At 42.1% G+C, this 70,687-nt stretch overlaps 3 protein-coding genes and 1 long non-coding RNA gene across 8 annotated transcripts in view; 2 read left to right on the top strand and 2 right to left on the bottom strand.

Annotated features, from left to right (window-relative positions):
• The window catches only part of MEAK7 (MTOR associated protein MEAK7), a 13,099-nt gene extending 1,679 nt beyond the window's left edge, over positions 1–11,420 (top strand). For 3 of the 5 annotated variants that reach the window (XM_088136167.1, XM_015889284.3, XM_007435226.3), the window contains exons 2-9: positions 490–681; positions 2,394–2,588; positions 3,590–3,820; positions 4,613–4,757; positions 6,414–6,854; positions 7,893–8,011; positions 9,052–9,231; positions 10,513–11,420. In XM_088136167.1, coding sequence (XP_087992293.1) covers positions 2,418–2,588; positions 3,590–3,820; positions 4,613–4,757; positions 6,414–6,854; positions 7,893–8,011; positions 9,052–9,231; positions 10,513–10,635 — 1,410 coding nt within the window. In that variant the 5' untranslated portion in view covers positions 490–681; positions 2,394–2,417 and the 3' untranslated portion in view covers positions 10,636–11,420. The remainder of the gene's footprint in view (positions 1–489; positions 682–2,393; positions 2,589–3,589; positions 3,821–4,612; positions 4,758–6,413; positions 6,855–7,892; positions 8,012–9,051; positions 9,232–10,512) is intronic. The other 2 variants (XM_025171210.2, XM_007435227.3) reach the window with 1 other exon arrangement.
• Positions 11,421–13,138: 1,718 nt separating this feature from the next.
• On the bottom strand, positions 13,139–40,848 carry ATP2C2 (ATPase secretory pathway Ca2+ transporting 2). Its single transcript, XM_007435225.3, has 27 exons — positions 40,633–40,848; positions 36,153–36,263; positions 34,878–34,994; positions 34,170–34,259; positions 33,795–33,830; positions 33,623–33,684; positions 32,588–32,696; positions 31,571–31,720; positions 29,981–30,049; positions 27,900–27,975; positions 27,476–27,542; positions 26,635–26,759; positions 25,278–25,375; positions 24,855–24,956; positions 24,111–24,200; positions 22,731–22,832; positions 21,424–21,580; positions 20,250–20,420; positions 19,381–19,478; positions 19,231–19,281; positions 18,021–18,187; positions 17,545–17,613; positions 17,330–17,446; positions 16,611–16,758; positions 15,793–15,888; positions 13,976–14,117; positions 13,139–13,540 (listed from the first exon to the last, which is right to left on the bottom strand). Exons 1-27 carry the CDS (start codon positions 40,735–40,737, stop codon positions 13,422–13,424), a joined length of 2,844 nt encoding a protein of 947 aa, XP_007435287.1. The 5' UTR covers positions 40,738–40,848; the 3' UTR covers positions 13,139–13,421.
• LOC148216500 (uncharacterized) lies at positions 40,133–44,054 on the top strand. Its single transcript, XR_015795294.1, has 2 exons — positions 40,133–41,033; positions 43,567–44,054. It is a non-coding gene; the product is annotated as an uncharacterized LOC148216500 (long non-coding RNA).
• Positions 43,880–53,844, bottom strand: WFDC1 (WAP four-disulfide core domain 1). The gene is made up of 7 exons (XM_007435224.4): positions 53,824–53,844; positions 53,153–53,377; positions 46,651–46,846; positions 46,175–46,258; positions 45,066–45,206; positions 44,425–44,466; positions 43,880–44,053 (listed from the first exon to the last, which is right to left on the bottom strand). The coding sequence occupies exons 2-7, from the start codon at positions 53,297–53,299 to the stop codon at positions 43,995–43,997; spliced, it is 669 nt and encodes a 222-aa protein (XP_007435286.2). The 5' UTR covers positions 53,300–53,377; positions 53,824–53,844; the 3' UTR covers positions 43,880–43,994.
• Between the last annotated feature and the right edge of the window lie 16,843 nt (positions 53,845–70,687).

Here is a 70,687-nt window from a genome sequence, read left to right as displayed (position 1 = left end):
GAGTGAAAGGGGAAAATTTTTTATATATACACACACACGCACACGAAAAAAACCCAAGTAGGTCTCGATTAGTGCGGATAATGAATCCCATGGAATGGTCACATTATTCGTATTTGCACTATTCAAAGCGATGTTTCTATGGAAAGTAGGGTTATTAGTTCCAGGTCAAGTGAAATAAGCAATGACACATTTTGAACCTAAATGTTTTATATGTACACCAGTGAAATATGACAGAAAAGGAGCTCTGGGAGTTGAAGTCCGCCCATCTTAAAATTGCCAAGTTTGAGAAACGCGTCTCTTGCCTCTGCTTTTCCTGCCTCTCAAAAGTGGTGCTCAGCTCTGGGTTTACATCCATTAGGAAATTGGTGCAATGAGCCAAGGAGAAGAATAAATTGCTCAGACACCAGCAGCTATTTATTTATATACTGCGGTAATCAGAAACCCAAACTCAGTGGCTTATGGATTTAGAAAGGCTGTTTTTCTTTCCAGCAGGCTCCTGGTCCATTAACATCGGTCTGCTGGCCAAGACAAGCTTGTCTTGAAGAGATGAGTAAATAAAGGACCCGCATTTCATCTCTTAGATTTCTGCATATTCTGGGCAAATCTTGACTTGAGTCACGCCAAGAAGCAGAAGGAAAAGCAACTGCTTTGTGGAGGCCTTTCTCTCATTTTTAAAAGGAGGTAAACGTCTTCTTGTCTCTGGACAGATGTCAGGAATCTGGCTCCATTATGCTAAGCAGAAATGAGTAACCTTCGTTGTGTGTGATATATTTTTATTACCCCTGATATTTCCCATGTGTTTTTTCTTTTGTTCTTTGACATGCTATTTGGCTGGTGAATAATTCATCCTTGGGAGGCTTTGATGTTTTAAAATGTGTATATCTGCCATTTGAGCTGGTTGAATAAAAAAGACTCCTGTTGCATGCTTGATTTTTTCTTTTCTTTTATTCTCCGGCTCTTTTATGCATGGGTGTGAGAGAGATTCTTGCATTCTTTCTCCCAAAGGGAATAAAATGAGCAGTCACAAGATGGTTGTAGGGATACACACATGTAGCTTCTGCATGGCCAGAGTTTTCATTTCTCTCTGAAAGATGTGCTGCTTCAAAAGGATGATTTATGAAGGCAATTTGGAAGGTGCCGTTTTGACAAACAGCCGGTGGTTTTTAAATCCATTAAACTAGAATTCCGTGGCCTTATTTATCCAGCGTTCACTTTTAGCAGCCCTTTCTGCCCCCGCTCCCCACTTTCAACAATACCTGTATTCTTAGAAGTGTCATAGTTATGAAGACATGCTGGCTTCCTACACTCTGCTTGGCATTAACTAGGTCTTACTGATTAAACTCTAATTGGTTGGTTTGCCTTATGCCAGAAATCATGGTTTACAAGCCATCACGGGGGCTCCCAGCACTGGGGGTGGCTGGCGCCTTGAGGATGCTCTCTCCGTCTTTTGACTTTACTTGTAGTCTTTTAATGTGTTCTGTAGTTTTTAAATGTCTTTATGCTTCTTATTTGAGATGGGCGGCGTATAAATTTGATATAGAAAGAAAGAAAGCCAGACAGACAGCCTGGGTTCAGACTATGTCTTAAGCTAAAGACAAACCATCCATATTTGTTGCTTAATTGGTGTGTGAATCAGAGCAAAATGAGAGGCTGAGAAGCAGCTTATTCTATTTTTGTGTAATCTCCAGGTTGGCCTTGATTCTTTCCCATTAACAGTTGGAAGAGAGAAGGGATTTTATTCTTATTTTTCATTTCCTCCTTCCGGGCATGTCCTTCCTGCAGAATTATGCCTCGGCTGTAGAATAGCGCAGAGGTTCTGGTACCTCCCACCCAGGGAGGATGAACCTTTGGACTGCTCGATTCACAGACCGGAGCTGACAGCTCATCCCTGTGATTTCTGCATGTACAAAATCAGTTCTTTAACTTGCCACTTCTCCTGTTTTTATGGGTTTCTGGCAGCATCCACGTTTGGAGGGAAGGTGGCTTTGCAGAAGTTCCTGAAGTCCCTGCATTTTTCAGCATCCCATTTCCTATTTCGATTTCTCATTCGGCCCGTTGAGGTAGTTCAGGTCAGGAAGCAGGTTGCACAAGGACTGTTGGAGTTCTGCTTTTTGTGGTTGTTGCAGGGTTTAATAACTGAATCTTGAAAGCCTGACAGAGTTACTCTCTCCCCCCCGCCCCCCTCTTAGAGGAGAGCCGTCTTGAGTTTCTTTTTTACTTCCTTTTGGACTAAGCTGGTGTTCACCTAATGGCTGTTGAATGCCTCCTTCTTGATGTTCCTCTACAGCCCTTTACATTCTTCATCTGGTGCCTTTGCAGGGCTGAGTCTACCTGAGCCTGCTGCTGTTAGCATACTTTACCCTCTCCTTATTTTTCCTTTGAATTTCTTGCAGGATTTCACCATCAGCTAGGAGAAGATGGGCAATGTGGAAAGCAGCAACTCTTACCAGAAACATTTCTCCCGGTTTCTTTGTGATGAGCAAGCTGACATCAATGGCGTCTTTTGTGCCTTATCTGGAGCCGATGAGGCCGTCCCCGTAAAGATGGGGAAAGTGGCCCAGGCTGGTGTAACGCTTGAAGCGCTCAAGGTAAGCTGTCTAGCACTTTTCTTCTTTAAAAAAGAGATTAATCAAACTTGGTCCAGCAGATGGAAGTGCCCAGCAGATCGTGGCTGACTTGGGAAGAGCTCAGCTGGGTTGGGGTTGGTTTATCCTGCACTGGGAGATGATCAGGATCTCCCAGGGCTGGAGGCTAGATTGGGAAGTTGAAATAATATCACTGTAGAAGGCAGTATATCAGTGTAGAAGGCTTCCACGTTGCTGCCAGGAAAGCAACATGAGAGTATCCATGAAGTCACTAGGAGTTCAAGCTCATTTTGAGGGAGGCTTTATGTCTTCGTGCTTTCTGTGTTTCTGGACAGGCTGCTAGGCTAGTCTCTTGTAGCAGAAAAACTACCCAGATCCTTGATGCTTCTTAAAGACCAGTGCGTCTCAACCTTGGCCAGTTGAAGATGGGTGGACTTCAACTCCCAGAATTCCCCGGCCAGCATGGCTGGCCGGGGAATTCTGGGATTTGAAGTCCACCCATCTTCAAGTTGCCACGGTTGAGACACACTGTTAAAGACCAACACGTTTATTATTGCACAGCTATTTCAGGACTTTGGTGCCAATGAAAGTGGGAATGTTGTGGAGAAGAGAAGTCCACCATATTGAAGCCACTTGTGAGTTTCTATTTGAGCAGATTACTTTTAAAGGAAAAGGATAGATCCGCCAAGTTATTTCAGATACTGAATCGTAGCTTAGATGCCCCTTTCCCTGCGTATATAAGCTTTGGTGAACAATGGTCTGTTTCATCAGGCAGATGATAACTTATCCTGAGACTGAAGTAAAGATGGTATCCTAGCTCTCTCCAGCAGCCTAGTTCTGAGATGATTAGGAATGGATATGGATGAAGTTTAGTAAGAGAGAGAGACCTGGCTTATGGCAGGTGTAAGAGCTGCTCTTCTCGGGCCTCGTTCTTCTGTCAATAGGGCAAGTTATTATTTTTCTAAGTGGTTAAGCTTGCTTGATGGATTTGGTTCTTTTGCTAGGCCTACGTCAAGGATGCTGTGCCTCAGTCAATGGTCAGGAGACTGTACAATGGGATGAAGAGCATCCAGGTGACCCACAGGTCCCCAGAGCCTAGCACCCAGGTGGTAAAGGAGCAGTTCGTTATCTTTATATCCACACTCTTCAAGGGCAGTGTGCAGGAAAAAAGTGGAATTGTCCTGAAGATGGTCTCCGACGCTCACGAGACTGTCAAGGAAAGTGAAATCCTAGAGGTAAGTGGACAACGGCACGTCTCGCTTGTGTTCAGGGGAAAAGTGAGGTGATGGGCCCAGAAATGGACTAAGTCTTCATAATTATGACAGTAATTCATAGGGTGCCACCCAGTGCGTTGGGGTCGCTTGGAGATAGATCCAAGTGGGGAGACAGAAGTTAGGACTGAACAGATAGCGTGGTTGCCCAACCCTTTACAATTCTTTCAGGGCAGGGGAGTTGATGCTGCCTTAGAATCCAAGAGCACTTCATCCCAGCCTTCTCCAGCTTCCCAAAGTTTCGGCCTGCAGCTCCTCCTTTGCACCATTGACCTTTTGGCTGGGCCGAACAGAGTTTTATTCCAAAACAGCTGGGTGGAGCCAGCCAGAAGAGCTGGCTCCAAGCCATGGGCAGAGCAGCGCCTTATACCGAGAAATGGTAGGCGGAACACTAAGTTCACTTTTTCTCTGTGAAGAGGTTACTTAGTTTAAAATGCGTCTGGCATTGCTCCTGCGTGCACATGTGCACGCTCCCCCAAAAGCAGTTAGCAAATATTCCCCAGAGTATAGAACACAGTTTCTCCTGGGAAGAAACTGAATTATGCTCGTGATTGTCTGTCTTCCTGAGAGATTTTGAGCATGTCAAAAAAAAAAAAAATTGAAACCGAGGATGGTGGCAGATATGGAAGGGTTTAGGCCCTAAGTCTTATCTTTTCAGGTGAGCGGCTTTCTGTCCTTATTTTGGGACTGTTTCTAGAAATGCCTTTGGCATTAAAATCATCTGACACATTAAAAACCCTAATTATTCCCTTGAAGTTTGCAGAGGATCTGGTTGGCTCTGTCGTTCATGTCCTAAACTACAGGAAGGAGCTGAAAGGTTGGAATCCAAAGAACGTACATAATTCAGTCACTGGGATAAAAGCTTTGGCTTCTCAGCTGACCTCTGAACTGAAATCTGCAGGTGAGCTACGAATGCTCATGTTTATAGGCTTTGACCTAGGTGACAGCAAACATTTGCATGTAAAACAAAGGCTCCAATATGAAGTCTAAAAGAACAGATACCAAATTTTTAGCACAACCCTCTTACTTAAGTCCCTAATATCTTTGCAGGATCTCCTAGGTGTCATGGAGAGCTTGAATTTTCCTAAATTACAAACAGAGAATTTCAAGAACGTTGGAGATTTTTAGACCTTGAATTATTTCGGGGATTTTAAAATACAGTGCTCCACAAACTTCAGTTTGGTTGCTGCTTTCTGTGATGGGCAAAATGTTCCAGCAGACCAATTGCTTTCTGCTAAGTCTGTTTTACATTCCTTGTATTTTAGACCATTTTACTGCCTTATTGTAGTCTTTGTTATGGTTGCAAGGGCACGAATACAATAGAGAGAATCAGAGACTGAAAATAAATGCACATTTATGCTGTCGTTTTCTAGCAAATTGCAATCTAGAACAGCTTAGGCATCACATACGTATAGAAGTGCAATTTTATTAGGGTTGTGATGAACTGCGTAGACTTTACTCTCAGAGGGTAAAAAGGTTGTTGGCTTCGTTCTCTCGGGTATCTGCAAAAACTTGCAGCCCCTGTCAGCTGGCAGTCCTCTCTCTGTTCTGGTCTCTTGTGGGAATAAATCTGTCTTTCAATCAATCGATCATCTTTATTCGGTCCACGACCAGCAACATTTAAAAGGACAAAACCAGAGTGAAACGAAACAAATAGGTACAATAATATAGTAACAACTAGTGAAATAAATCACAGAATAATACAGCCTTCGCTCCTCTATTACTATACTGATACATGTACAACCTAGATAATATAAATCTAAAACATTAATAGGTATAAAATAAGAATATGTGTCCCCTAACATTTTATTAATTAAAACATATCAAACCAAAAATAATATTTAAAATGAAGGTGATTAAATATTTAAAACAAAGGTGAGGCCGTGACATAATATAACATCTATATCTCCCTGTTTGAGAGCAGACTGTACGTACCTTTCTAAATCTGTCTTTAGAATGGTATATACGGTCCGCTCTTGGATCAGGAAAGATAGATGTTATATTATGTCACGGCCTCACTTTGCAAGCTTTTACGTGACTTCCGCCCCTCTTGGGGTGGGGTGGGGGGCAGTGTCTCTATTTTGCACCCAGTGTGTATCCTGGCTGGTGTTTCTGTGTGTAGTGATCCCTGGGCGGCAGTACCCAAGCACTTTTGTTCCGACTGGAACTCGTGAGTTGTACATAGCCAAGATCTTACTACGGGGCTCGAACCCTCTACCAAGAAACGAACTCACGGACTTGCACTTTGGGGGACTCTGTATAGTACGTTACTTTTAGGAGCTGCGTAGTCCTGGTGTTCAGGAAGAGATATATAGAGTCTTTCTATGCCAGTGTCGCTCAACCTTGGCAGCTTGAAGATGTGTGGACTTCAAATCCCAGAATTCCCCGGCCAGCCATGCTGGCTGGGGAATTCTGGGAGTTGAAGTCCACCCATCTTCAACTGGCCAAGGTTGAGATGCACTGCTCTGTGCATATAGTATATGGTATGTATGGTGTGTACACTCCACCTTGGCATACTCTGATTTGGCCCTGGCCAAACCCACGTTTCTTGCTTCAGAGGGGGAAACCCTGGAGGGCCCGCCTGACCTGGACGCCACCTGCGACCAAAGCAGCTTGGAGGACTGGCTTTTCCGAGTCCCGCAGATCCCTGCCTTCCTCAACGTGGTGGTTCAACAGGGCCTGCTCCTCCTGCAGTCTCTCCCGGACGCCGGCGGAGGGATCCTCCCCTTGCTTCCGGAGTGCCACGGCCTGCAAGGGACCCGCTTCGTCAGCCTTCTCGACATCCCCTCCATCACCTACCTCAATTCCCACCTGCCTTCGGAACTGCAGCATAAATGGCGGCTGGTCTTCGCCTCCCCGGTTCATGGAGAGAGCTTCACGCAGCTGTGCGGCCACATCGTGAACCAGGGGCCCTGCCTTCTGGTTCTGAAGGACACCGACGGCTATATCTTCGGCGGGTTTTCCTCCTGTTCCTGGGAGGTGAAGCCACAGTTTCAAGGTAAGGTCCCTTCTTTTCCAACCTTACCAAGACAGGGTTCTGGATCTTTTTTCCCCTTTTTTTTGCAGAGATCAGGTGAGTGTTTGCATTTCTGCTTTTTGGGGAAGAAATTTTGCAGAGTTCTGTGATGCTGTATGCAGGAATTAGACCAACTAAACAATTCTGCATAAGCCATTCGGCATGTCCCTCCCCGTATTTGGCTCTCCTTCTCTTGTCATCTCCCAGCGTCTAGGAATCTCAGCCTGGCCCCTTGCTCTGGAGATTTCAATCCCGTCTTCACTGACCTGAGGACTAGACGCTTGCTCCCGTGTTTGAAAATAATTTCTTGGAAAGGCTGAATTTTGCACACCAGACTGCTTTCTACAGCATTTGAAAGTCAGATGCATTAATTTTTTTTTTTTTTTGACCTTCCATAGAATTTTTGGCAAGAGCCAAGTCTCTCTTCCCGGTTCAGTTCCCTTCTTTGTATCCAGGCAGCTAAAACTCAGGGCTTTTCAGACGGACAGATTTTATTAAGAGGCCATTGCAGTTCCTAAAAACTTCTCCCTTTTTGTAAAATTTGCTAATCTGGAAAGTCTCCTCCTGAATTTTGGCTAACCCGGCGCTCCTCCCGCAGTATTGAGGGAGCTGAAATTCCAAATAACAATATCCAGATTTAGCGCTAAATAAAGTGTGACAGCTGCTGCTATCCATGAGGTGGCAATCTTCTCTTAGTTTATGACTCCTGAGATTAGGATAAGGCAGTGTTTCTCAATCTCGGCAACTTGAAGACGTGTGGACTTCAACTCCCAGAATTCCCCCAGCCAGCATGGCTGGCTGGGGGAATTCTGGGAGTTGAAGTCCACACGTCTTCAAGTTGCTGAGGTTGAGAAACATGGGGATAAGGTGAAAAAAAACTGCCTCAGTAACTCTCAGTCAAAATGGGAAATGAATGAGGACTAGCAACTTATATTTTTTTCCAGTTAGGCTCCATTGGGATGGATGTTGCCGTTTTCCTCTCTTCGGTCCAATAACTCTTCATTCAATTGTTCCTTCCAGGAAACAATGCGTGTTTTTTGTTTTCCGTTTTTCCCTCGCTCGCGGTGTTCACCTGCACTGGCTACAATGACCACTACATGTACCTCAATCACAGGCAACAGACCATGCCAAACGGACTCGTGAGTACCAAGCAGACGGCCCCTCGCCTTGGCTCTGGCCCCGAGGCTTGGCCTTCGTTTTGCCTAAAATCCCACCCGGTTCTCCTCCTTGCCGGATTGCGGCAGGTCAGGGGGGTTAGAGTGACGCCTTCCGTGGGAAAACGCAGGGAGTCCACAGTTGCTAGTCGGCAGGGAGGTTTGGGAGTTGTGATCCAGTGTCGTAGGAGGGTTCCAGATTGGGGAAGCAGGATAAGTTACTGGAAAGAAGGGAGTTCTAGGATAAAACCTCCAAGCTGAGAGGCAGTCTACCAGTACTGGATGCAGAACTGCAGGGAAGAAGTACCATTAAAAAAAAAAAAGATCGATCCAAGCTGTTACTTATGAATGAATGAGTCATATAAAAGGCATGTGATTGACCACTGGATCGAGCATGATGCTTCAAGCAGCTCTGCATGCTTTGAAAATGAGTCAGGAGAGGTGCTTTGGACTTTGTGCACAGGCTGCATCTTTCTGCTGCTCTTTAAGGTGGCTGATGCTCAGGCATCCTTGCCGATGTGAGGACAAGGATTAGGGTTGCTTTAAAAAGAATCCGTGGGTGAAAGTGAATGGGGCTCTTAAAGCAGCACCGTTTTTCCCTCAGGCTCACAGATCGGCTGCTTTAATGAGTAGCAGAGGTCCAAAGGACTCGTCCCCAATCGTTTTTGAAGGGCGCCCAGCCACATGAGGTGGCCTTTGCTCTTAGCTCTTGTTTAATGATTTGTTTAATGATCTTGTTTAATTGATTAATGAGCCCTGCAGGTCTCTCCTTTGGTTAGAGCAGTGTTTCTCAACCTTGGGAATTTTAAGATGGGTGGACTTCAACTCCCAGAATTCCCCAGCCAGCATGGCTGGCTGGGGAATGCTGGGAGGTGAAGTCCACCCATCTTAAAGTCCCCAAGGTTGAGAAGCACTGGGTTGGAGGGTCGTGCTGGCATTCTCCAGCCTTTTCCTACACCGATACAGGCGTGCCCACCTGCCCCCTCCTGTGGTCTTGCATTGAGGGACCGTTTCTTTTCCTCTAGGGCATGGGCGGCCAGCACGAATACTTTGGGCTCTGGGTGGACAGTAGCTATGGGAAAGGCCACAGCAAAGCGAAGCCTCGGTGCACCACGTACAACAGCCCTCAGCTGTCGGCCAAGGAGAACTTCCTGCTGGATTCCATGGAGGTGTGGGCTGTGGGAGACCTCCTGGAAGACAGCGGGGTAAGTCTCGCCACTCTGACCGATGCCACCATAAGGTAGTAATGCAAACTCCCCTGGGGGGCCAGGAGTTGCCTGCCCCGAAGCACGGCACGCAATCCATGAGTCAAAGCTGGGGTTCTGCAGCAGAAGATGGAAAAGGTGACCCAGATTAGGTTGTGTGGAAGTCACCAAAGGCAAGACCCAGACTAGGGACAGGAGGAGGGGAGAGGAAACGGGGCCTTGGTGTCTCTGTGAGAGGAACAGAATGAGCAGAAGAGGGAATGATTGACAGGGAAGGGAGGAAGTGGGGATCAGAGGGGTGTTTCGGACTTCAACCCTGGCCTGGTTTGGACGTGGCTGCGATTGCCACGTGTATGTAAGCCCTGATTGGCTTTTTCATGACAAAGGCAGCTCTCAAACGTGCAAATGTTTTGCTTTCCTAGGTTAGTGAACAAATTTGGGCCAAGGATGAGGAAGGTTTATAGGAGTATGTTCTACTCCCCCATCAGAACTGATTAACTGTTTCCTGGTGGCTTCCTCTTTACCTGCTAACCAGGTCCAGCCCTGTTAGCTGCCTCCTAACTGGGCACCGCTTGCATAAACTAGGTTAAAGGGGGATGGGTAGTTTGTGGCTGAACATATTGGGGTTATCTAGCCCTTGGCTCACTGTGTGAACCAGGCTATCCTCTTAAATCCTCATACAGTTGACTTGCTTGGACCATAGCGTGCTGGGGTGTTCATTAACCTAGGTTTAGTGCGTTGTGCATACTCAGTCTCTTCCCGTCCAAGGGGGGCTCCACCCCTAGCAAGGCAAACCAGTGAATGCAGGTTTAAATTGACGACTTTACATTCCCAGGTATTTTGTTTCCAAGATCTTAATGGGAACGGGAGGCTTTGCATATCTTGAGTTTTGGCTTAGCAGCTGCATTTTCTCCTTCTTTTGAACGCCTTAAAAAAATAAAAATAAAAATCAGTGCTCGTAGGTTTCTCCCTCCCCCGTGGTGCCCCGGGGTTTCCATTCGAGAGGATTGACGTAGTTCTGCTTTCTCAAGCAGCCCTGTCATCCGACCTAACCTGTTTCGCACCGATCAGGTTGAAGGGCCTGCGGCAAAACCCGTTCCACTGTTTGCCGAGTGGTGGGGTGGACGAGGAGGCCACGCAGCTTCCTCGGGTCAGGTTTCAGGAGCAAACGAAATCGCCCAGAGATGGTTCCAGCCCAGATCGCCCATGACCTGCCCAACCCTCCACCCCCAATCTCCGGTTTGTTTGTTCTTTCAACCTCTCGTCTGGGTTTGGCTTTAGGGAAAAGGCCAGAAGAGCATCTTAGACACCGACCCAGAGGCCCAAGCTTTGCTAGAGATGATCGGGAAAAGCCGCCAGAGCGACGGATTTCGGGAACCGGCTGAGGATGATGGAGACCACTGAGATGACACCTTGGAAGTTTTTTCCCAAGTCTGATCAGGGTTTTGTTGGAACACGTTCCTGGCTTTCTATTTTCCACGCGTCAGTATAGATTACCCACTCTTAAGTGTGATGAGGTTTCCTGAAATAACAATTCGTCTTTACCAACTTTGGACATATTATCTGCGTGGGTTATTTCCAGGGATTGGGCCTGTATTGTACTCAGTTCAGGAGCCTCCTTTTCTTCTTTTCACATTATTCGCATTTCATTGACACTTTCTGGGTGCCAGCCACTCACGTGGACTTCCAGATTTCTGGTGGAAAACTATTCCTGGAATGGGCCCCAGTTCACTGACACAGTTCTCAAAGTTCAGCATTTTCTATGCAAACCAATCTGTATTTTGTTGGGAAAACTTAAATGCCACAGAAACTCCTTTTTGGACTGTTGAAATGCAATATCTAGAAGTCAGGATTTCATGTATTAATCACATCCACATAAACAACTGGATCATATTTCAGTGAGTTACAGCATGAGTCTCTTTTTAGAGTTTGGACAAATTCTGGCTATGAGTTTCCAGCTCAATGGCACATCCACAAGCCGACTGTTTAAGACTCGTGAAATTAAGTCGATTCCAAATCTGCTGATCGAAAAGAGAAGACCAGCCAGGCATGGATGATTGCTAAACGTTGTTGCAACTCAGTTTTGAATGACGAGACATGAATTTTTGCCAGTCCTAGTAATAGCCGAAATTCACTGATTCAGATTAGTCTGCCAGGTATCCCAAAGAAATAAACTTGTATAATCAGGATTTAGTTCAGGCTAGATCTGTTTGAGTAGTGATGGGGCAAAACTTGTTAAGAGTTGTTTTAAATCAGATCCAGCTGATCTCTCTCTCTCTCTCTCTCTCTCTCTCTCTCGTCTGTCTGTCTGTGTCGCTTTTTCTATGTATCTTGGAGCCCCACCTACTCTTATTTTTTGGAGTGGGGCTTCTCCCCACATCACTGACAGGCAAATGCAACCCTGGACCCACAAGTGGGCACTCTGCTTCACAGTAAGGCATGTTCTCTACCGCTGTGTTACAGTCTGTCTTCCGTGTTTATTTCCTCTCCCCTTTCAGGCCTCTTTCTTATGTTCTGCCCAGCCTTCTTGCCAACTCTCCTCTGCGTACCACCAGAATTAATTCCAATAGAAGGAAATACGTGTAGCTCAAGGTTGAACTGTAGAGTCCTTGGGGTTCTCTGAGCTTGGTTGTTTTCTTGCAAATGTTTTGCCTGGCTAGGTAACATCTTCAGTGCTGGAAGGGAGTGGGGTTTGCTCTCTGATTATATACAGTGGCCTGCCCTGCCAGTGTTGGTGACTGAGTTAGTTGATTTTTCTCTGGTAGTTCCTTGATTAGGGTATTGTTTACTGCTTGATTGTATGTCTGCTGATAATCTACACACTCTTCAAAAGAGACAATAAAAAGGAAACAAAAGACCAGAACATCTCACCAGCAATCATCACCCAGATAAGCAGAGATTAACACCAAGATTATTACCAGACATACAATCAAGTAGTAAACAATACCCTAATCAAGGAACTACCAGAGAAGAAATAACACACACGCACACAAACACCCCCCAACACTGGCAGGGCAGGCCACTGTATATAAACACTCCACTTTAGCACTGAAGATGTTAGCTAGCCGGGTAACGAAACGTTTGCAAGAAAATCACCAAGCTCAGAGAACCCCAAGGGCTCCACAGAATTAATTCCTTCCAGGTATTGCTGGGGGCAGAGGTGACTGCGGGAGGTAAGACGGGCAGGTGATGAAAGCAGCCTCCAGCTCTTGTGATGCATTTCTGTCCTCTTTGTATGTGTGTTGTGCTGTTGCTTGCACACCTGGAAGGGGTGAAACACATGGTGCGACACTGCTTCCATCCGTTTGACCAAAGCATCAGATCTTCTGGATGCCTCTGCCTGGAGTTTGTTTTGGAAAACAAAAGAGGGTCAGTAGAGAATCACTTGCCCTTGGCTTTTTGTGTATCACCAGGGAGGGGACGTGTTTTTGCATGCCAAAGACCCGGGTTCAATTGTAGCCATCGCCAGTTAGAAGGATTACACACCAGCGGATTGGAAAAAGTCCTAAGGAGCTACTGAATAGAAGACCTATTCATGAAACCAAAGATGTAAAGAAGGAACCAAGAGGGAATAAAAAGGATAAATATGATAAAACACATTTTTTCATACTTCGAAAAAAATAGTTTAGAAGAAAAACTAGGCAGAAAAAGAGGCCTTAAGGATTGAAAACTATAGCTAGATTTACATATTGTGCCAAGTCATGGCTTATTGAATAAACCACAAATGCCTATTAAGCTTTAAACCATAATTTATAAGCCATAATGGCTGGGGTCATGTGTCACCGTCCAAATCAAGGGAACCACACTAAGGTTTAGCACTGTGTGTGAATCCAGCCACTGGCTTTTTAATCCCAGTTGAACACCTAAATCACAACACCGCATTGACTCCCCAGAAGACACAAAAGCAGACTTTATTAACAAAAGTTTTTATTACATCTTAAATAAATAAAGGGTAATTCCACAATTTTTGGACCTGTTCTGAAGGGAGACTGTATTGTCAGATGAGTAGGTGGAATCCATGCATCATTTCAACTTTACAGGATGGGATGGCTGGTGATCAAAAAACAGATCAAAAAATAGATGCTTTGGGGACATTCAATGATGTAGAAGAGACTCAAGCGGTCCCAGGGGACTTCCAGAATCTGAGAATTTCCTTGAAGCCACTTTGAGGGCAAGGCGTATTCTGTTCGTCAGACCATTTCCAATGCTTTGTGATCTGTCTTTGACCCACAACAGTATTTTTCACACGTTTTGAGCAGTTCCGAGAGGATAAAAACAGAAGACGCCAGGGCGGTGAGGAACAGCAGGTCTGTCGAAGGAAGGAAACGAAAGGGTTACTAATACAGACAGAACAAGCTGGCATCGGTTGGCATCTCAGAGAATCATTTGCCCGTTGAACTTCCAATGAAAGTGCATTTTAGGGGACTAGGTTCTTACAGTCAATGGGAGCCAAAAGGATGCTGAAATGAAAAGAATTGGCAGTTAAATTTTTTCAGAGGAAGATACGTTCCCCTGAACCTCATATTTTTCATCATTAACATTTTTTTGTAGGTTGCCATTTAGACTCATTGAAAAGAAAAGACATACAATTTTTGAAGCAAGCTGTTGCCTTCCATTCCAGATGCTTGTCAGTCTAATTTTGCAGACTATGTTATTAGGGTGGCAACAATCTATGGCCATGAGGTTAAACCTTTTATTTAGAAAGATTGAAATCCTCCTTCGAAAGGTGAGCCCTGAGACTTACCCAGCACTCCTACATTCTCTGTCTGGAAGATCTTCTGTAGTGGAGGAACGTAAATAACAGCCATTTGTCCCAAAAGAGATCCTAGCACAGAATATAAGAACATGCGGTTTCGGAAGAAACCGATTTCTAGTATCAGTTTTGTCTGGGGGAGAAAAAGAAAGATCAAATTATTCAATATTCCTTTGGTCTTTCTCCTCACCACCCCCCCAGCTTGTTTTTCCAAAGCAGCTTTTGAGCAAATCAGATGATTAATAAAATCATGTATTTGATTATACATCAGTGCAAATTCAAATCTTTTTAAAGCAGGTGTTTCTCTCATTAATAACAAGTGCAAGGTCTGATCATAAGATGAATTACAGCTCATTGGGTGTGGCAACACCCCACAGCCATCCTGATTAAAGTTCTCCCCCACAAAAGGTCCCTACTATTGGTATCAATAAGCAGGTTCAGGGAAGGAATTTTGAGTGAAACAATCGTATTTCTCATGTATTGCATGAGAACCAACTCACACAAACCAACAACCTTCAGACATCTTAAATGCACCCACATATTTAATGTGCATAGCCCAGGTCATATACCAAATGTGTTTGGTTTACTTTGTAATATGAAGATAACCAAGCTTGTTTAACCATGGTTTATGACAGTACAATGTATGGCTCTAGCAAATTATGGTTTATTTAGCAACCCTAGTTGAACAAACCATGCCTTACTGTGATGTGCGAAACTAACTTTTAACTTTTTTACTGAGACAAAATAAAATTAGCAATTCCCTTCTTTGAAAGATACCTCTGCTTATCTGCACTGCCTGGTTGCCCCATTGCTGGACTCTTTTTTGGGGGTAGGAAGGCATGAGGTCACTCTGTACTCCTGCTACATTTTCTTAGTCTACTTTTAAAGTACTCTTTCCCCCCCATACATTGCTGTGAGTACTCCTTTTCACTTTGGGTGGTACTTTGCTACAGGCTTATCCCAAGAGTTCATTTCTTCTCCAGAATTCTTCTACCTCAAGTGACTGGAAAAGCTCTGAAACAGTAGACCACTGGACTTATTTAAAAAAAAAAAAAAGAGCACAGGGGAAAGTGGGTAGCTCAGGGAAAGATATCTCTCTTTCTGTCTCTATCTCTGTAAATAGAAACACTATTACTAAGTTTCAAACCAGCAACCTTTTATTTACCAAAAAAAAAGGGTTATAACCACTGTGCTGTAATAGTATTCCTAGCCAAGACAGCTCTAGAAGACATTGGAAAACAACAGGAATACAAAAGTAATTCTTACTCTAAAGCTGGTTATTGTGCCTGCGTGTGTATGCATTGTCATGCTTTAACTTTGTAGATACTCAATTTAACTTTATATGTATGTGTGTCTGCATGCACGCATGCATGTACATGTGTGTGTGGTGTGTGTATGCACACTCAGTATTTATGTCCAGTAAGACCCACCCTTAGGGAAAGAAAGAAAAGAAAGCAATTGACAATTGTTTTCCTGGAACAGAAAAGAGGGAGGACACAGCACAGCAGCCAGAGAATTGTCCAGTGGGAGTATGTAGTAGCTTGCTGTCCAGACTGAATAGCTTGCACGCAAACTGTTGCCAGAGTGTCTCATTCTGGACAGGTTTTCGTCAGCCAGCTTAGAGTCAAGCTGACATGAGCACAGGAGAGGAACAGCTTAAAGGAGCAGTGCAGTTATGCCCAGCATCTGTTCCCAAGAAAGAAAAAGCTGAGTTGCCTTTTGCTGAAATCGTGCGCCTGTTCCTAGTTTGCAAAGCCCTGTCTTTGTCAACGGACCAACCCCTCTGCTGAATTAGCCGCCTCTCTCACCTGAGAACGACATGACAGGGCGTTGAAGAGGTCAAAGAAGACAAAGCAAGTAAAAGTCATTGTTGTCGTCCGGGGTGTTACGCCACTTTCCGGAATCTGGAAAGGCAACGTGATAAAATGCGTTTGTAACAGAGAGAAGGAAAAACGAGTGTCAGCATGGATACTGAAGACTGCAAGCCCTCCCCTCCCACAATGAACCTTTTGTTTATAAAGTCACAGTCACCCTGAAAACAGGTTGTACTTCTCTTAAAGACCAGAAGTACGGTGGTAGAGTCAAAGCATATAAATATCACGGGCATAAATCGGTATCTGGCGATGGAGGAGCAACCACAAGATTTATCAAAGGCTAACGCAGAAAACCTGCCCCATTTTTGCACTCTAGCCAATTTCCACCTGCAAAACAGGTTACAGCTTTCTTGGGGAATGCTACTGAGAACGAGATTGCATGTCTTCAGGCAAGCTTTGGTCTGGATTTTATCTATTTATCATATTTATATAGCCGCCCATCTCACACAAAGTGACTCTGGGCGGCATGCAACAACTGAAAAGAATAAATACATTAAAAACAATTCCAAATAAAAAACTATAAAAGCACAAAAAGCAGGAGGGGATAACATTAATAATAATTTCATATTAATCCAGTTTGCACTTCCCCATCCTGAATGCAAATCCAGAACCAAGTAGCGAAGACTCATTCTCTGAGTTGGTTATATTAACGGAGGAAAAATTCACTGGCAACAAAATGTGCATGTTAGGAAAAGTACAGGAACGCTGTCAAAAAAAGCCTGATGGAACGACTGCTTTTACCAGGATCTCACCTCTTTCCAAAAGACATAGATGGTTCCACTGATGATAATGATCGCCGAAAGGATAATTTTTAGAATCAGGGACTTGCTGAGAATTGTATCTGTGGTGCTCCTTGGAGGCTGTTTGATAGCATCTTTGTCTACTGGCTCAACACCCAAACTGTTCCCCGGTCCCAGGATAATAATAAAGAAGACATTATTTTACAAACACAGACTAATTCGTTGTTTATCTTTACTATGAAAATCGCCATGGGTAGGATATGCAAGAAAACGAGTCCCTAAGGCATGGATGGGAGATCTGTAGGTCTCCATATGTTGCGGGACTAGACCAGACCAAACCGATTAGGGCAGTAATAAGGAATATGAAATACTAGTTACAAAGAGAATAAAGAAGTTAAGTTATAGTACCTTCTTAATCCTTGGGAAAAGGAAGGGATGAAGTGAGAGATTTTTATAATAGTTCTCTAAACTCTCATTTCAAGAGGGCTGATGGCCACACAAATACTGAGAACATCTTTTTGTCTTTGGTATATTTACAGCTTGGTGAAAGGATGAGCATCAACCAGCTTTTCCTCAAAATCACTTTTCATATCCAATTCCGAACATTAGACAAACAAGGATTTTGAACCTCTGTTTTAATTTTATATTTAAGTTTTTATGGAAGAAGTGGAAAGGAATCCAGTCTGGATTTTTGTGTGGGAAGGTCCTAATTTTCATACTGGTGTCCTCACCTTTGAGCCGGAGGGCCATCCATGATAATATTGATCCATAAGATCTGCATAGCATTGAGTGGGTTTGGCAAATTGAATATTGTGGACAGAGCGATTAAGCTTAGAGCTGAGATGCTCCTAAAGGAGGAGAAGCAAGAGACAAAAATTAAACCTTCTCAATCCTCTTTGAAAACAGCCTTGGTTCCATTCTTTGGATTAAGCCAATGATAACTTACGTGCTGAGTTGAAATCGAACGAAGTTTTTAATGTTGTAAAATATGCCCTTCCCTTCTTCTATTGCATGCCTGTTGGGAACAAAACACACTTTCCGTAAATACATCTAAATAGTTAAGCTCAGATGAAGCATCATCCATTTTTTGTAAACCATGTTCTAGATGTTTATTTATATATTTATCTTAATAGAGACCTTTCTCACTCCAGAGTCATTTCGCACACTATTCTGATGTGAATTACTGCCTCAGTTTTATTACCCTAGCCCACAACCCAGTGGGAACTTTAATAGCAGCAGTTGCAAACATCATTTCATCTTTTTTTCCAATTCCACCCTGTTCACCTCCAATGGAAGAAGTGGGTATGTAATGTACAAAGGAGGTTACCAGTGCTCAGTTGGCTGTGCTGTAATGCATGGAAACATCAGAGGATTCAAGAAATTGTGTGTGTCAGATAAACCATTCTAGGTTGAACCACTTACATGATTGCAGAGAAGTTGTCATTCACAAGAATCATGTTTGCAGCTTCCTTGCTAACATCTGTGCCTGCCCGTCCCATTGCAATTCCAATATCAGCAGACTTCAGAGCCACGGCATCGTTCACTCCATCCCCTGTCATTCCTACAATGGCACCTGCTTTTTGCAAAGCCTACAAAAATGACAGAAGAGTTCAAGCATCGGCATCCACCTGGTTGGATTTTTTCAGGAGACAAAAGCTTTGATTTGGAAAAATGAAGCTGATTTAAACTCCATTTAACAGCAAGAAAAGTGCTGAATGTTTAGAGTAGGGATCTTAACTTAGAAATGATAAAATGTACACAGATGTAAAGTCTGGGCTTTCAGAAACTGTAAGCATTAATTCTTGCAATTAAAACCAAGTAAGATTTGTGATCTGCTGAAAAATAGGCCCTTATCAGAGATTTCTTTGCCCATAAACCCAAGGATAAATGTTCATGCAAAGATAATTGCTAGACTCAAGCCAACCATTTTCATACTGATGCATTAATCCTACATTTGCCAAATAGGAGCTTATCCAGGTCTATTTAAATGATCATCTGATTGTCACTTTCATGATTGTTATAAACTGGACCAAGGTGGTTGTAGATAAGCTGCTGGGAGTTTTTTGAGCTAGTTAATTGTGCACATTTTTACCCAAAGAAGTCACAACTCTCAAATCAACAACAAATAAAGATGATTTCGACCTTGGTCCAGCCAAAGGGCAAAGAAAAAAATTGGATAAGGCTACAGCTTATTTTTGCTAGCAAGTTTGGTATATTTCTGCTTGCAGTTTGTTGTTAGATCACTAAAGGAAGCAGAACAGAGTTGGAAATTTCAGTCGGTCAACTAATGAGCAACCGTCTGATTTTGTTATTGCTAAAAAATGCAATCTTAAGTTCTGTAAGCGAATCAGTGATAAAAATACATCCTAGTTTGGAATTATTGTATTTCCAGTCTTCATTATAGGAACAGCTAGGCACAGACACTCCCTTCCCTTTGATTGTCAGCAAAGAATTAGTCGATAATTATTCTCAGAATGAGTTGCAAGAAAAAGAAGGAAAATGGAATCTCAGTAGAATCTTATTTTGCAGTGAGCAGTTAACTCATATGTGAAGGGGAGACCACCAAGGAGCAGAATCATTCCAAGGAAGGGAAAAATGATGACACTGCTAATCTACAGTCTAAATAAAATACCTTTATTATTTTAAGTTTGTGTTTGGGGCTTGTTCGGAAGAAGATGGAAACCTGGAGGAGTAGGGGGAAAAGAGATCTAGGTGAGACAATGGTTTTGCTGAGAAGAGTTGCCCAACCCCACACTCCCATGACTCCTTCAAACACCATTACATTTTTGACTCTTGAAGACAGCACTGACTCATCGATGTTCTCCAGTTCTTCCCCAGACATAGCATTCATTTTCCCATTACAAAGACCAATATTTTGCCCTGCAAACAAAGAAACAAATCAAGGACATAATAGTATAGTTGATGTACAAACCATGCATTCACGGAAGATTCTGACCTTGAAGTGGGCCATTATGATTCAAAATGGGCATATTTTAGTGTTCCATTTCAAAACTGGACCTCTTCTGGGACTTTTCAGGACATTTTGCACACCTCTAGACTTTTTCTTGGTCTATGATTCTCTGGCTGCTTCTCTTGAGTGAAGGAACCAACAAATGAACTCAAGGAAGCTGCCAATGAGCTTAACTCCACTGGACCTCTTGGAAAGAAGTATCTATACAGCCTTCTTCAGAGCTGTTAGGAGAAGGAAATCTGTAATAAAAGTAAAGCTAGGATCCAGCAACGCATAACCATATGCCACTGACTTTTGATTCTCAAAAGTTTACAGAACCATGACATATGTAAAACTTCCTGTGGAGTTGGCCAAGGAGGAGAAAGAGATCGTCCTTTTCTGAAATTATTAGGATCTCCCTTAATGAAATCAGATGATTCAGATGACAAATCGCTGAAGATCTCTGCATTGTTAAGTGAGCAGGGTGAAGCCATTTCTATATTCTGTAATTAACAGAATGGTGGTGTGTGGGGTTTTGTTTTTGTTGTTGGGCCAGATTAGAGGGAAATAGCTTTGCTATGTCCATCTTGAATCTTGCAAGCTCAGCTTCATCTTTATCCAAAAGGGAGTCAAGATGAGGATCAAAGCAAATTGGGCACTGCCATTCTAAAAAAAAAGGGATGCCCTGCATGTTTGCTTACCAATGGCCAAGGCTGTTTCAAAGGCATCTCCAGTTATCATTTTCACATCTACACCTGAGTCCATGAGAATGTTGACTGCTTCTTTCACGCCTTCTCGTGGGGGATCAACGATTCCAACTAGGCCCAGAAACGTTAGACTGCCAAGTTCTGCCCCAGAAGCCAGGGCAAGCACTAGGATGAGACAAGGAGAATGGGAATGACTATGAGCAATATTACTTTCAATTTAGATTACTCCCATGCACTCTGTATGGGGTGGCCATTGAAGAATTTGGAAAAATGCAGTCGGTATGGAATGCTGCAACCAGATTCTTTCCTAACTTGCACATCACCGTTCATGTTCAACCAAACTTAATTCAACTGGGTTGGCTTCCCATTTGTTTACCTATCCAAATAAGCTAATACATTCTAGAGTTTGGCTGTTGCCTATAACACTTTAAGGCCAGGACATTTAAATTACTACTTCTTTCTATGAGAACTTTCCAGTAATTTACAATGTTTGTCAGAGGACCTGTTTCATGTCCCACTACTGAAAGAAGCCAGGCTTATTTATTTATTTAGTTCAAATGCTTCTATGTTGCTTCAATCATGATGACTCTAAGCTCACAGCAGTAATGTAAACCCAGTGTCAACACTATATCTATTAAAACTACCGTAGTAATTAAACAGCAGTAGAAGAGAATATCTGTAGCTCAGCGTTGAACTGTGGAGTCCTTGGTGTTCTCTGAGCTTGGTTGTTTTCTTGCAAACATTTCATTACCCAACTAGGTAAAATCTGAAGATGTTCTGAAGATGTTACCTAGTCAGGTAACAAAACGTCTGCAAGAAAACAACCAAGCTCAGAGAACACCAAGGACTCCACAATTAAACAATAACATATAAACTTCAACCATAATAATCCATAATCCTATAATCCTAATCAAACATGTAGCACCACTCATAATCAAAATCTCATTGTCATCCATCTTAGTACCCTCCACTGCCCACACTTCCGTCTCCAAATGCCCTTTGAAGGAGCTGTTATGAGCACAGAAGGGATCTTTTCTACATTAGTATCCTTAGTATGGAGCTTTCTCCTTAGGGAACTTAGATGGCTAAAGACGTTGGTTTTGCTCAAGAACCTTCATTTGTTGACCACATAAGACTGGGGTATAATAAGGCACAGCCGCAGACTGACCTCGCAAGCCGAGTGAACCCATGTACTTTTCTTCTTGAGCATAGGAGGCTTTCTGCTGTGGAGTCAATGGTAAAGCAATCCCTCCATTGTTAAACATGGTGCAATGTTCCATTACTTCTCTAAAGGCCCCTTTCATGAAGTAGATCTCTTCCTGATCCTGTGAAACGAAAGGTGGAAGGTACAACGAGGAGAACATCTAGAAATGCTGATCTTTTTACATCCTAAATTAATTGGTTGGGTTGGTTCTATTATATACCCAACGTCATCCAAACATTGTATGCCATGTTACGAAAGAAAATATTTTGTTTCTCCAACTCAGCATGCATTGGAGGCAGCAGTGATGGCCATCTTCATGCTAAGCTATGTTGTGGTTTGTTTGGTATTGGTTTAGGATGTTGTTTGAACCCTGCCATCGCTGTTCATAAATCAAGGTTTATGCTTGATGTTTGGTGAAATGTGTGCATTAACACTGAAGATGGGATCCTTCCGGATGAATGAAGCCTGCTGCTATTAATAACAAAATGTTGGGTTGCTATTTTTTCCTTCTCCCTTTAAAGAGCCTTCTTCCCCTTTTTTCCTAGTAAGTAAAAAGATAAAGGGAACATCAGAAACCATGGCAGGGTTGCCTTATCTGATTCTGTCATAAAATGCCATGGGTGATCTGGTGCTAGCATAATACACCCCTCATCTGGACATGCAGTGGAGGCACCCAGGATCCTTCTACACGTTGGGTTCACTGCATCTCCCAAACCTCAGAAACGTTTTTGTCTCACCTTAATAAGGTCCTCATCATGACTGACCTTCTATACCCCAAGTCAGCATAGTTCCTTGACTTCTACTTCAGCAATTTAAATGAAACACCATGAAATGGTGGCAAGATTTCATGGTGCTATGACACCAGTAAGGAGGACAGTCAAGGAAGTGGGATGAGGCAAGATGTCCAACCATCAGAAAACAACCCATTCCACTGTAATGCTGCAAAACTGTTTTGAAAGTGTGATATCCTGTGTCATAACGGAGTGGGTGGTTAATCGGTTCAACTCTACAAGGACTATGGAAATACCACAAGGACATAGGAACATAGGGCGCCGTATCTGAAGGGTCCTCTGGATTCACCATATCACCCAGCCACGAAGCCCATCAAGTGATCTTGAGTCAGTTCCTCTTAGCTTCCCTTTAAAGGTAGTTGTGAGAATACAAATGTGATAAAGTGCCATTAACTGGAATGGATCCCTATGCCAACTGTTTCTTCTTTTAGTTTCCGAGCTTGCTTTGGAGACAACACACACAGAGTCGCTTTCTTATACCTGACTTTTCAGAACACATTTCACTGCCATCCATTTTTGCTCTGAGCTAAACGGAATCTCTTTTGTCCGCACGTAAGTATCATTTATATCACTCAGGTCCATCTAAAACAAATAAGAGAAGGACAGAATGTTAACATGAATTCTTTAGTTCCTGGTAGAGCTAGAGTGACACAAAATTGCATCCACCCCTCCCCATTAAATTGAAAGCTGAATACTTTAGCAACATATTTCCATGTTGCTTTTGAAAATGCAATGTTGGGGATTGGGGAAGGTTATCAAAACAGTGCTATCTAGGTTGAGTTTCTTTGAACGCTCAGACTCTTTATCAGTTTTGCTTTACTACAAACATTTAAGTAGACTGTGTTCCCAGTTAGGTCACCTTCCTGTTCACTGTGTTCAAACACACAATTTCCACTGACTGAGACCTGGGGAGTGCCAATTTTCTAAATTGTTCCGGCTTCCACCAAGGAAGTTGTGAGACTGTCACTGCCCCTTTTGTTCCACCAGAGTGTGACCATCCATGATGCTCCCGATGGATTCAGTGCCACTATAGTCACATTCAGGAGAGTTTGCCTTCCCATTTCTGCCCCCTTTTCACTCTCCTTGTGGCAGAAAAGAAAATGAACGTGGCAAAAACTAAAATGGCAACAGAGATGGAACTCACAGCAAAGGCTATCTAGGACTTTACTCATAAGGGAGAGGGGGCAGTTATCCCCCTAGTAAATTGTTCGGATGACACAGCTGAGCTACTTCAGCCTGAAGTGACTTGGGTTACTTCCCTGTTCCAGTGATCCATTCATGCATGCAGGAAGAGGGCAATTCAGGGTCAGTGGAAGGAAGGTGAAATAGTTCTCAATTAGATGGCAGATCTGTTAGTCTACATCAAGGACCTGGAGAGTGAACATTAAGATGCCTTAAGCCTTCATCCAAGACTTTTGTCTTTCTCCATCTTTCCAGGGCTAAATTACATCTTTCACACACATCTAAACTTGTTCTGGACAGAGTTTTACTTTCTTAGAAGGCCACTCTCTTACCAGTGAAAGTTCTTACTGAAGTGGTGGGTGGGGTCAGGATGATATGGCATTATTCGTATTCATGGATATTGTGTGTGTGTGTGAATTCTCAGCTGGCTAAATTCCAGACCTTTGAAGGGAGATTTAGAAGAAATGGTTACATGGCATGGCTCTGTAACATGCAGACAACTATTCCCCTGATTGATTCTCTTTGCGTGAATTACGCAACCAGCAGAACATGAAATCACTCTCTCCTATCTTGACAATCATAGTACAGCAAGGTACGGCCTCTCTGCCTTTTCAGATTAAACAAAACCAAATTACATCCAAAAGTAATAATCATGGGCATTGCAATTAATTACTTTACCTTCATAGCCAAGGCAATGAGCGCTCCTTCGGTTGCTTGCCCCATCACGGCTGCTTTTCTGATGATTGCATTATTGGCAACACAGCCAGCCTGAAAAAGTTTAGACTTTTAGGAAGTGCAGAGAAAGGTGAATGAATCACATTCCCTTTGTCAGCTCTGGGTTCAGCGTGACCCAAGGGAGAGCTCCAAATCCATGACCCCGGTCTACTGCTTTGCATGTTAACCCTACTCCAAGAAATAAACATATTATGTGTGTCATGACACATTGCTTTACTCAAATGAACTTCCTAAGAGAGGAAGAAGAGCAGGCCATATTTCTCCAGCAACATGTTGTCCACTGCAAATAGGTTGTCACCTATGGGACAAACTATTTCTGTGGACGGAACTCTCTTGTTAAAGAAATCAGACTAATTTCTCCCTTTCTGAGATTTAGAGGTTACCGCTCTTCTGTTCCTCATGGATTTTTAAGAAATCTTTCACTTGTTCCTGGTTAGAGTTTCTATCCGTCTTATTTTTAAAGGTATTTCAAGGTTTTTGTAAGCTGCCATAGAGGCCTCAGAAATGATTTTATAAGTAAATAAAAAATAATTATGCATGTCTTAGGACAGGCAATGAGAATTCACAAGCAGTCTTCCAGTATTCTGAAAATGCTGCATTGATCTTCGTCCTTCATCTGTGACACTGTTAATAATAATAACAGGTTATTGAAATTTTGATAACCCTTTCAGTAATCAAAAAATTTACCTCCACAAGTTTTCCCACCGAGATATTTGAAAATCCTTTGATGACTTCTTTAGATGGTAAAAGGCATACATTTCCTTCTCCATTGTATCCAACTCCGCTCACCTGGAAGAATATAAATCAATAAGAAATGTCCATAAAGAAAAAACTCAAAGTACAGCCAACCATTTATATCTGCATTACAAAGGCAAGGTCCTGTTTAGAAGACAGTTATCTCTTTCTAGAGAATGAAACAATGTAAACAGTCATAAATAATAGAAGTTTGGGCTGGAAATTAATCATTAGAGTCAGTGTGGGAGGAGAGGCATGGATGCATAAAAAGAAAAGGAGTTTATGCAAAATCAAAGCTAAGATGTTAGATAAGAATTGCTAAGATCAAACCCGTTAGTGCTGAATTACAAATGCAGGAGTGAAATTTCGGAGTACCTCTGCCTTAAATCCATCCGAGGTCACAAGATGAGTGACGGTCATCTCATTGGCGGTCAGTGTTCCAGTCTTGTCAGAGCAGATCACATTGCAACAGCCTGGAAAGAAAGGATTTTTCCAATTTGGGTACTAGTAAGTAATCACATGGCCCCCAAAATTACAAAAGATCCATCTGACCCAGTCTTTTCTGCCTTAGGGTGACAAACCAGGTAATTCCAGAAGGTCCACCAGAAGTAAAAGCAAGCATCTCCTCATATCAAAGGCCATCAATAAGATTTATCCTTTTCCATGGATATGTCTGTCGCCTTTTAAAAACCATCTAAGCTAGCAACCATCCATTCCATCTTGTGACAGAAAATGTCATTAATTTTAACTCCTTCATCCAACCTTCTCCAACTTGATTCTGAAGTGCTGTTGTCTCCGGGAAGACTTATATCATATGCATTTTTCAGACTACTTGAACTAATAGAAGATATCTTCTCAGGAATAAATCATGAGTAGAAATCACTAATTCTTCTCTCTACCTGAAATTAATGTCAGGTGGTCAGAGTCACACATGGTATTGTCTGTTTTCATTTGCCTCATCTTATAGTAGTTTTCCCTGAAAATGACTAACAGATGGCTGTTCCAGGCTTTAAACATTAGATTTTACCCTCCTAGAGATTTTTTAAACTAGATCCTCTCCAGTGTTCCTGAAATTCAGTGATCATTCCTTGAACCGTGCTACCCAAACAGATCTGTTTTGGGGACTACAGAAAAGATTGCATTCAACCTCTTTTATTTTCAAAATGCAAAGGAAGGAAGGAAGGAAGGAAGGAAGGAAGGAAGGAAGGAAGGAAGGAGAATCATGTGAATGCAACTTTTTATACCATGAGTGCAGCTGAAATTAATTTTGAAGGAAGAAACTCATTCTGAACATTTCTCCTGTTTCAGATTGTTTACTGGCATGTCTACTTTTTGATTCTCCTTTTTTAAAAGCAATACTCCTGGAGACATGTATTGCTAAACTTAGAGGATCTTTAGTATTTTTGCAAATGAAAGATGGCCTCCACATTTTACCAAGAAGGTTCAGCATTTTAATGTATCCCAAACAGAAGTTTAAGCCATGCATGATCATTTAAAATGGATATAGGTTTCAAAGATAGCCATGTGCAGCCTCTTTGTAACGAGGATCTGGGAGCCGAATAAGAAATGTCAAAGTAAACCCATAAAGTATTGCTTTCATCAGCACTCATGGATTCACCTTAATTGAAAGAATGCAAAGTATCATGGCTAAATTAATAAATTAGCAAATTCAGTTGTAGAATATTCCATACCATCACCTGTTTCCTCCCAATCTGCCATTTTTCTGACTCACCTAGAGTTTCCACTATAGGCAACTTCTTCACGATGACTTGTTTCTTGGCCATTCTCAAGACACCCAATACTAGCGTCACAGTGACTACGATGGGCAGGCCTTCTGGGATGGCAGCCACCGCCAAGCTGCGCACACACAATCATTTATCACTGTTGTTACACACCACTACCTCTTCCTGCAAGGAAGTATACCCAAGCATCAACTTGCTCCAAAACCCTCATTCTAGAACACACACACACAAAGACTGGATTGAGACACTGATCAATTACTGCGATCCTGTGCTGTGCTTTTACCAATGAACTTTGGTAAATGACCAAGGAAGGCAGGGTCTTGGGGAATGTCTATTCCAGGGAAGTCTGTGAGGTCAAAGCTGGCTTCTCAAGAAGGCTTTTAGTTCTACTGATTGGCCTGACTTCTCTATGGATGTTGGGAGTTGTAATACAACATATCCAGAGGAAGCCAGATTGAGGAAGTCTGTTGTAACTTATTGAAGATGAGAACAGTTCTGCTCTCTGTATTGGTCTTAAATTAGAGGCTGGGCAGCACTAGAATTCCTTCACTGAGCCAGAAGTCAACTAGATATAATTTCAAAGATCCTTTCTGACTCTATGAGGAAGTTTGCCTATCACACTGATCCATAAAGTAGTATAACTGGTTTTGGCTTAGCGTGATGAGTGATCCCAACCTCTGACATTTATGGGCTAGCCTGGTGTCAGAATCAAGTCATTATATTTTGTTTAATGAATTATAGTTGAACAAATCATGTCTCAGCATGATATGGTGACTCAGCTTCAGGTTCTTTGATCGTTCAGTGTGTGCAGGAAGCCTTTCTCATTCTTACCTCACTCCAATGGTGAACATGTCAAGGAGATGTTTCCCTTCCAGCCAGCCAATCAGCATGAGTAAACCTTGAAAAATATAGACACCATCTTATCTACTCTACAGCATCACAGATCTGGCAAAGCAGCTGAGGACTTCTACATGCTCAAAAAGAGCTTGTTTTTCTGATCACATCCATGAATATGATTATCTGAAGAGAGGAATCAAGGCCCCACATTCCATGTAGACCAGTGTTGTCCAAACCTGGCCACTTTAAGATGAGTGGACTTCATGGCTGGCTGGGGAATTCTGGGAGTTGAAGTCCACTCATCTTAAAGTGGCCAAGTTTGGACAACACTGATGTAGACATTGGAAGACTGAAACAGCCTATAGAGTCGTTGGTCCCTAGAATTTTCTAAAAAAAAAAGAAAAGAAATAAAACTCACCAATGATTCCGAAGGAAGCAACAGTAAGTTGTTTCCCCAATTTATCCATGTTTCTCTGCAAAGGTGTCTTTGGAGTCTTGATGCATTAGACCAGAAGGAGGAAAAAATTGGGCATGGCGGGGAAGGGAAAAGACATGAAAGAAAATCTGTTGAAGTTATTGCCCATGTAATAACACTACCACAGCCGCTGCATTGGCTACCAGTCAGCTTCCAGGGGTGACTCAAAGTGCTACTAGGCATCTCTAAAGCCCTACCTGGCTCAGGGTAGAGGAAATAGGGAACGGCCTTGCAGGACAGGAGGAAGAGCTGCTACCAAGGCAATGGCCAGATAAGAGGGGCTTAAGCCTGGGCCAAGAACATAATTTGAGGAAATGTCTCAGATAAGCCCCTCCTTAGTTCACCCAAAGATAAAGGAAATGATGGGGAAGGACAACCAGAGTTGCAAGATTCTGTTACTATAGCTGTACAGTAAACGTAGTCCTGACCTGTATGGCATTAGTTTCTTAGCTTGGTCTACCTTGTAGGGCTGACACTCAGGGCCTGGATATCTCTGAGGCCACCTTCTCCAAGTTGAATCTGCTCATCCAGTAAGAACCAGAAGAGAAAGTTTGTTGAGGGTCTACCATGAAGGGAATGCCATTCATAAGGACTCTGTAGTTGAGACTCTTTGGTTATGGCCCTCCTCTTTTAGAACAGATACCTCCAGATATCTAGGCCAGCCTCTCCCTATTACATTTCCAAAAAGTCATGAAAACATGGCTTTTTGGGAACATCCAAGGATGACTGAAGAATATGTTCCCCTCAATGGGGTTGAGTATATTTTGTTATTCTTGTTTTCCATTCAGTTTTTAACCTTGTTTTATAATGTCTTGTAAGCTGTTTGGAGTTGCTGGAAATGCAGCAGCATAGAAGCTGAACAAACAAACAATATCCAGATGTTCATTATCATTTGGATCAGAAATCCCCAACAGAAACCACAGGCAAGCAATGAAGAGAACCACAAAGGAATAAAAAACGGTGCAGTGCTTAAATTATGCAAATGCCCTCTAAAATAACTCTTTTTTAGCATTTTCCTGAAGTCCAACAGAGAGGGGACCAGCCTGATCTCTGTTGGAAGGCTATTCGAAAGCATCACTGCTTCCATAGAGAGGCAGTGTCTTCTAACTTTGGCCTTCACATCTTGGAAGTATGGGACTATAAGCAATTTCTCCTACAGGATTTAGTGGGTCAAATTGATTCAAATCAGGGCAGGTGATCCTGCAGGCATCCAGGCGTCAAGCCATAAATATGAAGGAATGGTTGGATGAAGGCCGCGCTCGGGGAGATAAGCATTCCCTTAGCACCCAACAGGAGTGTGGGAAGGTTAAGAAGATGAGACTGGCCCACCCTAAGGAATTCATGGTGTTTTGGCTCGCTGGCTTGGGAAGTTAGATTCAGTCTGGAGAGATTTCTGTCTTGAGGTGGAAGCTAATAAACACAACAGAACTGTATCTGCACTGTCTTGTGGAGTTCTTTGGCTAAACCTGACATCAGTCTCTCCAGACTCAATCTAACTTCCCAAGCCAGCATTCCTTAGGGTGGTGCCAGTCTCATCTTCTTAAACTTCCCACGCTCCTGTTGGGGGCTAAGGGAATGCTTATCTCCCCGAGCGCAGCCTTCATCCAACCATTCCTTCACAATAAAGGAGATTATAGCTCAACACCAGCACTTTAAATTGTATGTGGAAACCAGCGTGGGGACTACAGAATTGGTGCTCCATGTTCTCATGGCTAGGCACTAGTATATAGATGGGCCACTCTACCCTGAATCTTTGCAAGCTCTACTTGGATGTGGCCATAGCAGACTTCCACCATGCTGATGTAGCTTCCCTTTATATTTTGTCATGTGTTATAGCTAACCATGTCAACAACTTTTCCCCAACCTGGTCATCCTGAATGGAGGTGGCATCTGCAATCCAATATATCTGGAAATCTGGTTAAAGTACAGAGTTTAGGACAAATTAAGGCAAGTTCTTGAAGGAACGTCTTTGTTTTGAGTGGAGAACAACATGTTCAGGGTCCAGTTTCCCTGTGCTATCTTACCTCTTCTTCTTGCATCATTCTGAACACTTCCCCAAACTGTGAGTTTTCACCGGTTCCAATAACAATCCCCTGGAGAAGAAAAAGTGGTAAGAAAATGATGTGTCCAAAGCTGATTTTTTTGCTTACGTTCTGAAATCCACAGCTCAACTTGCAGACACTTTTCTGAAATAATGTAGGGAACTTCTTATACGCTAATCTCCCCAGCTCCTAATTTACTCTTAAAATACCTGTAGGATGACTACGTAAGATCTGCCTGCAACAACTATAAATGCAATTTTTAAGGTCTTTTTAGTTTGCTAAAAGCTTTGGATCAGGACCACTGAACTGGGAAAGGGACCTCCTGCTTCTGCTATTTCCAAGTTCAATAGCTATAGTTTCTCCCTTCACATGAACTGTAGCATATTTTCCACATAGCAGTTGAGGGCTATAGGAACATTTAAGACATGACATGACTATCTGTGGTTATCTGAACATGGTTTGTTCAATTCACCTGATGTGCTGGATTCACACAACATGCTGAACCATAACCTAACTGCGTGGGCAAGCTTGTACCACAGGCTAGCTTAAATGTGGTTGGCTAGTTTGTGATTCAGTGTCATGCAAACACAGCCTATACATCTGAAGGGAGATTTTCTTGAGAAGTAAGCCAGCAGTCAGAAGCCCAGGAGGAGCTGGGATGCAGGTTCAGGGAAGAAACTTAACCTCAGAAGTGGAAGAACCAAGAATATGGAGACATATCATTGCTCAAAAAGGCATGCTTTCTTAATGAAGCTATGACTGGGACATATGTTCTTCTTACATCTCTTCCTGCTCCAGGGGAGACATTGGCCAACTGCAGTGGACAGACAGAAGCTCTTTTTGGATTTTTGCTGCCACCCTGCAACTCCATGGTTCACCACTTGGGAGAGCTATGCACCAACCCAACACCTCCCGACAAATGTCTAGTTTGGACCAGAGAGTGGTCCATTTCTAGTGAATCCAATCTCTTCTGCTTCTGTATGATTTAGCCAGGCTTCGTTACTAGAAGGAAGAAAGCCCAACTCTTCATCACATGTAGGTCCTACAGCTGATAGAAGGATGAATCAGAAAGGAAGACATGCAGGGGAAGTCAACATCCTCCTCAGTAGACAACTACTTTGGAGGCTTCTCTCAGGGGTGGGCAAAGCTGGAGCTATCCTTTGTCCAAAGTGTCCAGAAACAGGTCCGTGGTCTTAGAACAAGGAGAGGTCATAATCCCACCTTCCAGAGCAGCAAAGATCTGAGAAGCCAGAGACAGATCGACAATCAAGATTCCCAACAGCATTCAGGAAAAACAAAGCAGGGGAGAGCACAGTCATGCTAGAGAAGAGTCACTGCAATGGAGGAACACTCAACTTGTTTTACAGCTCTGTTGGTTCAAGATATGAAGGACTGGATTCAGATTGCAGAGCCTCCAAATAGGTGTCATCACTCCCACTCCCAAAAGCTAGAGGGAATTATGCGGCTATGATTTATATCAAACAACCACAGTGTAGGTCTCAAACAGCTACTAGTGCACATACAATCACACCCACATGTTTTTTGTTATTTGATGATAGGAAAGCCACTCACTTTAGCCTTGCCATATCGCACAAGAGTTCCCATGAAAGCCACATTGGTAAGAGTCATCATATCTCCAGAACTGGCTAAAATGCCATCGTTCTTACTACAGGGTTCCACTTCTCCAGTCAAGCTGGATTCATCCACCAAGAGGTCTATAACCTAAAGAAAATAAGGGTAAGTGCACTTGATCATTTCAGCATCTGAACCCATGTTGCACTCCACCCCATGTTAATTTTACTTAAAATAGGAGAATCTGGAGCTTGCATACTTTGTTACAGCTTCTGAATAACTTGGACAGTCCCTAAATCAAAAGGACTCTGGTAGCACCTTTTCAGATGATCAAATTTTACTTACTGAGCTGCAGTTCTTGAAAGCATATGCCTTTTAATAACATTCGTTTGTTAGTCTAAAAAGGTGTTATCAGAATCCTTCTGATTTTTGGCTACCATAGACGAACACAGCTTTCCTTGTACTATTGCACAATCCATATGAACCCTTCTATTTGTTGATTGTGAGTTGGATACATCACACCTTTAACAATAATAAATTTTAAAATCCTGGGAATAACGAGGATTTTAAACGACAAATAATAAGGCCAAAATAAAATAGTAAAGCAAAACCAAAATAAAATAGTGAAGCAAAATCAACAGATCAAAGACAACTAAAACTAGGAGTATAATTTCATAATTAACAGGTCTTGGAAAATAAGATATTTGCTAAAATGGCATGGTTCAGGCAACTCTACTTTCTCCAGTCAACTGGACCTCTTCTCCTTGAAGCTCATTTCCTTAGTCATGATGTCTTACATCTCCAGCCACAGAAGAATCTTGGAGAAGGGACTGAAAACACTTTTCAGACACACATACATAGGAGATTTGCATGGGCTCCCTCAACTCCCCCATTCTTAGTTGTTTAGAATCATAAGAACTACAAACATGAGACTGTCCATTGAATTTTACCCCAGATTATCTCATGCAAGCCCATCATATGGGATGCTTGGGACCTTGTGTGTCCCTCAAGCTTTACCTCTGTGAGTCTTAGGTCTGCAGGGATGCGATCTCCTATGGAAAGACAGACCACATCTCCTGGCACAAGTTCTCGAGCAAGAAGGTGTTGCACTTTTCCCTCTCTCAGGCTGGATTTTCAGAGAGACCAAAAAGAAATACTAGGCATTACATGAGGCAAAGCACATCTGTGAATGGGGTGTTGATGAAGAGATCTCAGGAAGGAAAGAAGGAAGGAATTCTGTAGGTCTGGTCACCTTGAGCCACTGGGGACCTCTTGGGTGGAATTCAAATTCATGAGTCTACACTTCTGCCAGACAGAATGCTATCCTGTCTCTAAAGTCCGCCTGGATATGGATGGAATACGAAAAAGAAAGCTATCAAGGCATGTATTGACCTTGAAAGATTAATGGGTCAACCTCAGATTGGTCCACACTATTACAGCTCCAGAAGGGACAATGTCTTTGTCCTGGCAAAGTTGGAAGTTGTTATTTGTCCTTGTACTCAAGACAGAAATAGGCACCCATCCAAGAACTGGTCATTGAGACTGTAAGCAACATACAGGTCAGACAAATGAATCAGCAATGGCTGATAAGGAAGTAGGAGTTTTTCTTCATTGTTTACATTCAGCAAGCAAAGGGGACGGTCCATAGTAAAGAAGCTGGATCAGTTGGTCAGTTGAAGACCAGAAGCTCTGATACTGACAGCTCCCTGAGCAGAATTCAGAGGTTTTCCTGAATTTTTGCTACAAACATGGTGGCCAGAAGCCTTCAAAAGCAGAAGGGAAGAGAAAAGGAGGTAGTGCAGGCTCCCACCTCAAGGAGGGAGATAGCTTATTTTTATTTTTTATTTTATTTCTATATTTTCAACATTCTTTATTCTCTGTTTTATGTTGTTTTTTAATATTTTTTGCATTGATTGACTGTTTTTTTAGCTTTGTTGTGCACCATCCAGTGTTGCCTGCGGTGAGATGGGCGGCTATATAAATCGGTTTAATCAATCAATCAATCAATCAATCAATCAATCAATCAATCAATCTTCCAAGAATACTGCTTACCAGTTGCACTCGGGTGGAACTAACTTGTTAAGTTCTTCCAGTGATTTTTCAGAGCGATACTCCTGCAAGGAAAGAAGTACAACTGGTGTGGTGACTTCACTGTTGGCTGAATGGATAATGATGCTAATAATTAATAATCATCATCATTATCTAAGACGGAAAATGTCAGTACCTGGACAAAAGCCACCGTGACCACAATAACAACAGCCTAATAGGGAAGAGAAGATGAAGTTGGTAGATAAACCAGACACATTTTTTAAATGCCAATAAACCATAGTTCAAGCAAATCCCACATGGACTATCTGAATATAACAATTAACCACAGCTTTTTAAGAGGGCAAACATTCTCACCTCTTTTTCTCATATGGGTGTGGAAGCCATTCACACAACCCAATCTAATAGAAACAAAAGATGGATGGTTTTACCAGAAGCTCTTAGATGTTTTCCCCCCCCTCTATTCCCTTCCTTTGGAAATGCTCTCTTCTTCTGATCATGCTGAGGCCAAACGTTCCAGAAGCTATGTTCTCTTTGGAGAGAAACCACGTACCATTGCAATACTCACGGCATCTTCGTATTCTTTAATAATCACGCTAACCAGCGCAGACGCCAGTAACAAAAGGATCAGAGGATTCTTAAACTAAGATGAAAGAAAAAGCATGTTGATGAAGGTCATGCTTGATGTCTCTGTTTTAGCCGTGTATTATGGAACTCAGGCTCAATTTATTTGTTTGTTTATAAAGCAATTTATATGGCCGCCCAACTCACTCACAGTAACTCCAGGCGGCTTACAGGAATAAGAATCCCAACTACAAAGCCCACTACACCCCCTCCCTGGTGACAACAACACATTTACACTAGCCGTTTGGTGGGCTCCGTATCGACCTGGGATCCCCAGGCCCACTGGCAAAACCATGGCTTCAGGGCCTTGCAGAAGAGCATCAAGGTGCGGGCCAGTCTTATCTCTGCAGGGAGCCACCACAGAGAAGGCCCTTCTTCTCAGTCCCACTAGATGGACCTCCTTAATTATTCTACTTTAGACATGTTATGCGAAGACCCAGCTCTCTGGAGAAGGCTCTAATGCTGGGAAAGGTGGAAGGAAAGGGAAGAAGAGGAGGATCAGCAGCAAGGTGGAGGGACTTAGCTACAGTGGCGATGGGAGCACCATTGGAAGACCTGAAAGGCCAGGTTAGGGCAGGCTAGCCTCCCCCCAAAAGGGGGAAAAATCACACCTTTTCCTGATACTTAAATGTGTTACCTGGTCAAGATATTTCTTCCATATTGGTTCGGTATTATCTGCTACAAGTTCATTCCAGCCATGCTTGATTCTGCGTTGCAGCACTGAGAACTCTGAAAGCCCTTTGTGTAAGTCAACCTGGAGGATACACCGACAAGATTAGGAGCAAGGTAAAGACATTTCAGTAAAACTGGCTTGGTACAATGGAGCTAAACATCTATTTCAGCAAGCAAACTGAATTTGATAAGACAATTCCCCTTTTTTGGCATTTGCATTCTCTAGCGCTTCGCTCCACCATCGTTAACATGGAGAAGAGAACCTTCCAAGATGGAGCACCTTTGCTATGTAGGTAACTTCTTCGAGCAAGTAAGGACCCAGGTCCCAAACACGTAGCTTCCTACGCAAGAGGCCTTCTCCTTCCACCACACTGAAGGCAGCAGAGTTAAGCAAGAGGAGATCTGATCTGTTCTCCTTGCGTAATTCTGGTTGGAGCCGGTGTGCGTACCTTCGTTTAAACACTTGAACTGAGCTAGCATAGATAATACACTTGACTAGCTTGAAAGCTGTCCTGATTGTGTGTGTGTGTGTGTGCAGGGGTGTGTAATGAGATTTGAAATGTCACCTTTCATTTTTCATTTTTGCTACGTGCATCGTAAATTCAAAAGAAAGAAGTGCAATTAATTAAAATGCTTTTCATTTCCCACTGTGATAAAAGGGAAAGAGGAGGTGAATCAAAACGTTGGCTTCCCATTTCTTGGTCACAGTTGAAATGTTGTGGCTACTGATTAGGTGAAAAAGATCACAATCTGTGCATATTCCGAAACTTCCTTCGTCCCACAGAAATTGCATTGGCCTGAAAAATGTACCTTATTATCTTCTTATTTTTTCTTTCTTTCCTATTTTTCTTTCTATTTTTCCTTCTTTTCTGCACTTCCTATTTTTTCTTTTCTTTTTTCTTTTAGTTTGTATTCGTTTTTATCTTTTTAATTGTGGCGTTTCATAAAATTATTATTAGATATAAAAAAAGAAACGACATTTGCCTGTCTCTTGCAAAAAGATACTCTTCTCAGGTGGAGAAAACTTATCTACCACCCTCTTTGGCTGTCATTGTTCACCTGAACTGTTTTAAGCCGGTTAGCAAACATTCCTGCACTTCACAAAAAGCTTTTTAGACAGTAGAACCTGGACAATATTTACCTTATTCTGAATAGAATGTTTTAAGCCTTGGGTGGTTAAATCTTTTCCTTCTGAAAGGAGAATACTGAAGTGCTTCTCTGAGGGTTTTATGACACTTACTTGCAAGATTTTTGCCAGCTCCTCCACCTGACATTTGCAAGCTGCTTTGGGTGGGATGACCTCAATCTCTTTCTCTTGTTCAACTGACTTCAGTTCAGATTCGTCTTCTGACTGCATAATGCAAACAATACGTTGAGAAATGTTAGCCAGTGGAAAAGAGTTAAGACTCTCCTTGATCCTTGTCATAAATCACTGTTTGGGGTAGAGAGAGTGCCAACTGCCTGGTTTCACACATAAGGACCTATTCTTTGTTGATGCAAACATCAGATGAACTTGGCCAGGGTGAAGGAGCCATTGTCACCCAGTCATTAGAAGAGGGCCTTTTGAATCTCTTAATGGGACCACCGCCTTTCCAGAGGAAAGAGTGAGCTTGCTGCCCCAGTGCACGTTTTGTCCCCTTGGGGAAGCGGCTGGTGCAGAATGATGGGACTTTTGCCATGTTCAGTTAATTGGCACATTGCAAAATTACACTCAGCTCTACAAGCTGTTGTCCTGTTGTGTCTCTGGGGGTAGCGAGGCAGATGCTTCTCCCGGTGAGCAGGGAGTGGAAACAAGGAAGGAGTCGGTTACGGTTTGGTGGCTGATGTCTCTGCAGCGTTTTAGAAGGGCGAGGCAATGGTTCGAGTTGATCGCTTTGGATGTTCCTTTTCCAATTCAACTCGCTCTCAATTTATCTGGGATAGATTTTTTCCCAGGGCTCACTGCAATAACAGGCTCAGTACAATGTAAGTAACCTGGTGACTGCATTAACCCCCTTCCCCAGTTTGTACAATACGCCGAATCGTACATTAACAAAAGGGTCTGCATTCGCCCAGCTCCCTAAGATGCCCAACCAGCCAACCCTACGCAAGTGCTTTGGGAAGGCAGCGGCTGGGTTTCTTAACAGCCCTCGTAAAGTGCCTTGTGCAAACTCAGCCGATGTTTAAAACAGCAAGAAACCACACTTCAGTGTTTAGCGATCATGTTTCCCAGTTTCCTTGGGAAAGAATTTCTGAAGGCTCGAAAAAAGGAGTGGTGCGTAAGATCATGGCACTGTGGATTGTTTCTGGGTGTACTAAGGTTTCCTTCCATCATTCTTCTAAAGCAGGGTTTCTCAACCTTGGTGACTTTACGTTGTGTGGACTCCAATTCCCAGAATTCCCAACGACTCTATAGGCTGTTTCAGTCTTCCAATGTCTACATCAGTGTTGTCCAAACTTGGCCACTTTAAGATGAGTGGACTTCAACTCCCAGAATTCCCCAGCCAGCATGGCTGGCTGGGGAATTCTGGGAGTTGAAGTCCATACATCTTCAAGCTGCCAAGGTTGAGAAACACTGATACAGACTGCCTTTTGCCATGACCGTTCCATTCTTAGCTGGTGGACTCTAGGTCCACTGTGAATATGCAACATTTCTTTGTTTGCAGTGATGAATACCCTGTGGCCAGGAGTTTCATAAGCACCGGGCTGTGAGAACGAGCCCTCCACTTGTTTGCTTTGGTTTCTAATTTTTTCCCTCTTCTGGTTTTTGATTAAGTTCATTGTGACTTCAGGTTGAGAGATTAAGGTAAACCCTGTGCTTATATCTCTGGGAAGCAGGCAAATGCTTTCTTGTTGACAGAAGCAGTGAGGAGCGGGCCCAGAGCAGCAGCACGGCAGGAAGTCTGAAGGCAAGACTTCTGTGTTTGCATTCGGTTTAGTGCCAAGGCTCCCCTTCGACCAACTTTGTCCTTTGCAAGCTAAATATAATAAAAAAATAGGTGAGCCATCCCACACAGGGCTTTTCTGGAGGAAATAGAATTATTAGTTTAATCAAGCAGACATGAAACCCGTTGGGTGTGGGGAAGCTGTGTTTATTCTTCTTTTCTACGAGCCAGACCTGCAAGTGTAAGATTAGACGCAGTGCAAACAAACCAGGCTTCTAGTCCTCGTGGGTGTGATGAGAGCTTGCAAACATTTTGAGCAATTTAAGCTCAGAAGCCAGCAGGGGACCAGGTACTATTTCCTTCCAGGAAGGAACGGCACTTTTTATGTCTTCTCCTTCTACTCAGGGGCACCGTTTTTCATTGTTTGGTTTTGTTCTGCTTTGGGAGTAACTGGCATGAAATCCAGGAGAGATGATAAATAGATAGATAGATAGATAGATAGATAGATAGATAGATAGATAGATAGATAGATACTGTGTGCCCTAGATATAACTAATAATTGTTTTAAAAATTAGGCTCTACCCTTTATTCTGAAGTGCTAAGCTTGTTGTCCAATATCAATTTTTTTTAAATCAAGAAATGGAGATTTTTCCAGGAAAACAGCACAAACTTTCCAAAGAAGGAAACTGAAAGAAACAATATGGAAAACTTCATAGTTAGGCACACCCAACAGACATCTGTACTTGCTGTTGCAAATACATACACATTTGAAATGCAGAATCTTAGAAGCTACTACAGGTTAGCAACTCAATAGGACTAAAAGCGCAACATTAGATGTCTTGGACCAATCGAACATGTCCATTTGGAGCCAATTCATCCTGAGCATTTGTGATAAAAAATAAAACCCAACTCAGCTTTTCATAAGGTTGAATTCTGGCTGAGTGCTAAAAGTCCAGGATGATTCACGCCTAACTTTTCATCTCTCTTTCTCTCTCTCTTTTTTTTTTTTGTGATGCTGTTTCAGCAGGTGGAGGCCCCAGGTTGACCTCTTCTGGGCCTGGAAACAGGTTACTTGGAAAGGAGACTATCAGCAAATGCCATGTTTGTTAACACAAACCAACAAATAAATCCAGAGGAACAGGGGTGTGTGCAGGGTGTGGTCAAAAAAGTCAAGATGGAGCTTCTTGCCTGCCATCTTGACTTTTTTGACCACAACTTGCAGACATCCTTGCAGAAGAAGATGTTGGCAAACCATTTCTGTAGTGGGGCCAAGAACATGGATGTAGCCATGAAAGCACCAGAAGTTGAGTTTGTCTTGAAACAAACTTTTCTTCTCTTTTTCTGGAGCTCACAGGCAAAGGAACAGTTCCCTTCACCCCCTTTTCTGATTAGATACCATCAATTAACATCCCTTCCGACAGATGTAGTTCTTCGCTGAGAAAACCTGCATTTCAGCTAAAGAGTTGCATTTAACCTCCTGGCTCTAAAACAGAGGCTTATTACATTTTCCAGGGCCAGCTTTGATTACTTTCTGGACCCATTTTTTAATAATACCTTGACCCCCATATTGCTTTGTTTCTAGGAGATATTTGGTGCAGGGATGGGTGAGCAGAGCACTTTTTTAAAAAATTATTATTGTGAACCCATATCTGCCCAAGATTAAACTGAGACTGTTTTCTTTATTCTCTTGTTTTATTCCATTTTATTGCAGGTTTCCTGCTGGCTAGGTCAGGCCCCAAAGGGGAAGGAAAAGGGGATCCGTTTTCTCAGATAACTTTAAAAAAGATCTGCCAAATTTCATTCCTTAATATTGATTATCTAAATAAATCAATAACCAGCTCCAAACTTTCCTCTCTTTAATGGCTTATTGAAATAGCACATGATGCTTAAAAATATCCATTTTATCATGATAGCCATCAGGTCCACTGTAACATTAAGCATTCTCAGGAGGGTTTGTTTCCCACGACAGAAATATTTACCCTGAGTTTTATTGGCATACTTTCTTGCAGAGGCTGTGCACATAAATCTTGTAAGAACAGAACAAGCTGGCAGAGGGAAATTTGGGGAGAGTGTAATATCCATTTCCCCCTTCAAGGAAATCAGGTCTTCGGTTCTCAAGAATTCTTATTTCGGTATGTGAAAGAGGTCTTGCATTCACACAGTATATTGAACTAGGACAACGGGCATTGAATGGGTTACAGTTCAATGTGTAATGGGAAACCACCATTTGGTTTAGGGATCATGTTTGTATGAACCCAGTCACTGTGTTTGGCCACACCAGAATGTGAGTTTAGAGAGTTACATGAACCCAGCAACTGAGGGACAAGGAAGTATAGAAGTGATGAAGAGCAGAAGGTCAACTTTTGAGTTGCGACTCAAGTTGGATGTCCATCCTTGATCATTCTCTCTCCACTCCAGTCCTCCCCCCTTCCTATTCTTCCACCAGCTATACCCGGGAAAGAAAGTTCATAGGACATTCCTTGCAACGTGGTTGAAAGAATGCTGCCGGAGAACGAACCCAGGGTCTAACCAGGGCTCTGCAAATGTGAACAGGATGATAAAAATAACTTTGAAGAGACTTTGAATGGTGGAAAAACAGGGAGAGTCACTCTAGAAGCAACCGAACAAATAGGGAGGTGGATCAGCTGAACAACACCACTTTTGTGTGGCTATCAGATGTCGCAGCCAGTCAGAAACTCACACGCAGGTCTGAGCACCACCACCAACTCTTCTCCCCAAGTCCGCCTGCGAGATCCGCACTTCTCCCTCTCTCCCAGGAGATTAACGAAAGCGACAGGGAGGAAAAGCAAGCCGGTCGATTCCAGCCCAACATCCCTCCAGAGCAAAACTCCTGACCTGCTCTCCTGTCTCCTTGCTGCCCAGGGACTGGTATTTCCGACCCAGATGGAGGAAGGAGGACCCGTTCTGGAAAAACTTGGCAAAGCAGCGCGTGGCACCCATCTTGATGGGCAGGGTGGGAGCAGACACGGGTCAGGGGACGCAGCGCAGGACAAGGCTGCTTCACCGGCTGCAGTGAATTACCTTCTTGTTTCCTGGCTGAAAGGCTCACCCCGGGAGGTTCTTGGAAAAGTGATCGGGGGTGTTACCTGATACCGACACACACAGCGATGCCCCGCCTGCCACTCAAAACAGGTGCCTGGAAGAGGCCAGGTTCTTGTTCAGAACAGCTGACCTACCTGGACAGGTCTGGCCTGCAGGGGCAATGCCTCCCCCCAGGTCCTGCGAAACCTGACTTTGTAAGTTTGCAAGAGAACTAAAGTCCTACCTGTTGTCCTGGGACAGAATTTGGGCCGAATTCTTATTGCATAGCCAAAATTATAGTGGGTTTCTGCAACCACAAGGGCTAAAGCTATAGTGGCTGCAAGCACAGAACAATGGTTAGTGTGTTACTCTGTGTGTGTATGTGTGTCACATGTTGAATAAGCCCAATTTATTATGTTATTTTATGCTCCGGGGATTACATGAGCCCAGAAATGAGAAAAAATCAGGATCCAAGTTAAGGATCCAAGTGAACTGGGTGATCCAGTCTTTGTGAGTTTATGGCATTATCATTAGAGTCCTCAATTACTACTCTATGTGAGAAAAAAAATAGAAGTCTGGTAACACTTTTTCCGACGAACAAATCTTATGAAAAGGCAGAAGCTTTCATGAGCTGTGGAAAAGATGCTACCAGACTCCTGCCTTTTTGCTACTGTAGATTAACACGGTTCTCCTCCTATAATGGTCAGTTTGAGGTGTCCATCGTTTGCCTCAAAGGGGCACCAAGGTGAGGGCATTCTTTTTTTCTCTCTCTCTGTTCAGTCATGTCCGATTCTTGGAGACGGCCTGGACAAGTCCCTGCAGTTTTCTTGGCAAGGTTTTTTGGAAGTGGTTTGCCATTGCCTCCTTCCTAGGGCTGAGAGAGAGTGACTGGCCCAATGTCATCCAACTGGCTTGGTGCCTAGGTGGGACTAGAACTCATGGTCTCCTGGTTCCTAGGCAGATGCCTTAACCACTACACCAAACTGGCTCTCTATATCCATCTTACTGAGACTATTTGCATCTCCCAAAAGAGCTGTTCTGGTGCATCTAGAACAGTGTTCTCAACCTTGGGAACTTTAAGATGGGTGGACTTAACTCCCAGAATTCCCCAGCCAGCATTGGAGAACAATCCAAAGGGAACAATCCAGAGGGAAGCCTGGTAGAGCAAAACACTGCTTTTTAGAGGTGGTGAAGGTGGTGTGTTGAGTTGCCCAATGTTTTTGAAGCTTGGCCAGAATGAAGCATCTCTTCAAAGCTTCTCATGACCTTGTGGTTTGCAGGAGAGTTCCTTCTCAATTTTATCAGATTGACCTGAAAGGAGAGTGGCCCTGAATTCATGATGAAATCATGGTAGTCACTTGTGGAAGAAAATCCACAATCCATCTGCAAAAACAGCTGTATTCAACTATTGTAAAGGGCATGTGCTTTGGAACGGGGACCTACATTTGCTCTTTGCTCCTACATTTGACCTTTCTCTCTGAAATGACTGATGCTATTTACAACCCCTGCTGCTCATAACTTCAATTACATTTACTCTAGTTTTTACAAATACATGCTTATTGTTTTTTAAAATGTTCATATTATTCCCAACAAGACACCTTTGCATCCTTCTTTGATTCTTCCCACTGCATTCCTAGTAAGAAACTCTACAACAGAGTTTCTCAAACTTGACCACTTGAAGATGTGTGGACTTCAACTCCCAGAATTCCCCGGCCAGCCATGCTGGCTGGGGAATTCTGGAAGTTGAAGTCCACACATCTTCAAGTGGCCAAGTTTGAGAGACACTACTCTACAAAAAGTCGTTTTTAAAAAGTCTCTTCTGCACTGACCTAACCATTAGGAAAAGTTCAATGACTCTGCCTTCCCTTGGTCTTTGCAGAGGAATTTCCTCTGTTTGCAGGAGAGATGTGTATTTACAGAGGAGAGTACAGCTAACATTCAGCAGAACAGCTAAGAGTCATAAATATCTCACTAGAAGGCTTCATTGGGAACTTTACACAACGTCCAGCCACCTGTGCTTTTTTCTACCCCCTAAGGCAAACCATCTTGGCTTGATTGATTTCCTCATTTCAAAGAGCTGAAACCTGGGGCACAATGTTTCTGAAACCACTTTCCTCCAAGTTGACAAGAACATCCTTGGGTCACCGTCTACAGATCCGTGTGTGAAAATTGCATTGCCAGTGAATTCTCCTGGCTAAGATATGGGATAAAGAAGCTGTTTGATGGAGGGCCATCATGCCTTGCAGACAAGAGTTCTAGAAACGGTTTTTTTCCCACCCCAAGTACCTGGCATTTGAGATCTGCAATTGGACCCTGGAGATTTTCCATGTGCAAAGTGGGTTCTCTGTTCCTGAGCTAAGTTGTCTGTCATCTAACCAGAGCAACCTGAATTGCTCACTCCCAAATCTAACTTTGTATCATTTTAAACTTAGGGAAAAATCTACCTAGAGTTGCAGATGGTTCAGTGGGAATTTGCAGATCACTTTGATTATTCATACAATCATAGACTCCTTCAGCTGGGAGGGGCCATTTCGATCCTGAAGTTCCCTCCCCCTTGATCCGTGGAGGAAGCCACGTTAAAACATTCCTGACCATGTTTTGTTTTAGCTTCTGCTGGTATGTCTCTAACAAAGTGCAGCTCATCATCTCTCTGGGTCGTCGGTTCCTCTGTCCAAGTGTTCTTACTGTTAGGAAATCTGTATCGAGTTGGAAAAGAAATAATAACTCCATTGTTTTGCTCCCTCACAGGGACTGTCACATTTCCTTGTGGAAGAAAGACACTCATAAAAGAGGTTTTGGATGAGATGATCGTTAGTATGGGCAGATTGGCTAAATTCCTCAAAGGCTTGACCAAATGTCCACATTTTACATTTTCATCTTGTAAGACCACTGTTGAAGTGTAGAGATATGAGGAGAAGCCACTCTTCTCGGTTCTGGGTCTAACTAAGGACTATAAGAGTTGAAGACAAAGCCTCTCCCTCCCCCCCTCCCTGGTGGTTGGTTTATTTGAGGCCTAATGAAAAGAAATTCAAAATAGTCTGGAATGAACGGATTAAAAACGTAGGTTCTCCTGGTTTATTTTCACTTGGTAATGGTTATTCTTTGCCTGTCCAACATTATCATTGTCCCTTCACCCAGGACCAGTCAGAAGAATTCTCCTTAAGACTTGGCTTGAACTAACCAAGGTGCTTCTGTGTTTGCTTCACATAACCCACCACGTTATTGGAACTGCGTCCTGAAAAACAATGATGGAAAAGCAAGCAGTAAAAATAGCATACCTAACAATTTTGAGATTTTTAGGAAATGACAAGATGAACTAACTCCATTCCACTAATACAACCTCACTTCCTGTCCTATTTTCAATCATAGTGGCTGTTGTTTCCAGATCTTTTCCCCAAACCTATTCCTATAGTTCTGCATAGACCTGCCTCTTCAGCCCAAATATCTATCTCCTGTTTACTATGTTAAAAAGGAAATAGATGGAATGCTGAAGGACAATTTATATAACAACCTTTCTAGATCAGAGTTCTTCAAATTGGTACCCCCCACCCCACCCCACCAGAGATATGATTTAACCATGGCCTCAATTTGAGTGCTGAAGCTTACCAAAATACTCCTTGTAGTATTTGGGTCTTAGATTCCACCCATCTGGAGAAGGAAAGAGAAATAAAAGTTTAGTGAAGCTGAATCATCTTCCAAATGGCCATGTTGCACAGGTAGCAAGCATGGTGAACATTCTTTTCTTGGTGTTGCAAATCTCTTCAGAAAGGAAATGACAAGTTCTAAACCCCCCAGGGCAGGGTTCCTCAACCTCGGTGACTTGAAGTCCACACATCTTCAAGTCACCAAGGTTGAGGAACCCTGCCCCAGGGGATATTAACTTTGCTTTGGGTTCTCTAGGAAGGTTGCACAGACACCTGGTCTCTGGAATCCAGGAAGGCTGGAGAACCATGGCAGAAAACAGCACTGTTTTATTTCATTTTATGTATCAGCACCAGCTTCCAAAGGTAATTCCAGATTTGGGGCTATCTAAATTATGGAGTGTGGAGGCAGGGCCAAAATGAGGTCCCTCAACCTTCGGCCCAGTTCTTCCTCTCCCCCACCCCTTCTAGGGCAACTTCTAATGAACACACCCTCCCCCTTGTCTGCCTTCTGCAAGATGTCATTATGAATATGACTTTAGCATGTTATCTCACATGGCCATGACTTATGGGTTCAGATGCTTCACATTCACACTAGTAACATACCAGAGTTTGTGCGTAGCTTGATGCACTGCCCCTGGTTGGGGATACCCTCAGCAGCATTCCCAGGATGAATGATGTGGCACTCAAATCCTGTTGGACAATGCAGTGGGTTGTCCCCATCCTCAGTGGTGCTGCATGTTTCAGCTATGAAAGCAAACATTTCAAAGTCATTGATGGTCCATCCTCCTCCTTTGACCCTCACCCTCTTTTCCCTTCCTTATCCACTTCTCTGCTTCAAGGCTTGAGGGCTAATCCCAAGAAGGATAATTGGAAACCCACCATCCACTAATGGCCCACAGGCCTTCTGCTTGTTTGGCTTGGTTTGCAGAATTCTGCAGTGATGGATGGTTTCATGCTAACATCGGTGGTTCACCTCTCTTAGGCCGTGCTGATTAAACAGCTTGTTCAGGAAGCCCAACATCTTGATACAAGAGCTTTTCCAAACTTATTACTCCCTGGGTTCATGTGGATTTAAGAACAATTTGATGCAAAAGGCATTAGCAGGCCATCACATATCTGTCTATGCCATCCAACATGCTGCCTTGAGCACCATTTATTAGAAAGAAAATAAAGTTTGGTTTATTAAAAAGTTTATTATTAAAAAAGTTTATTATTAAAAAAGGTTCAATGATGGCTTGGTCCATTTTTTCTGATTGATTAACAATGCAACAAGGGGGTTGCTCTTGAAAAGTAGCAAATGTTAGCTCCTTTATGTTGACTTTCTTTCTGGAGAACAGCCACAGCTGATGGTGAAGCATATGTCTGGTGTACTGGAAGTCTCAAATTTCTGACCTAACCAATCACGTGATTGGAGATCTTTTTCTGGGAACTGGGAGAGATGCTGAAAGTCAGGGCTTCTCACACTTTGCCATGCCAGAACTCCCTTAAAAAAGAAATAAATTTGTGTGACCTTCCTGATGAATAAAACAGGTGTTTTTTTGATCCTAAGGGGGTCACAACCCACAGTTTGAGAATCCCTGCTGAAAGGGATAAGACAAGACTGAACTAGGTGGACAAATAGTCTTCTTCTAAAGCAGCCCCATGTAAAGTAACTTCATACATGGCTTTGCCAGCTTTTGAACGATGTACCATTTTCGTGACTACTGCTGTACCTTGTAGAACTTCCTCCGGTCCATCCAGTAGCCAGCCATTTCCACCCAACCAACGGGGTTTGGGCTGAATCAGCCAATCTAAAACTTTTCAAAAAAAAGATATCTCATATTACAAAGAACAAGCATTTAACAAAACGAACATAAGACGTTATGCCAATGAGTCACACCATGCCATATCAATGGTCCAATGATCCATGCCATACTAATGGTTCTTGCCTTCTCCATGTGTTCCATTCATCCTTTTTGTAGAACCCCATAATAGTATCTTGGAAAACAATGAGATCTACCAGTTTAAAGAGATGCTTCCATTGATCTTACACCCACCCTTGTGGAAGACTTGAAGGACAATTTTAAAAAATATGCAACTTCCATGACGTTTTGGAGTACAGCAATTGTTGCAAGGTTCCCAGTGGCCAAGTGGTCTTTGGATCTACCCTGATAGAATCTTCAGCATGAGATATTATGGGCTGGCCTACCTGGGGGTGGTGGCACCGATTCTAAGCAGGCATAGATGCATCCATTGTAGCAACAACGTTTGTGTTTCTCGCACTCTGAGTCTGATCGGCAGCTGGGCACTTCACATGCTCGTTCTGGTAAGGTCTGCGATGGTGGTGGGCACTGATCATTCTTCTGGTAGTGTATACTGTGGGGATGAAGAGAGTCCTCATAGTCCTGCAAAAACAGTAGATCTTTTTATCTGATCCCCCTTCAGCATTTTTTAAACACATTCCTCCCATCCTTTTCGATCAAACTTACTACGCATCTGTCCACCCCTGTGACGTGACAGATTGTTCAACATTTTCATCAGTAGAAGAATATAGAGCCTGCAAGGAGACAATGCGTTTCTTTACCGTGTCTGAAAGATTGTGAAGGTTGTTTATAATACTTAGATATTCCACTTGGTGGCACTGGCTGACAAGGACAGTTTTGCACAGCCATCAGCTTGCGGGTGGGTCCATACAGAAACTGCCCCCTCAGCCCCCCCATTTTATGAGCAGTGAAGAATGCCCTGAGTGCAAGGCTGATTAAATTTCATTCCCCCTGCCAAAAGAGATTATGGAAGTGTATTTTTAGCAGTATTTGCATTTGGGTACAAATAACCAGGTTGAGCATAATCTAGGAACATCCAAGGGGCCCCTAAACCCTCCATTTCCAACATCACAAAATGCTATTAGTGTCTGGACTTTAAAAATTCAACTTTCTGTGCCTTTTTCATCATCTCTAACCAAAAGGGCATGCTTTTACGCTGTCTGTGAAAAAACAATTGAGTGCCCTTTTGGTTAGAGAAGCTAGGTAAAGGTGAAATGGGAGCATTTAGATTTTAGGAATAATAATAATAATAATAATAATAATAATAATAATAATAATAATAATAATAATACCCATGACAGTATCCATTTTGAAAAGGAGCACCAATTCTTTATGGAAAAGGGCTATGTGAATAATCCAAGGTCCAGTTCAAATTGTAGACCTGATTTCCATAAATCTAGCTGATCCAGTTCAGATCATCAGTTAGATTCAGAAAGTCAACTCACATTGAACGAACGAAGTTGATTTCTTTTAACTATCGGATCTATAAAAAGTGAGAAGAGAAACCTGCACAGTTCTTCAAATCTTTAATCAATGCAATGCTCCTGACTGGATCTGACACACTTTGTGATTTGATGCAAAGATGCTATTAAAAGAGATGATTTGATGGAATCCGAGCTTCAAACTGGAGTTTGGCAAAACGTTATCCTGAATCCAAGGGAAAAAGGGTGAACTTCCACAGGAACAGATCCACAAAGACAACTGTTGTGTTAGGTATTTCTATTTCTTCCCTATGCATTTGTCCTACTATAAATTCTTTTCTTTTATATATATTTCTCTCCTTGCAATATAGGTCTTATGAGTGTGGTTACGGGCTTAAAACGACAAAGCACAGGACTTAGTGCTAGCTGAGAGGCCTGGTTATTATGTCATTTTCTTGAACACTTTTCAGCTGATGAATCAAGGGATGGGAAAAAGGTCCCCCCACTGTAATTTGAGAAGGGAAAGGTAGCACCGAATAAGAATTCCTTGCATGTGCCATCTTGGCGTTTACTTAATTTATTTCTTTACATTTGTTTCTTGACTCAGGTGTTGAATCACAGGGTACCAAAGAGACAAAACCTGGAAGCCATTTTCTATTTCTATTAGTTGAAGTTTCTCCAGCCAATTTCAGCCCAGCCAAATCTTCAGGTCACAGTGAGTCTGAAGGTCAGTTAATTCATCTGGAACATATGAACGTAGGAAGGACATTCTCTTGGAGGTGTTTAGAGGTCTTAAGGGCATCTTCGAGGGAGGGAGGAGGCAACAATGTCAAAATGGCAGGTGTGACTGGGGGATCAAAGCCTCGCCGCTCTTTAATGTGCATTGCACACATTGCATGCTGTAAAAAGAGGTGGGGCTTTGCCACTACCATTTGAACATTGTTCATCCTACCTGTGGACTCCTTTGAAAGGTTCTTCTCATAATTATAATATTTCTGAGAGACGACAGCCAGATATCTCTGGGAAGCTTGCAAACAATCCTTTGGAATGTCCTCGCAGGCTTGAAGTAAGATAAGGGACAATGAATGCAAAGTATTATCTACAAAAAGAACATACTCTGATGAGAAGTTATCTTGTGCAAATCTCTTTGAAACCCAAACTGTACAAGAACATACTTGGTCCATTGCACAGTTCCTACCCATTCCCCTGTCTCTTCTGTGGAAGAATTTCTTGCTAGGTTAAATCCTTAAAATCAGAAGTATGTGTCTCTTGCATGCCAACCTTAGTGGCACCAACATCTTCAAGGGCAAAGTCACTTCGTTTTTCTTCAAAGCTTTCCTATCTTGGCCCACATTCTGTTCTAATTAATCGGAGGCATTCTGGGTGCTTTTGCTGGCTCAGTGACACACAGATGACGTGCATTCAGGAATAATAATCCTTTCAAAAGGATTATTGCTAATCTTTTCAGATGAGAAAGATTATATCCTGCAGGGATTGGGCACAAACCCAACTTAGGCTAACGTTACTCCTGTTAGACTGGGCCATTCCTTCAGGCTATATGGACAGACGCTTTTAGACAGCCCATGTAAGTAACATCCAAGTACATAGCATTTTCAAACTGTTGTTCAACAAACTCCCCTTTGGGTGAACTGGCTATAACTCTCATTGTTCTGGAGTGAAACGGGCTGGAGAAGATTATATAGTTGCAAGAACATTTCCAAATGTCCTTATTTGCACATTCCTAGTTTATTTCATCTCTCTCCAGCTGCCCTTGACCTCTGAAACTTAATCCTTTCAGAACCATTTTATATCTAGATGCTGAATTATTCTCATAGTAGCGGAGAGGTGTCTTTCACAACCTTCTATCAGTAGATATGGAAAAAGCATCTGGAGATCCCCTTTATATCACAAGGTTATGATAGGAAGGAAAAGTCACTCTGTCACTTGCTTTATCTATGAAAGTTAATCCTATATTCTGCCACTAGGGGTCTCTCTTTGCATATGTGTTAACTTTTTAGAAGCTAAGCAGGTGAGCAGATGCGCCACCAAAAAGCATCCATGTATTCCCTTATCCCAATAGAATTTCTTTTCTGTTTTTAATAACTGTATTAAAAGTTTTAAAACAGAAGATAAAAACGAATACAAACAGATACAAAGTACGGAAGAAAAAAGAAGAAGAAATCAAAGAGAAAGCTAAAAGTTCAAGACAGGGAAAAAAAAGGAAAACTTTTTTCCCCATCCCAATAGAATTTCTATATTAAAAAGAGGCTGCCTCGTGCTAAAATATCACTGAGGCCACCTTCTCCAAGCTGAATCTTCCTATCTGATGAAATCTATCAGAGAGGGCTTACTGAGGATCCCAGATGCAAAGGAAAGCTATCTGCAGGGATCCTATTTATACAGGTAGTCCTCAACTTATGACCATTCATTTAACGACCGTTCAAAGTTACAAAGGCGCTGAAAAAAGTGACTTGCGACCAGTCCTCGCACTTACGACCATCGCAGCATCCCCACAGTCACGTGATCAAAATTCTGGCACTTGGCAACTGGCATGTATTTACGTTGGTTGCAGCATCCTGGGGTCGCGTGATTGCCATTTGTGACCTTCCCAGGGGGCTTCCAACAAGCAAAGTAAATGGGGGAAGCTGGATTCGCTTAATGGCCGCATGAGTCGCTTAACGACTGTGGCAAAAAAGCTTGTAAAATCGGGTGTGACTCACTTAACAACTGCATCACTTAACAATGGAAGTTCTGTCCCAATTGTGGTCGTAAGTCAAGGACTACCTGTAGCTTCTACAGGGCCCCCACCTATAGCTTCCTCCCATCCCTGGAATAGCCTACCCCAGTTTTTCAGACCACCCCCACTCAATTATATTTTCAAAGAACCATGAAAACATGTTTTTTCAGAGAGGCCCCAGGGGGTTCCTGAAGATTCTGCTGCCTGAATGGTGACACATCAAGGGCTTCTTGTTGTTATGGTTATGCTATTGTTTTTCTATATTTTAATTTTTATGTTGTTAATTGTAAGCAGCTTAGGATCTTTGGAAAAGGAGCAGCAAATAGGCCAAAGTAATAATAATATCCTGGTGCAAATATCTACTAGGAAGTATGTCTCCTTGAACTTGTTTCTGAGTAAGCGTATTTTCAATACAGTAATATGCATGCATTCATTCCTGGCTTGTTCACTTCCAATAATCCCAATTCAGGACGAGATTCTGTCTGTAAGCAATGGGACTCACTCCTGGCACCACCATCTTGTTTGATGGACAGGTCTAAATTAAACTAGATTCCCCAGCAAAATCCACTCAAATGTTCTTGGGTTGAGTGGAGAACACTTTCCACCATTTTTTAAAAACATAAGTTTCCCTTCTTGGTAATTCTCAGGGCTTCTTGCTACAAAGAGAGGAAATGTTCTTTCAAAGGAACTGCGATAAAAACACCTTGTCATTTTAACCTCAAACAATCCTCCAGGCCCTTTGGACTTCCACGTGCTCCACAGTCAATTTCCTCCCTTGGGAATTCAACTCCACCCAACACCACACAGTTCTGTGAGATGTGTGTAGAACAGCGTAGAGCAGTGTTTCTCGACCTTGGCCACTTGAAGATGTGTGGACTTCAACTCCCAGAATTTCCCAGCCAGCATGGGGAAGATTCTTGCCTGGAACTCACCAAGACTGCCCTAAAATTTGATTTATTTTGTTGAGTGCCCTTCACTGTGGAAATTCCTGCACGTGTTGAGAACTAAGCATTTCGGCACAGTTTTTATCATCTGTGGACATGGATGTGGGACATAACAGAGCTAAGTTCACATTGTGCAAAGAAGGAATTTCTTTTGATGGTCGTGAATCGCTTGACAATCATGTTTGCCAGGTAGACACCAAGATTTCACACTGGCAGATGTGGGAGAGAATTTCTCTGGTGCTGTATGAATGCATGCTATTTCTTTTAATCCTGGAATAGCTCCCTCACCTTATCTTTGGCCTTTTAAAGAAAGGATATTGACCCAGTGCATTATAAGCATTTAATTTCAGTAATTGTGATTTGTAAGGCAGCTGTCTAGTAAATTAATAAAATATCTGATCTTAGGCATGTTATCTCATTGTGTCCGAAAGGCCTTATTTCCTAATATTTATTCCAGAGTTAATTCTGCCTGTTTTCATTCTGCTTTTTTATTGATTGATTTATTTTGGAAGAGATGCCAATGTTTGCAAACAACATCATTAACTCACGATTTCAGCTGGTTTACTATATCTCAGCAACCAAAAGATTATTGTGGTCCCTTAAAGACTGACCCATTTTAGGAGCACGTATGCATAGGCAAAGTGGATGTGAGTCGCAAACGAAGCATAATAATAAAATGAGTTAGCATTTAAGATGCCACAAAACTCTTTGGATTGATTGATTGATTGGCTAACTCTTTGCAAATATTTGTAAACTGTTTTCCCAAGAAGAATTCAGTTCTATTCTGCAGTTTCATAAATGCATACTTCAGAGTAAGTTTCTCTCTGATTCTCTTAAGATGCCTTAAACTTCTGCAAACATTAAAGCAGTCCCAAAAAACCATGTGTAACTAAGATTTCGGTTAATGAAGTTATTGAAACATCCATCCACAAATTAAAAGCACAACGCACCTCACACACTCATGTACACACACACACACACACACACACAAGATCCAGTATGTAATTAAAATATAGCTCAGGTTGGGCAAATAAGGAAAATAAATCACAACTTATCGCCCTATATTCCAAAAATATTAATATTTCCAATTAAACAGGCTCAGACAATTAGCAGCGTAAAGATCCCACAGTTAATTGAAAAGAGAAGTGTAAAAAGTACCAGGGCAGAGAAGTTAGCTACCTGCTCCAAAGTAAGATAAGTCTACATGTGGATAGAGAGGCCATACGAAAGTGGTTTCTTGCCCTTATGTGGAAAACCGAAGAAGCGAAATAAAAAGAAAAAAAAATATTCTGCACTTCTTTAGGGGACTTCTTGCTTGATAAGACCACATCCTCTTTGACAGAGAATATTTTCCCAGATGTGTACACAGCAACAAAACCAGAAGCACTATCTTGTTTGTTAAACTCTCTGGGTTCTTAGACTTTGCACAGAAAATGAATTAGGAGCAATGGTCTGACGGGGATGGTAACTCCGATTAAACCAACTGATGGATGACAAAGGCTTATTCTGAATATAGAAGTTGACAGAGCTGAGCCAAGAGTGGAAGTTTCTAATCCCTGGATTTCTTTGCAAGCTGAAACAGAAAACTGAGAGGAGATTCAGGTTTTCTTCCCTTCAAAGACCAACAAGCCACCTTGGAACCTAATGATAAACCCAACATCCCATACATTCCCCCAATCGTTACGCATTCAGCAGAAGGTTGGACTAAATGACCTCAGAGGCTTCCTGCAGCCTGATAAGTTCTCCCGGTTCTTCTTTCTGCCTCCTGAAAGCAGGTTTTACTTACGTCGTATTTCTCCACCAGCTTCAGCGGTGAAGCCTTCAGTTGTCTTCTCCAGCGCTTCTTTGCATAGTTCCAGGGCGGGTAGAGCAGAAACACGAGGCATAAAGTCGTTGTAAAGAACGTGGTCCAAAAATGCAGCTTGTCCCCCATTCCAGCTTCTGCACTCTTTGTGCACTCTCAAACATGAAAATTGCAAATCCTGGGGAGGATGAAACTTGCTTCAGGTTTCTTTGGAGGAGAAAAGAAAAAGGGAGACAGCCGGATGGAAGTCCGTTAATCACCCGAAATCAAATTCTGTTCCCTCCCCAGCAATTTGTCCTTAAAAGGGGTCAAGGGCTGAGGTCTCGGGCCAGAAAAGATGCTGTTGTGTGGCCAATAAGTTTCTTGCTCCGAGTTTGATCCATTTCTCTGATCTTGCAGTTGCTCACCAGCGGTGTCCCCCCCCCCACACCCCCCACCGGCTTTCTAAGGAAAGATAGATGAAAAGATTATTTTTAAACCTTTGTTTCAACATCTGGCTCTCCTGGAGAGGCACAGAGAGAATGAGAGCAAGAGAGAGGGGGGCCCATTCAAATGAGGAGAGAGAGAAAGGATCGGATGACAGCTGCTGTAAGCGAAGAAAGGAGAAAGCTCAGTAATAATAATAATAATAATAATAATAATAATAATAATACTGTAATGGTTAAAAAGCTCTCCAAGGAAGAGGAAGGACAAGTTGGAGCAAACTGCTTTTCCAGGCAAGCCTATCACAGCTGCTAAGGACTGTCTCTTCTTCCTAATTTGTTCTTCTGAGGGCATGCGTCCAGCTAGGGTGTGTAAGAACATAGCTTTTTCTTAGACCGGCGTCTTGTTTTATGTGGTGGGGCAGCCGTAGACTTTTGAGAATACAAAAGAATCTTGCAAGGAATCCAGAAGATTTTTCAGCATCTTCTAGTTAGGCCAGCAAACAACAGAGAATCAGACATGGTTGAAATAACCAGGATAAAATCAAACCAGGAAAAAACCAATCCTAGATAAAAATCAGACACTTCATTGATTTCTATATAACCTATTTTTATTTGTTCTTCTGATGTGTTTTCAATAATATATCAGTCAAGGAAGCTCCTAATCATGGACAGACAAGGAACGAGCTTGACTTATACTGGTAGTCCTCGTTTAGCGACTGCCTCGGACAGCAACTGTTCACAGTTATGATGAAAAAGTAACTTTATGACCAATCCTTGCATTTACAACCTTGACAGGTCTGTAAAGCAAAGGAAAGCTGAAGGAAGATGGTAAGCACGGTCACAGTTTCACTTAGTGACTGCTTTGCTTAACAACTCAGTTGCTGGTCCCAATTGTGGTCACTAAATAAGGACTACCTGTATTATCAAGGACTCTATTATTGTATTATTTTGTCATTTTTCGTTGTTTTCTTTTGGTTGGTTTTTAATGTTATGTTTGCCTCCCAAAGGCACTGCTGGCGAGATGGGTCACTATATAAATCTACTTAACAAACAAACCTGATAACATTTTAGCATTTCCTTCGTCAAACAATTATTGTTAACATTATTTGAAACGTGCTCAGGAGTATCAATAAACATTTGTGATTATTTATACTTCGTACTTGTACCTCCGCAACAGTAGATCTGTGGTGTACAACAGAAGGACAGCAATCAGGCTGGCATATTACGATAAGTCATGGTTTATTGAACCATGGTTTCTTGGATAAACCATGATACACATGATGTCCCTAAAGGCTTGCAATCTGTGATATGTTAGTAGGGAAGACAGCGAAGGAAAGAAGAGAAATACAGAGGTACGAGTAAAAGAAGAATTAATAATGCCTCACCCACTTTGGTGAAAAAAAGGTAGTGTTATTTCTGGACAAGATCTGGGCTGTCAAGTCTGAAGGCCTTATTTCTTTCCACAACTGTGCACTGCATGAAATAAACCATGTGTGTCTTATTAAGGAGGCACCCTCCTGGAAGGATGAATTGGCATGGAGACATTGAAATGCACAAAGGATTCTTACATTTGAAAGAGGAAAATAGCAAGAATGTAGAGTTTGGATGAAGGAAGAAAAACAAAATGGGCCACCTCTTGAAGAAGCACGCTGACACTCCTTTATAGAAGCTCACTGGTTGATTTGGGGCCAGTCATGCTGTTTCAGCCCCAATTCACCTCTCATGATTTTTGTTGTGGGGGCAAAACAAAGAGAAATCTTTGTGGAAGCTGTTTTGAGAAAGAAAGGTGGATTATAAACCTATCAAAGAAACACGGTGTGGATGAGGAAAGATCTGATTGGTCATGGCACCTAATTAGGGAACATCCATTTGGCCCTTTCTTCCCATATAAATTATAAATGGCCAATTGAAAATATGTTGTTGTGCTGGACTTCTACTTGGCATGTTATCATGATGTCTGGATTTGGGACCAACTGATGGTTGGAGAGTATCACCAGCCTCCAAATATGGATGCCCACCATCCATATTTGCCCACCAGCATGAAGACATCCTGCAGCAAAATCTTGTTCTGGGTGCCTCATGAAGGAAAGCAGCAGTAGCACCACAGGAAGACCACTGCTGTCAGGATTTCGCAACATCACACTAGTCAGTCACCCGTAACCAGAGACAAAGGAACTTCGTCACTGACGCCTGTTGAGGATTTGTTCAAAGACCACCCAGGGTTCACATCCAACTAAATAAGGAAAGTTGCTCTTTGGAAGAGAAACTTCTTTCAAAATTAGTTTATCCATTTTCCCACATTATCACATTGCAGAATAAACCATGGCATGGGGCCTGATTATCTGAGAGACCACCCATCTCCAATTGTTTCTGCTGGCCTGATATGTTTGGGCAGAGTGAGGCTGCTCCAGGTCCCTTCAATTAAAAGTTGTCTTCTTGTAGGACCAAGAAAGGGGGCCTTCTCTGTCACAGCCCCCGCCCTCTGCAGCAGCATCCCCCCAGAGGTACAGATGGTGCCCTCTCTCCTGGGGTTCCAGAAGGTCCTTAAGACCTGGCTGTGTTCCCAGGCCTGAGTTTAATGTGTTTGGAGGGGGAAGGAGGCTCCTGGCCTGTTTCTTATTATTGTTGTGGCTGTTCTGAGTCCAGGCTGTCTCATTTTGTTTCTGTTTTTAACTGTTTTTAATGTGTTTTGGATTTTATAAGCTACCTGGAGTCCATTGGAGTGGGAGGCCTTTACAAATTTAATGAAATAATTAAACAAAGGAATACATTGCAAGAATGGCATTATCAAGGCTTCTCAATTAATTTCTGGAGGCACGTCATCTTTTGCAGAAGTAGCCATTTGACAACATTGATGATTTATTATTTTTGTATCGTCCTTTCCTCCATGACACTTTCTCCTCCAAGTTTCAGCAGAGCAGTCCTATCAGCTGACAGTATATGGCACAATCGCCCTGCAAGTTTTTATGGTGAGGATGGGTTTGAACCTGTGTCTCTGACATCTTAATACACCAATGTTTTCTAGCCTTAGCAACTTTAAGATGTGTGGACTTCAACTCCCAGAATTCCCTAGCCAGCATGCTGGCTGGGGAATGCTGGGAGTTGAAGTCCACACATCTTAAAGTTGCTAAGTTGAAAAACACTGCACTACACAACAGTGTCCCTCAGTTTACTTAATTCACATTTAAGTATGAACTAAATGACTCTTTGGAAACACATTTTCCCATATTTAGAGCACATTACTATTATAAGTATTGTATACTTATTTTACTACTAAGGAACTTTAGGGAGAACTAATACAATACCAAAGAACTCAATCATCTTTGCCATTTTTCATCTTTTAATTGAAAACAAGCAAAACAAAACTTCTCCAGGGATTCTGAACAAGATGTTGTAGAGAAAATGAGAAGACTTCATCTTTCGTCAGGTAACAATGTCTGATTCTTGAAGTGGTAGATGGAATTGGCCAAAAGGGAAAAACAGGCCAGGAGATAATCAAGTCCAACATTTTGAGGATGGAGAAGATTCACAGGTGAATGGGAGAATGAATTTAAATGACCCCAAATTTCAGTTGCTGCCCATTCAGTGTGAGAAATTGTGAGGAGGCTGAGAAAGTCATGAGAAAAAACACTTGATATAAACAACCAAGATGGAAGAGGAGTTTGTTAGTAGCTTGTCTCATAAAAGACAGCTTTCTCCAGGTGGATGAAGGCCAAGAGGAAGAGACTCAAACATTCAATGAGACTCTGCCTAAATGAATTCTTGCTTTTACTCTTTGTATGATATTGTTTTATCTTATGGTTGTGCACCACCCAGAGCTCTGGTTTTAAGGTAGACGGCCATGGCCACGTAAATATTTTAAATAAATAAATAAAAGAGGGCTGGAGGTTCTTAAAGGCATTTCTGTGATTCCATACCTTACCCTTCATCCTTGCCTTAAAAGTCCTAATTGAAATCTATGTGACTCTTGCTGCATTGACATTCACCCAGAGCTGAAAATCAGGAGACCGACTCATTGGTCTTCTGCCAACGAGTTTGGAGAGCTGGCATTCAAAGCAAGACTTGAATGAATGCTGTAAACTAATCAACTTTTGATCTATGCTTGGATTTAAGAGCAGCTATTTGTTGAATCATTGAATCGTTCAAGTGGATTTTACGATCAATCAGAACATTTAATTCTTATTGAGATCCTTACTTAGACAAAGAAAATGGTTTCTAACTGGCTGCTGAGCTGTTCTGCTAACGCTGAGCCTCATCTATTCCATCTACTGCAAGTGATGCCATCAACTTTTATCTATATTTCTTCTTGTGACAACATTTGTCAGCAACACATTCCTGATTCCTTTCTTTTTAAAGCTGTTTGGAGGAAGGCATTTCAGCTTATCTAAAATTAGCACAGATTCAGGATTTTTTTTTTTTGGTTTATTCCATGCATGGATAATATCACCATCTCAAATACATTTGTGAGATGAAAAAAGACAGACGAGGTTTAATTTGGAAGTAGTGAATATTTATATAAGATTCAACATTATCTGCTACATTGAATAGCAATTTAAGAGTCCTCAATTCCCCACAAGTTGCCTGGCAATTGTTTTTGTGAACAGTGGTGCAAAATAGATGTGACAATGGGTGGGCTCATGCCACAGGCTGAACTGTAGCTTGCGTAAACATGGTTCATCGAATATAACCACAACTGGTTCGGCTTGCACAGCACTCTAGCCCATAAGCCTTGGTTTGCTAAGCACAGTGCTAGGTTCATACTGTCAGATTCATCATCCCTATCCACCAAATTGTTTTTGGGTTCATGCAAAATAAGAATTTGCAAATCAAGCAAACTACAATGTGGGCACCACATTGCAAGAGTGTTGATGTAAGCTGCACAAATTGATGTCCTGCCGAGTTCACACCCTCCTCCACTCTGTAGAAGTTCACTTTGTGAGTAGGCAAGTGGAAGCCTTGTTCCTTTAGCACACATTTATGTAAATATGTGCATATAAAGACTTTAGCCATGGCTCCTGAGATACATTTTGGACTATTGAGGCCAATGAGGACGCATCATTGTTCTGGGCTCTCCCAATTTTCCTACTATGTCTGCATTAATAAGGCTGTTTTTATCGTAACAACTGCCCTGCTGAAGGAATGATTTCTGTATGTGCATTAAATAGATTTATAACCTTAATTGTAAGCAGGCTACTGTAGCAAGCCAGTTTTAGAAAGTCATAAAACTTAGGGAAATTGCTCAGATCTTCAGATGAAAAGTTGCCTTGAATAAGAATAGAATAGGGTTATGATATCTGGGCTGCAAAAATCCAGACAACCAGGAGGAGGGGGTGAAACAGATTTTTATATCTTTTTGTCCCACCCCAGGGTGTTCCCAGGGACGGTCATTGGTTTCAAAATGCCACTGGGTGATTGAAATCTGGACCCATTTTTAATGTCTGCAACGCATGTTAAAAAGGTGTGAGACTTGGATCATCCAGTTGTGTCCATCATGTTGAAGCCAGCAAGCTCTGCTGCGGACACCCCTGTGCCATCTAGTGATTGTCTGAATTTTTGTACTACAGATTCCGTAGTCTTAAGTAGTGGCAAACACATATCAGTAGCTGCTACTTCATATTATCCCCGACAATGCGGGTAGTAGGTATCTCGATATTAGTTCCTAGGCAGCACAAATGAGAGCTTGCTAGAGTTGCGTTTTATGCTGAGTTCAGATTTCATGCCGTTGTTGGTAAATTCATCAATTTGATTGCATTGTTATATACAGTGGCTTGGCAGGGACCTTAAAATTCAGTCCTGCAACAAATTTCTTGTAGTCTAAGGAGACAGAGAGTCTGAACAAAACACATTCCTGTTATGTTTCCTATGGTTGAGCCAAGGACCACATGGGATGGTACACTGACAGCTGCACACGAAAAGAATATAAGAAGTGTGGCCCACCGACTTTTTCTTTTTGGAGAAGAGGGTAACAATGTAGGGCATTTTTTGCATTTGGGGAGACTTGGGGCAAAAGGGTTGTTCTGAATTAAGGCCACCTTTCCATCACTTAGGAACCAAAGAAGGAAAAGTCCATTATAACCTGGGCCCCATCCAGTTTTGCGCAAGCTGGCAAAAGTTGTTCAGCACTACTGTAGGAGCAGGGTGATCTCCTCTCAAGGAATGAAACTGGAGCATTGATTGTCCAGGAGGTTCAAGAGAACAGATCTCCCCCCTCTACTCTCCCTGGGATTCAGGCAAATCCAAGCTACTATAGAAACTCAAGAAAGTCTTCCTCAACATTCCTCACATTTCATTTTTCTCCAAAGCCTTGTCTTTTCTTGTTTTGTACTGTGGATTCAGCAGCTTTAAAGTCATGGTTTACAACCAGTTTTTGTTTTATTTTGGCAGGGTAGGTGGTGGGATCATGGAAGACCTGGTTTGCTAGAGGTCAGGGGTGATTTCAGAGGCTGATAAACTGGAGTCCAGCTGCTCAGACCTTCAGCTTGTTCCAGGAATTCGCTCAAGATTAGCAAATGCTGATTTTACCAGGAAGCTCTTAAAGAAAAAGGAAATGTCAAGGAGGGCAGAGGGAGCGGTTTCTCAAACTTCTTCAGGTCTTCAGATTGCATCAATGGTAAGAGGACTTTTGAAAGCTGCATCCCAAAATTTGGCATCTGGAAAGCACAAAGGAAATATTTATTTATTTGTGTTTCAAATTTAGACACTGCCCATCTCATGAGGAATTGACTCTGGGCGGTTTACAATAAAACAATAAATAAATATTAATTAAAATGCAATAAAAACAGTATAACAATCCAGTAAAACCAAACAGTAACAAACATCTAGGAGAGATGGAAGAAAAGAAAAAAGAGAAAACAGTATGGCAGTTGTATTAATTAAGGGAAATGTGTTTCTGTCTTTCTGTTATGATGGGGTGTGTGTGTGTGAGAGATATGTATCTATATCTAATCTATACTTAGTATTTCCACTAATTCATATATATGAATGAAAAAAATTACACCTTGAAAAGGTATTTGCAGAATGCCTGTGTGGAGCAAAATTTGCTCAGAAATCATAGGCCAGGAAAAAAAAGGAAGTCAAGTGTGTATGGATTTTCATTTATTAAAAAAAAAAAAATCCAGATTGGCACCAGAAACAAAATGTCAGGTGATTCTTCTTCATCATCATCATCATCACAGTCTTCATCCATCCAAGCATTTGGGCCTTCAGACCAGTGTCTTGCTCCTTTGTCTGCTAAAACAGAAGGCAAAAGGGTTCCTCATTCAAGGTTGTGAACTGCAAAAGCAGCTTGGCCCCAAACCTGCATAACAGAGTTCAGCTGTTCTCAGCACCAGAGAAGATGCAGATGTCGATCTGGAGTGGCCTCTCCTCGTGTTGGCCTCACTGTGACCTCGGCTTTTGTGTAGGGAAGCATCAATCAACAGGCAATGCCATTCGGGCTCTGCTTGAAAAAGCTGCAGACGAAGAGGTCACTGCAGAAAGAACTGTATCGTTGCCTGTTTTCCGATGGTCATAAAGGCTTCCAGACACATCGCCTCCCTCGAGGGAGTGATAAAGAACCAGCCTGCTCCATGGTTCCTTGACTGAGTGATGGATTTACTAGTTCAATCTATATTCCATCTTTTTTCCCCAAGAGCTCAAGAAGGTTGGCATAAGAATCTCTCTTCATTTTATGCCTACAACAGCCCTCTGAGGTTGGTTGGGCTCAGGGAGTGCTTGGCCCAGAGTCACACACTGGGTTTCCATGGGTGAGAGTAGACTTAAAACTGGGTGTCTCTACTCCTACACCAACTCTTTAACCATAGAGGCCATATTTTCAATATCATCCAGGGATCTAGTCTCCAACCAGTTCAGAAGCATTCTGATAGGGATACAAACACTGAATAGTTTCACAGATTGCTCAACCATGTTTTCCCTAAGCATGGCAAGGAGTGTAGTAGTTAACCTGTTCGACTCACATTGGGAAGACCCAGGTTCAAATCCTTACTTGATCGCAGAGATCATAAAGCGATTCTCTGTCAATCATCTTCTCTCAGCTCAACCAACCTTACAGACTCCATCTGCAGAACATACTTTACCTATTTATTAGTTTAACCCATGTTCTGGCTTCACACAGTAAATTAAACCACTAATCAAAAGGGCTGCATCTCCATAATATGCTAAGCTGCAAAAAGCTGATCAAAGTTAAAGCTACGTTTTGTGAACTGGAATCCATGCAAAGTCTTTATCTGACCAGGATCAGTGTGCTTCTGAACATTGTGAGAATAAAATGAAGGGTACTCTCCTGGACACTGTGTTGAGGTCTTCATGGAAAAATTGAGATGAAACAGTAAGAAACCAACCCGCTTTGCCATAAAGTATGTTTTACAAACCACAATAACTGAGTTCACACACGTTCAGCTGAAGCAGACGTATCTGAAGTATCTGAAGGCAAAGCTCTGTTAGAAATTAAACACTTTGCTTTTCTCAAATATATATGCAATGCAGGATTTCTGATGCCAGCTTAAAAGAGGATGGTGTAGCACCCTCTTCTGGAAGAAATATATTCCAGCTGAAGCTGCAAAATTGAAGGACGCAATCAAGCTCCTAAATTATCTTGCGTCCTTACGATGAACACGTTCTTCAAAGTACCCGTAGCTCACACACAAAGCCATATTTGCACCTTTAGGCTGGAGTCATGCAAACCACAAAACCAGATCGAGCCCAACCACATTTTGGTTTAGAATGCAGCATTGTTCACCATTCTCTGTGGTTTCTAAATCCTGGTTTAGCATGCTGTGTGAACCCAGATAATTGTGTCTTACTCCATAAACCACAGTTAAGGAATCTGGTTTTAGCTCAGAGGTGAATCTGCTTAAAGATAATAGATACTTTCCTGGGATTGTAAAATGCTGCTTTTCTACTCTGCTAAAGTTGGTTTTGCCTACCTGATAAACCATGTTAATGAATTAATTTGATTGCCAAATCAGTAATAGGACACATTTGTTATCTACTGACATATTTGTGGGGGGAACAGAGGAAGAGAGACTGAATGTGGAGGGACATCTGCAAAGGAGGGGTCACAGGCACCCTACTGATTTTTTGACACCCCCCCCCCCCCCTCAGAAGACCTTGCCATTGTGTTTTGACCCACGTTTCAGCTTATCTCTATGTAGCTGTGGCTGTCCTTGGAGACCAATAGAGAAAAAGGAAGAAAAGCCACCCATGCCAAGGAGCTGTGAGGCTGGCTTGATACAATTCAAAAGGTTGCATGAGAGTTTTATGTGGGCTAAGGAAAAAAGGCTGAAAGTGACTGCAAAGGAAGAAGATCTTCCCCTGTGTCCTTCTGGTCCCCTCAACACTCTTAATGAATAGGGTTTGGTGGAAGGGGAGTCATAATTTAAAACCAGAAGAACACCAAGCCTGGAGTTTTCTGGTCTTAAAGAAAGATTCTCTTTCTGCCAATGTATGGCTGCAACTGGATTTGGGCCCCTTCTATAAACAAATTAGAAACCTTGGCTTGCTTTGATTTCTAACAAATTACATTGGAGCCAGCTGTCTCTTTCCTGTGGCCTAAATTTAAGCGTTCTAATCTTGTCTCCATCACCTCCAGCTCTTCATTATTGACACTGAGTTTTTTTTTTTGTTCCAAGTGTGCTGCTAGGGAATTCTGGGAGTTGAAGTCCACACGTCTTAAAGTTGCCAAGGTTGAAAAACACGGGATTGAACCCTTGAGTTGAAATCTTGCCTCTTCTGTGAGTTTGTTAGATAGGCATACCGTAGCTAGGGTGCAAAAATCTGTTCCTCCATTAGAGGCCAACAAAGAGATAAACACTAATTTGTCTGGATTTGTGCAATTCAGATATACTCTTCCCATGTTAGTTGGCTTAGGCCAGTGTTGTCCAAACTTGGCCACTTTAAGATGAGTGGACTTCAACTCCCAGAATTCCCCAGCCAGCATGGGTTAGGGTTAGGGTTAGGGCTGGTACCCACGAAAAATTTTAATCCATTAATTGATTCATTCATTCAGGAGGTGAATGCGTGGTAGGCTGTGTGAAGCTTCAAAGGGACGTTAAAGGCATTCAATGGCTGGCTGGGGAATTCTGGGAGTTGAAGTCCACTCATCTTAAAGTGGCCAAGTTTGGACAACACTGGCTTAGGCAAACATCCTGTCTGATTATAGAAAGAAGAGAAGCACGATGTAAATTTAGAGAAGGACGTTAGAATATATGTACTTGTGAAAAATATTGGATGCTGTGAAGAACAGTGGAAGTCACTTCTTTGCATCTTTTTTCTTCCTTTTCTATTTTTCTTTTTCTATTTTTCTTCTTTTCTTGTACTTTTAGCTTTCTCTTTGATTTCTGTCTTTTTCTTTTTTCTTCCTTACTGTGTATTAGTTTGGGTTTGTTTTTGTCTTCCTTTTTAAACGTTTTAATGAAAATACTATATATGAAAAAAATAATTTAAAAAAAAACAGTGGAGAAAGCTCACCTGCAAACCTCTTTCTAGATGTCTGCAAAGGACGCCTGGTTTAAGCTCCCTGTTTCTGATTTGCGTGGAAGTTAAATTGCTTCCCGTATGGCGTGCGATGCAAGATTACAAATCAACAACAGGCCTCCCAGAATGGTGTCCTTTGATGAGAAACAAACCAGGAGGAAATTAGTTTCGGCATAAACAGAGCGGGACTAATTATCAAGAACAAATGTGTGTCAGGTTTATTGAGATTCACATCTGGAGCAGATGCCCAATGAGATCAGACCTCTCAGAAGGAGCTTCAGGTCCTCAAGGGTATGAAGAAGCCCAAAAATACACAGCTTACAAAACTGTGTTAAATATGGAATTGATTATAGCCATTCTGCTGGGGTGTTCTGGCATTAATGTGGATGGATTACAGTGTTAGGGTCAAAACTGTTTAATCTTTATTACTTTTTAATTTGGGCTTCCTTAATTATAGAGATCTGGCAGGGCTGGTGGAAATGTGGTTGTTTACAACTAGGGAGGCTGGAACAGTGTTTTAGGAACACAGAGGCATGTCCATGCTGGCTCATGCAGAATGTAATTTGGATTAACCATAGAAAAACCCTCATTCCACCCATCCTGGGTACCTAAGATGTTATGAATGCCAGGGAGAATTGCTCAAAGGGTGTAGGTTCACACACAGAGTCCTTTCCAGTGTTGCTTTGACAGGCAACTCTTCACCAACCATGGACTCACCACGGGAGCTTTCTTCTCCTGCAAAACCGATGTTTGTATTTTTACTATATCACTAGGGTAGCTGAATTTTTATTTTGAATTTCACTTGAATTTTGACAGTTCTGTTTTTTTTTTTATAAATCTTTATTGGCTGATAAAATTTAACACACACAAACACCTAACAAACATAAAATGAGAAGAGCAAATACAGATAGAAAAAGAAAAAAAAAACCCTAAAGACCAACACCACACAGCCACAAAAAAAAAGAAGAAAAAAGAAAGAAAAAAAAAGAAAAAAGAAAAAGAAACACAAAAATTGTTAAAAACAGGGTTTCCTTCTAACTAAACAGTGAGTTTTAACTATTTACATGTCTTCTTCTTTTCTTGGTTCCTTCATCTTGTCTCTGTTTTATTCACAGTTCTTACTTGTTACTCTAAATGTTCATCTGTATGGAGTATATCGTTTCCATATAGCCAAAAAGGGTTTCCAATTTGTTATAAAGTCATCAACATCTTTATCTTTTAGCTGGTCAGTCAGTTTAGCCATTTGAGCAATTTCCAAAGATTTGAGTAACCATTCCTCTAGGGTTGGTACATTTTCCTCTTTCCATTTGGCTGCATAGACAACTCTAGCCATGGGGATCAGGTGTACTAGAAGATTTCCATGTTCTTCCTCAATTTCTTTGTCCATAAATCCGAGGAATTTTGACAGTTCTTGACAGTTGGGCGTCACACAACTTTTCACTGTTCTGAAGTCTCCCTGGTTGCCTGTTCATCCAAATCTGGAGAAGCTCCCTGGGAAGACTTTGCTTCTATGGTTTCCCCTGGGAGTGAAGAGAAGTGGGAGAAGCCTTGGAGACTGCAGATGGTTGGAAAGCAGATTGTGTAAAGAAAAAACAAGATGCTCAGAAATGTCACTTGGCTTCTTTGTAATTAAATATGTGCATGAATAACACGCCGCATCCATGAGAATTTTCTCCCCAGTTGTCTTCTCCTCTGAAGTAAGTTTCCGACTCGGAAATACTCACCATGGAGGAATGGTTGGTGAAAGGGACAAAACTTTGCAGAGATGGCAAAATTAACTTGTTCGATTAGAGAAAGATCAACAACCACATTTATCAGTGACTGGAAACCCCTTATGGACTTTTTGCTGAAAAAAGGGAAAAATGAACTTGCGATTCGTGGGTTTGAAGATTAGAAAGGGTAGCTTATGGACAGAAGGAAATTATGATGTAACTTTAGAGATAGATGGTAAGAGAAACGCATTTATAACCGCTGTTAAGAAGATCAGAAGCTGCTTCTTTATAATCTTTCCTTCTTTTTCTTTTTCTCTTTTCTTTTTTCACTATTTACTATTTTTCTTTCTTTTCTTTCATGGTTTTTACTTCGTTAAAAATGTCTCCAATAAAAATTATTTTAAAAAAAAGGAATAAGTTTCCAAAGTAAATTTTCTTTCCCACCAGAACCAAAACCAAAACTATAAATGAATGTGAAGTGATGGCCCCATCTTAAACCACAGCGGCTGCCGTGGCATTTTTTTCTGGTTCGTCGCACTCTCGTTTTTTTCCACATTGTTGCTGTCTCTATGATTTCTAACCAGCATTCCCCAATTCCTGCCATCAAATCAAATTTGCAACTGTTCTCATTTCCCAGAACATGTATGGCAGAAGGCCGTGGAAAATCTAAAAATGGAAGACAAATGCAGAAAACATTTTTTGACCTTTTAAAAACTGACAATCTTAATACCATGCAGCTTTTAAAATACACGAAACCTTTCCCAGAAAGGCATTTTTTTAAACGCTGAGAACAAAACACCCCCACCAGATACTATTCTAGTGTTTTTCTTGACCAACTTTGATTGGCAAATAATGCATTCAGCAGGAAATGCAGATTGTCATAATGAAAGCAGATGGCAGCATACGCTTAATTGGAAAGAAGGAGAAGAATTACATTTCAGATATTGTTTTCCTGCAAATGTGAGAGCTTTGATTTGGAGCTTTGATTCCTAGGCAATTCAATCAAATCTCTGGATCAAATCAACTTTCCAAATGGGATCAACAGTGTTGACCAAACCACCATATGGTGATTAGGAAAAGGCCCTGGACCTTTTTCTGAATTGACTCCATTCTCCAAAGTGACCTGTTTGGACAATTCAGTCTGAAGTATTGAATTGACTTGATTTTCCAAACTGAACTGGTGATTGAAAGTGGATCAAGTCAGCAATCTGAATGGACAATTTAAATGTATTCATGTATTTATTTGTTAGATTTATCTCTCCTCTTTCCTGCAGAAGCTGAAGACAGTCATTTTTGCCCTGGAACATAAACCTCAGAGGTAGGTTGGGCTGTAAGAATGATCACTCCAAAGTCTCCTATTTTACTCTTTATTCTTTAATTTATTCTTGATCTTTATTCCAGGATATTTTGTTTATTTCCAGCTGTTTGCTGCAGGGGAAAAGCATGATTTATATCTAGCTGGCTTTATCGGCTTGATTTTCCCCTTTGTCTTGTCCTTCCTTTTAGCATGTGGAAGGAAGGAAGGAAGGAAGGAAGGAAGGAAGGAAGGAAGGAAGGAAGGAAGGAAGGAAGGAAGGAAGGAAGGAGGGAGGGAGGGAGGGAGGGAGGGAGGGAAGGGTCTGATACAGGAAATTCATAGGTTATTAGTCTAATGGGGAAAAGTTGGAGTCACCAAGGCTGAGCCAGAATTACTTAGTACGGACAGTGTTTTATAGCAGAGAAGCCTTTCTAATCAGCAAGCTCAGTAAATGAAGATTGGGAAGACTTGTACTGATGACATGACTGCAGACTCACGGCTTGTATTTTCATCGACACTCCTTTGCATAGCCAAAGGAGAAAGATCTGACTCCTGCTACTTTCTACAAATCCCCCCAAAAACCAGGAAAAGGAGCTCGTAAAATGTTTAGAATTCCTTCTAGGAGAAGTGTTGACCTTACAGACAAGTACAGGCGTTGCAGAAAGATCAACTCAACCTCCCAAGTTGGATTCTTAACTTACTCCACAGTCCTGAGCCCTTGAAACACGCTTCATTCCCAATGCTTCTGCCTGAACAGAATGGAAAGCATTCTGAATGTGCCTGTTTAATTTTTTTTTTAATTTTAATTTTTGATAAAGCTTAAGTATTATTGGAAATGGAGGGTTTCCATGAAGATTTTCACACCTCTCAGAACGGCAGTGCAAAAACCAAACTTCTCTAAAAATCAAGATAGCTCTGTAATGAGAAGGCAAATCTGTAACATTAATGACTGGAACCGTTATACTGTTTTGCTGCTAAGGCTGTGTGGGTGTGAACTTCTGACATCACTTCAGACAGATGGGAATGTGGGCTGGCATCTTCTATCATCATGTGTGTGTATATGTGGTAATTTGATCAAGTTGCTTCCTCTCTTGTTTAAAATGAGATAACCAGCCTTGGAATAAAACAGTTCATTAGGGATTGCTGAGCAGAATTGCAGAGCAGAGTTAGGGCTACAACGTTTGTTATGCAGGCATCTTAGCTTCTTTCTTGGGGTGTTCAGCTATAAAGTTCGTTGATAGCAACACGAGGAAAAGGTATTGTCAGAATGGATGGAGCTGGATGGAACCTGGAGGCCACAGGTGATTATGTGGGTATCTCAAAGACTACATTCCCAAAATGGTGGGGCCAGAATCCATTTGGGGGTAAAGTTTCTAAAAGGCCAAAATAGGTACCTTAAGCATCTTGAAGAGTCTGGATTTGGCTCTTAAAGGCTCTCAAAGTCTCCAAAATGCAAAAAAGGTCTGAAATGTTTGGCACCACTCACTCTGGCTAGGAATCAGGAGATCTCAAAACAATTATTGGTGGGCAATACATGGCCTCCAGGCCATAGTTTTTGTACCCCTTAGCTAGAAGCTTAGTGCAACTGCTTACATCACCTTTGTAGAATTGCTTGCTTATGTGCCATCAAGTTGGTGCTGACTCTCAGCGATGATATAGATACACCTTCTCTGTCCTCAACCTGACCTTTCAGGTTCTCCAACCATCACCCACTGCTGCTGTAAGTGAGTCCATCCACTAGCTGTTAGTTGTTATATTCCTTTCTTTCTTTAAACCCCAATTTACAGGTGGGTGATGCAGGATAGAGGAATACATCAGTTATCCAAAGCGCACCAGCATATCTGCAACAGAAAAAGGATCTTGGATGAGCAGGTTCTGTGTTGCAATGCACAATGATAGTCTCTTCAGGTTCCTCAGAAGTTCATAAAAGAGATGGCCTGGTTCTGAAGTCTTATATTTCAGCTCGCCTGGAAGAAAACACACACACTAAGCCAACTGGACATAAGTCAGCAGCCAAAAAGGTCTTTTAATGCATTGTACATTTGCTTTTATTTGAAATCCGAAGCTGACTTAATGACTAACATCAAAGATATGCAGTATATTTTTGGCCAAGGAAAAGAAGGAAATTGGGAGAGGCATACATGATCGTATTGTGTGTCCAAAGCTGAAACAGAGGAAGACAAATCTGTCTACTTAATCTTTTCTTTATTTTTCATTCCCCCCCCCCCCTTCAGTTTGTTCTGTTTCCCCGTGGAGAATTATTTTTAAGTGTGCATAACATTCATGCATATTTTGCTGCACGTGCCTTTGAGTGTTTGAGTTTTTGTAAGCAAAGTTGCTAAGATAGTTGGATAGCTGGTTTCCATTTTCTCGAAAGGAACCATCCCCAAGGTAAAACATTCAGGTCTTTTATTTTCCAAGCCATTTGCTCTTTGCCCACACCTTCCCTGAATACATGGACCATTTTGATCAGAGAAAATTGGAGTACATTTCAAAGGATAACCGCGTTCCAGCTGGTCCATTTCTTCCATACGGCAACATTTGGTAAGCTTGCACAGAAGCATGAATAGAATACATGGATTTTCTCTCCCGCCCCTGATGGTGGACAATTTAAACATTGTCTTGTGCTTTTTTGTTTACTCCACCTGTTTCTTGTGGAGGAACCACACAGTTCCACTGGATCAGAAAATGCCAACGCACTCCAAAAAGGCTGTAACTGTAGACAAGGAGATGGCAGATGGCAGAGCCCGTTACTCTGGCTGCAGATCAACCTTAGAGGCACAACTGAAACTGCCTCCAGTCGAGGATCCCATTGAGACTTATTAGCTTTCTCAGACAGCTGACATTTGCTTGGAAAGAGGTTGTCAACCCCTGTTTTGTAATTCTTCCTCTCAACTGGGTAGGGAAAACTGCTAAGAAATTGAAGCCATTGCTTTTCTAAGTGTAGGGAAGGAATGCAGGGTTGGCTTATTCAATCAAAGTTAAAATAGATACAGGTAGTCCTCACTTAATGACCATTCATTTAGTGACTGTTCAAAGTTACAATGGTGCTGAACAAAGGGACTTACAACTGGTCCTCACATTTACACCGTCGCAACACCCCACGGTCATGTGATTGAGATCTGGGTGCTTGGCAACCAGCTCGCACTAACGATGGTTGCAGCATCCTGGGATCACGTGATTGCCATTTGTGACCTTCCCAGCCAGCTTCCAGCAAGCAAAATGAATGAGGAACTATGTGATTCGCTTAATGGCTCCTGCAAAAAAAGTCATAAAATTGGGTGTGACTTGCTTAACAACAAATTTTCTGGGCCCTATTGTGGTCATTAAGCAAGGACTACCTGTAATTAGCTATAACTGGTATCCCTTACTGGGCTTTTGTTGATAAGGAATGAATGACAAGGCTTTTGGATTTTGTTTTTAGCTAAAAGATGAGTTATGGGGTAAAGAGAGTATATGTTATTTTAAGAGATGGTGATAAGCTATAAAAATTGTTTATACCTGCTGGGATGAAGGGGGGAATTACTTCTTTTCCCTTTTTTATTTTTCTTTTTTACACTATTTTTCTTTTTATATGTATTTTTAGTCTGTACTAGTTTTTATTCTGTCC

The sequence above is a fragment of the Python bivittatus genome, unplaced genomic scaffold (genome assembly GCF_059951505.1).
Source record: "Python bivittatus isolate LINGU-HERP-01145 unplaced genomic scaffold, Pbiv_v1 ctg000190_np1212, whole genome shotgun sequence".
NCBI lineage: Eukaryota > Metazoa > Chordata > Lepidosauria > Squamata > Pythonidae > Python > Python bivittatus.
This window is presented reverse-complemented; position numbering and strand designations above follow the sequence as displayed.

Bases quoted from the DNA above. Each gene is read 5' to 3' on its own strand.
- ATP2C2 (XM_007435225.3), bottom strand. From the start codon at position 40,737: ATGGGTGCCACGCGCTGCTTTGCCAAGTTTTTCCAGAACGGGTCCTCC. The intron at 19,479-20,249 runs GTAAGCAAACAT...CTTTGTTTGCAG, and splicing joins TGAAACAGCCTTGGCCATTG to GGCAAAATATTGGTCTTTGT. The intron at 15,889-16,610 runs GTGAGATCCTGG...TTGCCTTTCCAG, and splicing joins TCTATGTCTTTTGGAAAGAG to ATTCCGGAAAGTGGCGTAAC.
- WFDC1 (XM_007435224.4), bottom strand. From the start codon at position 53,299: ATGGGGGACAAGCTGCATTTTTGGACCACGTTCTTTACAACGACTTTA. The intron at 46,847-53,152 runs GTAAGTAAAACC...CTGTTTTTGCAG, and splicing joins AGCTGGTGGAGAAATACGAC to GACTATGAGGACTCTCTTCA. The intron at 45,207-46,174 runs GTACAGCAGTAG...TTGCTTTCATAG, and splicing joins ACCGGAGGAAGTTCTACAAG to CTGAAACATGCAGCACCACT.